This window comes from Helianthus annuus, chromosome 17 (genome assembly GCF_002127325.2).
Source record: "Helianthus annuus cultivar XRQ/B chromosome 17, HanXRQr2.0-SUNRISE, whole genome shotgun sequence".
Classification (NCBI taxonomy): Eukaryota; Viridiplantae; Streptophyta; class Magnoliopsida; order Asterales; family Asteraceae; genus Helianthus; species Helianthus annuus.
The window spans coordinates 29,632,880-29,704,968 of NC_035449.2; the positions used below are offsets into that span (position 1 = coordinate 29,632,880).

Here is a 72,089-nt window from a genome sequence, read left to right on the forward strand (position 1 = left end):
TAAATCTTTGGTAAACCTAACCATTGTGTCTATGCAGGTTTCTATAACAACTAATGTTAGCCTTAATGATGTTATTCAAGGTATCCTACACAACAACCAGCTTAAGAGGTAAAATTTTAATTGATATAACCAATAGTTTTGTTTCTTTACCTCATCTAAATTCGACGATGTAGGAACAAATGGCATAATTTACTGAATTGTTTCTAATTGATAGTCAAATGGCTTAGGTTACGATTGTTTTTTTCCTGATGTTCTCGCCTAACTATTGGCATTTGAAACCACACATGGTTATCTACACTATGATTGTGGTGTACTCAAATTTATTCTAATTATAAACTTGAAAACTGACCAGAAAATTAGGATTGAAATGGGCCGGCACCACTCAATTCAATCTAACGATTTCAAAGTGTAAAAAGAAATATACACTACTTCAAATGATATTTATTCATCTTGAATTTGTAATACCGATTGTTGTCTTGACTTTGTGGAGGAGGGGTCGTATGGTGAAACTGGTAGTTGAAAAGGATGCGGATATGGATTATGTGTGGAAGGCTATTAAGTATTTTAGGTATTGCATTTTCTTTAGTTCTTGCAATTTGTGATTATTGCGAGTAGAAATGGTATTGTCTTCTAATACTGAATCTTTTGGCTCTTCCAGATTGTTCAGCCGTGGTTTAACCTTGGCGATTTGTTCTGAATATAAACAACTATGAGCATTCAGAGCCTTCTCCGCTACAAGGTTCTTCGATCTCTAACTGCATCAATGTATGTTTTTATGAATAGTGTTTCAGATGTGTATAATCTTAATTTGAATCAATCATTAATCGAAACACGTGTGTTTCATATCTTTGATATTCGGATTCAGATTTTGATTTGAAATGGATATTTTTTATGACTCTAATTTAGAATTGTGAAATCGGAGTTCCGTTGCATTAAAGTTATGATTCAAACTAGGGTTTTTCATAAGAAATTTTTGAGAAATTCATGTTCATTTTTTTTTTGTTTTGTAAATGAATTAGACTTATGGTAGTTTAATGTATTCTTTATAAAATCAATATGTATTTTATGCATCTCTGACTTATATGCTAACTTATTTTTTATTTTTCTGTATGATAATTCTTTTGATGTTGGCGGGTTTTGTTGGGTAACGGGTCAAATAGGTTCGGATCAGAATAGGCTAACTAATTATTGTTTCAATTTTTGGTCAGGTCAAAACTGATTCCTTTCTAAACGGGTTGATTAAAAAAACCACAACTGATCATATTTAATAACAACAAGCTGTCAAGGATTTTATCACAAATTGTCTAAAAACCTATTTGTTTATGTTATATGTTTTGAGATATCTTAATTTTTTTCCTGTTTTAAGTGTTCATTTTTTTCTTATGAGTAATGCAAGTTATGCCAGTTCAGGTGTGTATATCAGTCTTAGGAAATCATATATCATCTCAATGTGTGTTATGTTTGAAGATAAATTCTAAGTAAAGGATAGTCTTTTTAGTAAATATATATGCTATATATGTTTGTATGCAGGCGTATGAACAATGTTAGAATTGAAATGTCATCTTAACCACATTTCTAGATATCCTTATGGAAGCATTTTTTATTTTTCTCTATTATAATTCTTTTGATGTTGGCGAGTTGGGTTGATTAATGGGTCAAAATGGATAGGTTTTTGATATTTACCATTGATGTGTTCGTTGATAACGGGTTTTACATTTGATCGGATATACTTTTGTTCTGTGTTATTATTTTCTTTGACATGGGGTTTGTTAATTTGACTAAATTTAAACTTGTGTTTCGATTTTCTCTAATCTGTAGCTTTAAATAATATTGTAATAGCTGGTAACATGCTTTTATTTTCAAAGCTCTATTATTTTCCAAAGGTTGGATGTAAAGTTTGGCTTGAAGGAATGAAAGGAAGGGCTACCCATATTCTATTTTGCACTACTGTCATTTTTCTTAGAAGATTACTTCTAGATATGTAACACCTCGAAATTTTGTGTCCAATAATGTATTGACACGTGTCTTAAGTTTACACGTGGCGTGTTATATTTGATATAGGACTAATGTTGACAAACCTTGAAAGTATATAAATTCGAGGGTTATATATGTCAAACAGGGGTAAATATACTGTATAGTAACCCTAAACGATGCGCGTACCTTCAAACGAATAAATCATGGATCGTACGGAAGCGAAACGCAGATGAAAGGGAGAGATTACAAGCTACAGGGGTTAACGGTGTCGACATGTTTAATTATACCTCTGAGTGACCCTTTGACATACCCGAGGCTTTGTAACAGTAAAATACACTCACTAGAATATACTGTATAAATTCCGCGAAGTTCCGTTTTAAAACGAGAAAATTATGATCAAGTTCGTACGAGAGGGGTTAAAAGCGTCAACAATGAAAGTTAAGGCTGTTCGAATAATTAATAAAGATAACCGGGGACTTAACAGTACGGGTAAATAACACGAGGCCTTAGTTGTAAATAATTAAGGGCCAAATCGCAAAGTTACCCCTTCAAACCCGAAAGGTCAGGTTATTAATTACCAAAGATTTCGTTATTAATTACAAGATTTGTTAATCATTACAAAAAGATTGAAAAAAGATTTAAACACAACCTTTACGGACCGCAAGGGCCCTGCCTTACGGACCGTAAAGGGGTGAATGATTAAGCTTGTCTCCGCCACAGGCTTACGGACCGCAAGGCCCAAGCCATACGGTCCGTAAGCGATGCCCAGCGACAGAAAGTTGGCTGTTGGCTGTTTAAAGCGGTAAAACAATTAAGAATGGGTTTCCCAGAGGTATGGGCACCCCCTACTCGACCCATAGCACCTTAGGACACCTGCCCATCATCCATGCTCACTTGTAGACTAATGTGTGATGATCTAAAGGCAAGACTTTCACTATAAATAAGCCTATTAAGTGCATATGTTCACCACACCTCAAACACACTCTTCTGATCATACTTGGAGCTCTCAAAGCTTTCTCTTCTCATTCTAAGTCGTGCACAAGTCTCTGTAAGTATGCCAAACCTTCTATGGCTTTGTTTTTGCTTAGTTTAGCCAAAAAGTCAATCCGTCGTAACTAACGATTGACTTTGCGATAAATCACGAATAGTCCAGTGAATTCTCGAATCAAAAGTAGTTATGTGTTGGTATTCATGAGGGTAATAAACCTCTGAAAGGGTTTCCCCTGATCACCACTCTAACTAGTTCAAATATCGAGTCAAACGTATGCTTAAAAAGTCAACAGAAAGCCGTTTTGCGATTTCGTACATAATCTGTAATGTATATGTTATGAAACCTGTTTGAACACTCATAAAACATGATATTAAGTATATTAACTTGTCTAAGCTCGTTTGATTCGGTCATTTGCCATATTGACCCGGTTCGGAGCCGAAAGTCGCAAAAGTTTGACTTTTGCTTTGACTTCAGTTCTGACCCGTTTTAGTGCAATGTAGATATGCCTTAGGACTCTCTTAGGACCAGGTCACGTGATGGTATCACCCTCTGTGACCGGTTCGTTGTTTGTCCGAGTCTTTTACGCACTTCCGTTAATTACTTAAAAGTTGACCGTAACGCCCTTTTTAAAATAAAACGAGTATTTCGGACACGTGAAGGGACCATAACCTTGCTTACTAAATTCTAAGCATGTCCCTAAAGTTTCACGCCAATCCGAGGTCTAGAATGGGAGTTATGCTAAATAGCGCATTTATAAGAAACTTTTGTAATAAACGGCGCAATTAGCATAACGCCTACATAAACCAAGATTTCGTCACCAAAACTTTTACCCACTGTAGTTAAATAATATTTTGGGATTTTTAAAGATTTTTAATTAATTTTAACCTGCTCATAACCTGCGGTTATGGCTACGGTTCGGTAAATACCGAATATGCCCTTTTCGGCCAAAACTTGAGTTCTACAAGGTCTTTTGACCCGATTCTAGTTGCTACTGATTTTAAATAATAAATAAGATATTTTGGACTTATTAAACTGATCGGGAACCTCAGGTTTCCTGTAGAACTCAGAAATCCCTTTAAAAGTCTTTAAAATGACCGGGAAACCCCTACGGGGCGTATAATGAACTAAAACTCGTTACGGGCATTATGAAAGGTATCCTACTGATACCACAACCTCTTTAAAGTATATTGACTTAGGAAAACAGTGTAGGACTCCTACGGTTACCCGTTGCGCCTATTGCGCGCACGGTTCGACTTATGTAACTAGTTTACATAAATTAGCCGATACGGGTCAAACCATATCATTTTGACCCCAAAATACAGAATGTGAATATTAAACCCATATAAAACAAGTCTCCGAACTTGTTGGGTCAGAATCACATTCCATTCTTGGTTTTCGCCCTTCACGCGATTAAACCGTATCTATCCCTCGAAACTAACCGGTCTAGGCTACGGCTAATATAAAGACCCGTTAGGATTCTAATAGGTTATTTTAAAACCTTCGTTCCAGAGTAAGGAGCCCCGGTAAAAGATATCTGTGATTTAACTAATTAAGGACAATACTTGCAAAGGTAAATACTTTTAACTTATTTTCCCTTATACGGGCTTGGGTTACGGTATATAAAATACCGCTTGATTGAGCATCAAATCTTCCATCGCTTAGGTGGTTAATTGAATAATTTGATCGGCTCATTTAAACAGTCTTGTTACTTAAAAGCCTTTGGGGGGTTAATGACCATGTCCCGGATATCCTTGGCATCATTTTACGAAATGGCCACGACCTCGACACCCGGGTGTAGGCGTACACCCGGTATGATGTCTATACTATTAAAAGACGTAGCCGATGGTTTACCCACCTCGGTTTTACGCAATGTGGTGTGTCTATTGATCTTTAACCCGGACAGGATCCGGGCTACTGAACGCATAGAAGGAACATGTAATTCGTTCACAAGATTATAATTTTAAATAATTCTCCCAAGTTATAAAAGAATTTGTGCCTCGTGCATCCAAATCAATTTTATTAAACATTTTACAAAAGTGTCGGTTGAATGTATTTACTAGTGTAAACTGACGTATTTTCCCAAAAAGATTAAGTGCAGGTACTACACGTAATCGGCTGGCAATAGCTCCTTAGCATCTTAAGAAGTCTCGCAAGCTTGATGTCTTATCTGTTGAACAACATTTTTATTTATTTTGATCCCTCCTGTGGATACTATTCAACTACTTATGATACATTTGATATTACAGTAAAAGGTTGAATTATATTATTCCTTATGCTTCCGCTGTGCATTTATATATTGTGGTTTGACTATATTGTTGTCAACTACGTCACGGTAATCCCCCACCGGGCCCACCGGTGAAACACGTGGAAATCGGGGTGTGACAGGTTGGTATCAGAGCCAACATTGAGTGAATTAAACACTATCCTAACGTGTTTAATCTCAGTGACACAATTGCACATACTTAAGTCTAGACAAGAACATAGGACAAATTCGAATTGTTATTCCAAGTTTGTCTTTTTTCTTTTATTATTGTTATTTAAAGTTTTGAAAGCAGGAAATATGCCGCCAGTGATTTTCCGAGGAAGAGGAAGGGGAAGAAGAGGCAGAGGAGAGATCGTTACTCATCACGATCACGAAGCCGGGCCTTCAAATACGCGAGCTCCTTCGACCACAAGGAGTGAAGAACCGCAAAGGCGAAGAGACCTTTATGAACCTGCGAGGCATTCCACCTCGCATAGCTCAACGCCATCATACCGGCACTCATTTGGGCCAAATTCCGAAAACGATCCCAACAACCCGCAACCCTCCTTCATACCTCTACAGCGTTCGGTATCACACCGAAATTTTGACGACCCTACTCCGTACTTCAGAGGTCAGTTTAATCCAGCTGACTACATCCAGGAACCTTCAGGTTTTGTTCCGTTAGGGCCACAAGATCACTTCTCCGAAGATCATATGGACGAGGATACTGATCCGACAGAACCTGCTCGTGGTACGCCCACGCATCCAATAGAAATCTCTGATGGGTCATCCTTTCATGGTACACCCTATCAGGGACCAGATAGCTTCATGGCGTTGTTTAATCAACACGAGTGGTACCACACGCCACAGACATCACAACAGCCGCAACATCCGCGAGATCCCTCCGAGGATCCACATTTCGTGGCAGTTACACCACCACCTCCGCCACCGGTACAGCCAGTAATGCTTGATCCACCAAGGCGTAGGAGGACAAATGCTCGTATGTCCACACGAGGAGGGGAATTTCACTTCTGCACCCCTCGACATTCTAGTAGTAGCCACTACCCGCCACTACAAGAAGAAGGACCTTCAAGTCCTGTACAGGAGGCGAACTCCGCACCAGCTGCACCAACTTCGCCACCATTTGGGTATGACCACCCAATACATGCGTACATGGGTCCAACGGCTTACAACCCGTTCGAACCGTCATCACAAGCACATTACAACTACAACTATGAGCGCGACCCATATGTGGTATCGGCTAGGTATAATGCACGCTATCCCGACAGAGCTCATGGGAACATGGGAGTACCGGACTACTCAGCTCATGGGTACCCAGCACCTCCCAGACCTCCAGTTCCGCAACAGGCGCCACAACCACGTTTCTCTCCTCCCGAACAAGAAGAAATATTCCACCGTTTGAGCCGTGTGGAGAGAGAATTCGAGGAAGAACGTAAGAGCCACCGAGGATTCCTCAAGGGCTTAGCAAACCTACTGAAGGGCAAGAAGAAGAAACGTGACCATTAGTCCTTATGTATGTCTAATGTAATGTTTATCTTAAATAAGTCCCTACGTGGACGTTTATCGTATTTCAGTCCCTACGTGGACTAATCTTTAGTCCCTGCGTGGACACTTATCTGGTATTAGTCCCTGCGTGGACTTGTCTCTTATTTTAACCTCTATGTAGGTATGTACTATTTAAAAGTCCCGTTTAGGGCGGTATGTAACCGTATTAAAATTAAGGAATATTATATTGTGAATTTCATTTTGTTATTACTATATATGAAATAAATCAAAATCATTCCTTTTAATTTGATCTGCCTAAATAAAGAATCTTCAGAGTGAAACCTAGCCAGGTGTCTTTTAAGATCCGGCCAAGATGGTAAGACCTGATTAAAAGATTCAAATCCCCTGTTAACCTCTGTAAGCACGTTAACAATCATGGCAGATGTGATTCGTTAAAATTACACACGCCATTCTTATACAATAATCCTTAAAGGATTCCAAAGCCCAAATTAATGATATAATAAATCATGGGTTAAATCATCAATAAAGATGATCACTTGTTAAAACATCCATAAGCGATGTAGTGCCTACGGGCCATACATATTGTCATAATAAGGCAAAGGACAGTGGTGGTTTAGGACTCCCTGTCAGAAGGAGTAAAAGGACTACGGTTCAAACCTTCATACCTTGATTCTCTGTAATCTCGGCTAATTTTATAATAACGTCCTCGTGACTAGGCTTTTATGCCGCTAGCAATATTAATTGTGATTAGGATAAGTGCGTTCAAATCCTAAATATAAAGTGAGTAACAAATTAACCGGATATGGTCTTCGTTACCATGGTTAATGAATTGCCATAAAAGACAATTCAATGATAAACTCCTAAATAAAATTTTCATTATCTTCTGCAGCAGATACAAGCTACTATGGCGAATCCAAATGGAGGAAGTAGTCATACAAATGAAGATGATTATGATAATGCTCAAATAAATTTAACGGGCGCTCAACTCAAGGCCCTTGTCGACAACGCTGTGCAAGCAGCTCTAGATCGACAATATACAGAATCCCGAAGCAGAACAGTTTCCAAACCACCATCAAAGCCAAAGACACACTCAAAAACCCACAGCAAACCACTATCCAAACCCAAGAAGGACGACGATAACCACTCGTCCAAGCCCAAAAAGGACGACGACAATCACTCGTCAAATGAAAATAGTGTTCGTCACGAAAGGGAGTATACTGATGCTTCCCGAGCCAGGGGCTGCACATACAAGTACTTCGTATCTTGTAAACCCCGAGACTTTACGGGGGAGAAGGGTGCCGTCGAATGTATGACATGGTTGGATGAGATGGACACAGTGGTGGACATCAGTGGCTGCGCTGAAAGGGATGTAGTGAAGTTTGTGTCGCAGTCGTTCAAGGGCGAGGCCCTAGCTTGGTGGAGGGCGCTGGTTCAGGCCTCGGGAAAAGCTGTGCTTTACAGCATGATGTGGGAGGAATTCGTTTCTCTCATTAAGGAAAATTACTGCCCTCAGCATGAGGTGGAGAAGATAGAGTCCGATTTTGTGTCATTGGTAATGACAAATCTGGACTGCCAGGCCTACTTAACGAGCTTCAACACGATGTCTCGATTGGTTCCATATCTAGTCACCCCGGAACCAAGAAGGATTGCTCATTTTATCGGGGGGTTAGAACCCGCGATAAAGGCTAGTGTGAAGGCCTCTCGGCCAACGACCTTCAGGTCTGTGACTGACCTCTCTTTGTCCCTCACGATGGACGCGGTCCGACTGAGATCGCAGAGGAACAAAGAGGCCGAAAAGAGGAAGCGTGAGGAGGATACCTCGCGAAGGTCGGGAAAGAAGCACCGTGGGAACGGTGATGGCAAGAGAGGAACATAGGCGAGAAAAGATGGGCAACAAACCGGAGAGAAGCCCAAATGCAAAAACTGCCAAAAATTCCACTTTGGGAAGTGCAGGTTTGGGCCGAACTCACAGTCCCAGTCAAAGACGCATACTTGTGGACTGTGCAAGTCCAAAGACCACAAGACTGTGGACTGTAAGAAGATTAAAGACGCAACCTGCTACAACTGTAGTTAGAAGGGGCACATCAGGAGCAACTGCCCCAAGCTCGCCAAGAAGACTGAGGAAACCAAAAAGAATAACGCTAGAGTCTTCAAAATGGATGTGAAGGAAGCGTTGCAGGACGACAACGTAATAACAGGTACTTTTCTCGTGAATAATATATTTGCAAGAGTACTTTTCGATTCAGGCGCTGACAAATCCTTCATAGACCAAAAATTTTGCAAACTGTTGAACATGCCTATCAAAACCCTAAATGTGAAATAGGAAGTAGAGCTAGCAGACGGCACTGTAGAAACCGTCTCCACTATATTAGAGGGATGTATGATATCCATTAAGAACCATTATTTTCCTCTATCCCTACTTCCCTTTAATCTAGCTGGATTTGACATCGTTCTAGGCATGGACTGGTTATCACATAACCAGGCCCAGATCGTCTGCAATAGAAAACAAATTGTGCTAAAGACCCCGACTGGTGAATCGCTCACCATCCGAGGGGATACGCAGTATGGATTGCCCAAGAACGTATCTATGCTCAAAGCTTCAAGAGGCTTAAAAAGAGGCTGTGTCATCTACATGGCACAAGTGATTATCGAAGAGCCCAAACAAAGGATAGAGGACATTCCTGTCATTTCGGAGTATCCAGAAGTTTTCCCCGAAGATCTACCTGGATTGCCACCAGATAGGCAGGTGGAATTCAGAATAGATATCATTCCTGGAGCAGCTCCCATTGCTAGAGCACCCTACAGGCTAGCACCGACTGAAATGAAGGAATTAAGGACCCAGCTGGATGAACTGTTAGCAAAAGGTTTCATCAAGCCTAGTTCGTCTCCCTGGGGAGCACCTGTCCTGTTTGTGAAGAAAAAGGACGGATCGATGCGTCTGTGCATCGATTATCGTGAACTTAATAAAGTCACGATAAAGAATAGATACCCATTGCCAAGGATCGACGATTTGTTTGATCAATTGCAAGGGGCTAGCTATTTCTCGAAGATCGACTTAAGGTCGGGCTACCATCAGTTGAAGGTCAGAGATGAAGACGTGCATAAAACAACATTTAGGACTCGCTACGGTCACTACGAGTTCCTAGTGATGCCTTTTGGGCTCACCAATGCACCGGCTGCGTTCATGGATCTCATGAATCGCGTCTGTAAACCGTACTTGGAAAAATTTGTCATCGTATTCATCGACGACATTCTTATCTATTCAAGGAATAAAGCCGACCATGAGAAACACCTGCGATGTATTCTCGAATTACTGCATCGCGAGAAACTCTATGCCAAATTCTCTAAATGTGAGTTCTGGCTACGAGAAGTCCAATTTCTTGGACATGTCGTAAGTGAGAGTGCTATCCAGGTGGATCCCGCTAAGGTAGAGGCGGTCATGAATTGGCAAGAGCCAAAAACGCCCACAGAGATCCGTAGTTTCCTGGGATTGGCAGGATACTACAGGAGATTCATTGAGAACTTCTCAAGGATTGCTGCGCCCTTAACTTCTCTAACCAAGAAGAAGGAAAAGTTTATTTGGGGCCCTAAGCAGCAAGAATCCTTTGATATTTTGAAACAAAGGCTGAGCAACGCTCCTGTGTTGACGCTACCAGAAGGTACCGAAGAGTTCGTAGTTTACTGCGACGCGTCACACACTGGCATGGGGTGTGTGCTCATGCAGAAAGGCAAGGTGATTGCCTATGCTTCAAGACAGTTGAAGGTGCACGAAAAGAATTACACCACCCATGACTTGGAGCTGGGTGCCGTTGTATTCGCACCAAAACTGTGGAGGCATTATCTATATGGAATCAAGTTTGTGATCTATTCAGATCACAAAAGCCTTCAACATTTGTTCAATCAGAAGGAGCTGAACATGAGGCAACACCGTTGGATGGAGACCTTGAATGATTATGATTGTGAGATCAGGTACCATCCCGGCAAGGCGAATGTAGTCGCTGATGCCCTGAGCCGGAAAGAAAGGATGAAACCCATCCGAATCAATGCTAGGAGAATGGAAGTAAAGAATAACTTGATTGAAAGGATATTAGCTGCACAGCGAGAGGCTGTGTTGGAAGCTAATTATCATAAGGAAAAATTAGGAGTAACTGAGGAGCAGTTAACTCTTCACAAGGATGGACTTTTGAGGTTGAATGGGCGAATATGGGTTCCTATCTATGGAGGACTACGAGATATTATCCTCCAGGAAGCCCATAGTTCCAAATATTCTGTCCATCCCGAAGCAGATAAAATGTATCAAGATTTAAAGGCGAACTATTGGTGGATAGGCTTGAAAAAGTCTGCAGCCGCTTATGTAGCCAAATGCTTAACTTGTGCGCAAGTCAAGGCTGAGCATCAAAAGCCTTCTAGCTTGCTACAACAGCCCGAACTTCCTGAATGGAAGTGGGAGTGCGTAACTATGGATTTTATCACCAAGTTACCAAAAACGAGCAAAGGAAACGACACAATATGGGTTATAGTCGATCGACTGACTAAGTCAGCTCATTTCTTACCCATCAAGGAGACTTATAGCTCTGATACATTGGCCCAATTATATGTTGATAAGATTGTCGCCTTACATGGCATACCTGTGTCTATTATCTCTGATCGAGATACTAGATACACGTCTCACTTCTGGAAGAGTTTTCAACAATCTTTGGGCACACGTTTGAACTTTAGTACGGCTTACCATCCTCAGACAGACGGTCAGAGTGAGCGTACTATTCAAACGTTAGAAGACATGCTGCGAGCATGTGCTATCGATTTAGGTGGTAGTTGGGATAAGAACTTACCCCTAATCGAATTCTCCTACAACAATAGCTACCATACCAGCATAAAGGCTGCGCCTTTCGAGGCATTATACGGTAGGAAGTGTAGATCGCCTGTTTGTTGGGCGGAAGTAGGAGAGGTCCAATTATCAGGACTAGAGATAGTTTTCGAGACAACGGACAAGATTGTCCAGATCCGGGAACGTCTCAAAGCTGCCCGTGATAGGCAGAAAAGTTACGCTGATCCGAAGCGTAAAGATTTTCACTTCGAGGTAGGTGAAAAAGTGCTATTAAAGGTATCGCCCTGGAAGGGGGTGATGCGTTTTGGTAAGAAGGGTAAACTGAGCCCGAGATACATAGGACCTTTTGAGGTTATCGAACGTGTCGGGTCGGTCGCCTATAAATTAAACTTACCAGAAGAGCTCAATGGAATTCACAATGTGTTCCACATCTGCAATCTAAAGAAGTGCTTCGCTGATGAACCATTAGTGATCCCACACACAGATGTGCATATAGATGAGAGCTTGAAGTTTGTGGAGAAGCCTTTGTCGATTGAAGACCGACAGGTGAAAAAGCTCCGAAGAAAACATGTGCTGATAGTTAAGGTTAAATGGGATGCCCGGAGAGGTCCCGAATTCACGTGGGAAGTTGAATCCACGATGAAAGAAAAATATCCCTATTTGTTTGAGTAAATCTCGGGTCGAGATTTATTTAAGGGGGTGAGGATGTAACACCTCGAAATTTTGTGTCCAATAATGTATTGACACATGTCTTAAGTTTACACGTGGCGTGTTATATTTGATATAGGACTAATGTTGACAAACCTTGAAAGTATATAAATTCGAGGGTTATATATGTCAAACGGGGGTAAATATACTGTATAGTAACCCTAAACGATGCTCGTACCTTCAAACGAATAAATCATGGATCGTACGGAAGCGAAACGCAGATGAAAGTGAGAGATTACAAGTTACAGGGGTTAACGGTGTCGACATGTTTAATTATACCTCTGAGTGACCCTTTGACGTACCCGAGGCTTTGTAACAGTAAAATACACTCACTTGAATATACTGTATAAATTCCGCGAAGTTCCGTTTTAAAACGAGAAAATTATGATCAAGTTCGTACGAGAGGGGTTAAAAGCGTCAACAATGAAAGTTAAGGCTGTTCGAATAATTAATAAAGATAACCGGGGACTTAACAGTACGGGTAAATAACACGAGGCCTTAGTTGTAAATAATCAAGGGCCAAATCGCAAAGTTACCCCTTCAAACCCGAAAGGTCAGGTTATTAATTACCAAAGATTTCGTTATTAATTACAAGATTTGTTAATCATTACAAAAAGATTGAAAAAAGATTTAAACACAACCTTTACGGACCGCAAGGGCCCTGCCTTACGGACCGTAAAGGGGTGAATGATTAAGCTTGTCTCCGCCACAGGCTTACGGACCGCAAGGCCCAAGCCATACGGTCCGTAAGCGATGCCCAGCGACAGAAAGTTGGCTGTTGGCTGTTTAAAGCGGTAAAACAATTAAGAATGGGTTTCCCAGAGGTATGGGCGCCCCTTACTCGACCCATAGCACCTTAGGACACCTGCCCATCATCCATGCTCACTTGTAGACTAATGTGTGATGATCTAAAGGCAAGACTTTCACTATAAATAAGCCTATTAAGTGCATATGTTCACCACACCTCAAACACACTCTTCTGATCATACTTGGAGCTCTCAAAGCTTTCTCTTATCATTCTAAGTCGTGCACAAGTCTCTGTAAGTATGCCAAACCTTCTATGGCTTTGTTTTTGCTTAGTTTAGCCAAAAAGTCAATCCGTCGTAACTAACGATTGACTTTGCGATAAATCACGAATGGTCCAGTGAATTCTCGAATCAAAAGTAGTTATGTGTTGGTATTCATGAGGGTAATAAACCTCTGAAAGGGTTTCCCCTGATCACCACTCTAACTAGTTCAAATATCGAGTCAAACGTATGCTTAAAAAGTCAACAGAAAGCCGTTTTGCGATTTCGTACATAATCTGTAATGTATATGTTATGAAACCTGTTTGAACACTCATAAAACATGATATTAAGTATATTAACTTGTCTAAGCTCGTTTGATTCGGTCATTTGCCATATTGACCCGGTTCGGAGCCGAAAGTCGCAAAAGTTTGACTTTTGCTTTGACTTCAGTTCTGACCCGTTTTAGTGCAATGTAGATATGCCTTAGGACTCTCTTAGGACCAGGTCACGTGATGGTATCACCCTCTGTGACCGGTTCGTTGTTTGTCCGAGTCTTTTACGCACTTCCGTTAATTACTTAAAAGTTGACCGTAACGCCCTTTTTAAAATAAAACGAGTATTTCGGACACGTGAAGGGACCATAACCTTGCTTACTAAATTCTAAGCATGTCCCTAAAGTTTCACGCCAATCCGAGGTCTAGAATGGGAGTTATGCTAAATAGCGCATTTATAAGAAACTTTTGTAATAAACGGCGCAATTAGCATAACGCCTACATAAACCAAGATTTCGTCACCAAAACTTTTACCCACTGTAGTTAAATAATATTTTGGGATTTTTAAAGATTTTTAATTAATTTTAACCTGCTCATAACCTGCGGTTATGGCTACGGTTCGGTAAATACCGAATATGCCCTTTTCGGCCAAAACTTGAGTTCTACAAGGTCTTTTGACCCGATTCTAGTTGCTACTGATTTTAAATATAAAATAAGATATTTTAGACTTATTAAACTGATCGGGAACCTCAGGTTTCCTGTAGAACTCAGAAATCCCTTTAAAAGTCTTAAAAATGACCGGGAAACCCCTACGGGGCGTATAATGAACTAAAACTCGTTACGGACATTATGGAAGGTATCCTACTGATACCACAACCTCTTTAAAGTATATTGACTTAGGAAAACAGTGTAGGACTCCTACGGTTACTCGTTGCGCCTATTGCGCGCACGGTTCGGCTTATGTTACTAGTTTACATAAATTAGCCGATACGGGTCAAACCATATCATTTTGACCCCAAAATACAGAATGTGAATATTAAACCCATATAAAACAAGTCTCCGAACTTGTTGGGTCAGAATCACATTCCATTCTCGGTTTTCGCCCTTCACGCGATTAAACCGTATCTATCCCTCGAAACTAACCGGTCTAGGCTACGGCTAATATAAAGACCCATTAGGATTCTAATAGGTTATTTTAAAACCTTCGTTCCAGAGTAAGGAGCCCCGGTAAAAGATATCTGTGATTTAACTAATTAAAGACAATACTTGCAAAGGTAAATACTTTTAACTTATTTTCCCTTATACGGGCTTGGGTTACGGTATATAAAATACCGCTTGATTGAGCATCAAATCTTCCATCGCTTAGGTGGTTAATTGAATAATTTGATCGGCTCATTTAAACAGTCTTGTTACTTAAAAGCCTTTGGGGGGTTAATGACCATGTCCCGGATATCCTTGGCATCATTTTACGAAATGGCCACGACCTCGACACCCGGGTGTAGGCGTACACCCGGTATGATGTCTATACTATTAAAAGACGTAGCCGATGGTTTACCCACCTCAGTTTTACGCAATGTGGTGTGTCTATTGATCTTTAACCCGGACAGGATCCGGGCTACTGAACGCATAGAAGGAACATGTAATTCGTTCACAAGATTATAATTTTAAATAATTCTCCCAAGTTATAAAAGAATTTGTGCCTCGTGCAACCAAATCAATTTTATTAAACATTTTACAAAAGTGTCGGTTGAATGTATTTACCAGTGTAAACTGACGTATTTTCCCAAAAAGATTAAGTGCAGGTACTACACATAATCGGCTGGCAATAGCTCCTTAGCATCTTAAGAAGTCTCGCAAGCTTGATGTCTTATCTGTTGAACAACATTTTTATTTATTTTGACCCCTCCTGTGGATACTATTCAACTACTTGTGATACATTTGATATTACAGTAAAAGGTTGAATTATATTATTCTTTATGCTTCCGCTGTGCATTTATATATTGTGGTTTGACTATATTGTTGCCAACTACGTTACGGTAATCCCCCACCGGGCCCACCAGTGAAACACGTGGAAATCGGAGTGTGACAAGATAGCAGCTTGCAAGGCGTAACTCATGTTATCGCTGATGAGATCCATGAACGAGGGATGAATGAAGGTAATAGGAAGAAATATGTAAAAGTTAATGTCAAGATGGGTTGGCTGGGCGATATGTCAAAATGGGTTCAGGTTGAATCGGGTCTTTTCTATAATGGGTCTGGTCAGGTCCAACTGACCTTTAAACACTTTTTCTTTCTAATTTGTTGAAACTATGTTAATAAATAGTTAATGCGTTAGTTATAGTTACCATGTACAATTTTTATTACGGCAATGCAAATCTTTGACGTCGGCTCTTGGCAACTTTCAACGTTTTTGACCAGTTTCAATTAGTTTACTACCGAGTTTAAAGGTTTCATAACTTGATTTAAGTTTCTTACATCTGTGTAATATACTAGGGTGCAAAAATAGTTTATACAAAGGTTGAGCGATATATGCAGGTTTGTTGTGTGGTCTCTTTGTCAATTCATTTTGTATATGTTCCGAAAAACTATTGCAAATTTACTGTTTAAAACCATTATCTTCAATGCCTAATGTTTTTGCGTTCACAGTGGCCGTTTTCCGTTTACTCCCATGAATCTGCGATACCAATCTACTATTCTTCCCACACACCAGCGCACTTCGGCGACTCTCCAGCATAGAGGTAACTTTTCATTTGTTTAGTTGCTTTATTTATTCTATTATTTGGTTCTATATTGGTGTGACCTATGCATAATGTTGTTTGGGTCCCTCGACGGTGCAATGACCAGACCCACATAGACTAACAATATGTATCGATGGGCAATTGTCAGTCTTTATTTTGGTAATTTCATTGATGAAGTGTCTATTTTCATGATATTTCTTATCAATACTTTTTACGTTACGGAAAAATGTACCAGGTAATAAATTAAAATCATGTATATATGTAACCAATAACCAAACATTAAAGGACAAAAAGGAGAATATGAAAAACTAAATTGACAAACTCAGCATGAAATCAATGAATAAAGATTTAAATTGTTGGTCTTCTTTCTCAACAGGTGCTTTATACAAGTGTAATCAGTTCTTTACCTCTTTAAGCGTTTCCGGTATGATTTACTTATTACTATTTTCGTACCAAACCTCATGTAAGAAACCACCAAGAATTTTGAATTTAGCTACCTAATTTTAAACAATTAACATGTCGTTTATATTACTTATTTTATCCTCCATCGATACAACGAATAATGCATGAATGAGACAATCACTAATGCAATGGTGATGTCTGGTATGTAACCTGTAACGGTGTATGTGTGTGTTGACGATGCATGTATGCGTGTGTTGACAATGTGGGTGTCACGCTTCTTAGGTTTCACAACCGCTACCGCCTCCCACCGCCAAAAGTAGCCCTCACACGTTTAAGGTAAGTATTTTATCCCGTCTTCATAATTTTCCTTCCGATTATCGATTATCGATATGTGATATTCTTGCTGGTTAGTTTGTCAAAAGTTATTTAGAAACCCTAGGTTCCATCTCAAATGGTTCACTCCTATAGCTAAGGTTGGTTGAAGCCTTCTAGCATAGTGCGAACCGAGGACGTGAAATTAGCCGTCTAAAGGTAATGACTTTCATGATATGTTAATGCAATTGTTTACCTGCAAGCTAAACTTAATATCAACGTAAAGCGGAACAAATACTCTTCTTAATGCTCCTTCCCAAAAACTGTCCACCTTATAATTTGGTACGAATTTTGAAGGGAAAAAAGTTGGAGAGACAGAATTTAAGACTATTTGTCCGGTTTTTGAAAGATTAAAGTGCATACTAATAAGTTTGAAATAATTAAGAGTAAATTTCCATTTTAGTCCGTGAGTTTTTGTCTAAATTGCCATTTTAGTCCAAATAGCTTTTTTCTCCTCTGGGTCCTGACTTTTCCTTTTTCTTGCCATTTTTATCACATTGCCTAACTTAGTCTAAAAAACTAGGTTATAATCAGGGGTATTTTTGGCATTAAATTATTATGAGGTTTATAAATTATGTTGTAAACTACCCCTGGTTATCACTACACAACAGTTATGCCAAAAATACCACTGGTTATAACCAGATTTTTAGTTTGAGTTAGGCAATGTGATTAAAATGGCAAGAAAATGGAAAAGTCAGGGGCCAGGAGGAGAAAAAAACTATTTGAACTAAAATGGCAATTTGGACAAAACCTCAGGGACTGAAATGGCAATTTACTCAATAATTAACTTTACAAAACCCATTATTTTGGGATGTATAAATCTATCTTGACTTATGAGCGCTAATGTTGTGAACCATCACATAATTTATAATTTGTAGCTGTCTTTTTCCTCTTTGTTCTGCATGCTTGAAAAGAGATCTAATGTTGGATGTAATGCATGCATGTGTTTATGACTTTATTTGTGGGTCAATTACCGTTTAATAAGCTGAGTTTTGTTTTTATTTGTTGATTACAAAAGTAATTTACTGTGACTTTGTAGGCTGATTTAAATCTGTTGTTTATTTCGAAGAGTGTAGTAATTAACTCTTTGTAGGCCGAGTACTTCCAGGGTACTTTCAAATCCGACTAGGGAGCGCCTAGCGACTTTTGCAACCATGCCTGTTACCCAATCAAATCGGCGTATTGCCACCCTTTTGCTTTAAACATTGTGTTTTCTTTTATCAAGAAGTTGACATATCTAAAGGGCATGGGCGAACCTGAAGTCGACGTGGAGAATCAAGTACTAAAACTTGAGCAAGATTCGCAGGTTTTTCTTCGATTTCAAGCTAGAGAACAATTACTTTTGAAAATGAAAGATGACTTATTTTTGTTTTCGTTAAACAAGGTTGGACGAGGATCATGTGGAGATGTAACTATCTTTGCTTAGTCATTAGTAACGTTTAGTACTGAGGTAGCCCTTTTCGTCACTTCTTCCAGGCTAGATATTATGAAGTCATAACTGGACACTGTGGTTAATTCGGTTTAAAAGGGTGGTTTTGTTTTTTGTTCACTGGTTAACCGAAATTTTCAAGTTGTAGCCATTTTTTGTTTGGTTACATTGGTAATTTATTAAATATATAGAATACGTTTGAAAAATGTAGAGCGAATGCAATTAAAGACTGTAGCTGCCAAATCATCATGCACTAAAATACATAGCCTTACTTTATTTTTTTTTTTCTGTTTGCATAACTTAAGTCAAATTTGACTTTATGAAGGCTGGGTACTAACAACCAATGTTGTTTATAAAAAGATTTTCAACGAATTGTGATCGTTGCATATTCATGTATTTTAATTTGTTGTTGTACTCTAATATATTCGTTTGTGTTTTAACGTGCATAAAATCATAATATTTAATGTTAGCTGTGTTAATGAAGATATTTTCTTCTAACAACCCGTGGGAAATTACTATTACTATGTAGGAGAATTTGTGAACTAAGTGGACCAACTCAGAGATTCCGTCCGTTAGATAATGCTGTTGGTTTACTAACACTGTATGTAGAAGGTTTTGTATTTCAAATTGTCGTTGTAATCTAATATATTGGTTTGTATTTTCACGTGTGTAAAATCATAATAATTATGTCAATGGTGATAATGAAGATATTTTCTTTTACCAACCCGCGAAGTTTACGGGTTCTTAATCTGATACCATTGTAATTTTTTTATCGTCTTAAGGTGATTACAAGCATTTTACGGATGAATTTTGTTCAATGAATAAGATCTCCTAAATTTTTTTAATTCAAAAATTCATATTATTTGTCAAGATAAGTTGATCTCATTCTTCGTACAATGATTCAGATAGCTACAACATTATTTGATAATTCACCACTTACATAAGGAATCTATGATGGTTATCTCAGCATGAGGATGTTATTTTATGCTACCTCCTAAATATTTTATTTATATATCCAGTTAACTTTATACTTTATACTAATACTCCCTCCGTGTTGATTGCAACAGATTTGAGCAACATGTTGAATATGCTTTTGACGTACCTATGGATTTCGTCTATCCGAAAAAAAAAAGTATATCGGTTGTGCTGAGGGTTTGACTCTACCCTTAATAGTAAATTTTATTATGTAATCAAGTTATCTATGAGATTAATTGTCATAACTTACAGGAGTTCCTAGCAGGAAAACTTGCTCCACTTCGAGGTGAATATGCAACTCTCAATGATTGGGAAAATCATATCACTACAATATTCCATGAGGTATGTAAATCAGGAACACGATTAAAATGTACCCTTTTTCCCATTTTATATTCTTTTTAATTACAATCACAATTCCATTTATTGCTGAATCAGGTTAGACTTGAAAGATATTTCAAAATGACGGGTGATTAGGAGGGCCACTAAGAACTCCAGTTGTTTTAATCAAGATTCTTTTAGTAGATTTTTTTTTGTTTTAATCAAAGATTCTTTTGGTAGACTTCTTTTTTAGGATTTAATAGTTTTGTAACTTATTTAGTCATAAATAGGTTTTAGTAGTTGTTGAAGTGAAATAATAAAAGATTTTGGCTTTTTGTATTTGTTATAGGAAGGATTTCAGTACCATCATGCACCTAAAAGCAAATATGTTGTACGGGTCAAATGGGTTCATACTTGAAAGTTGTCTGAAGTCTATTTTTAAAGCATATAATCTTCTAAATCGGTTTTATTTATAGATTTATATGGTTAGTGTGATAACATTGTTTTGAGTTTGGTAAAAAAAATATATCGGGCCATTTCAACTTAACCCATTTCGGCCCATACTAAATGATGGTCAATTTCAACATGGTCTAGCTTTGACCCGTTACCGGCCGCACACATCTTGCCCCGCATTAAAGTTTAGTCTCCTTGGTTTCTGAACATGGTTTAAAAAACCCAACAAAGACACCTTGCAAAGAAAATATATTATCGTCTCTTTAAAAATGACGAAAAGATTCTTAAGCCATGTATGCTTAATATCATTTCTTTAAAAGACAATTGATACACTTTGTAGTTTTCTGAACGCTTATCATTTTTTGCCCATTTTTTTTCAGCTTGAGCTTGAGTAGTCAAACTAACGGGGCGCTACACTGTCAAGCTTTACTAAAACTAATATGCAAGTGAATTCACTGAATTGTATTGGTTTTGACCTGACCCGTTTCAACATGTAGAATTTTAAAAAGGTTGGTTCTAAATAAGTGTATAAAGAAGTCTTTTAACGACTTGTGATGTATATAGCAGTATTTAACGTAGGACATTAACACTACATATAAAACAACTAATGTGTTTTTAAGGAGATTTTCAACGAATTGTGATCGTTGCATATTCATGTATTTCAATTTGTCGTGGTAATCTTAGAAATTCGTTTGTGTTTTAACGTGTATTCAATCATAACATTTATGTAAATGATGATGATGATGATGATAAGATATTATCTTTAATCAACCCGTGTAACACACGGGGTCTTAAGCTAGTTATTCAACATATACAAACACCATGGCAGGGAATAGTGTTTCCCTGTCATTGGTCGAAATGGGTGGCCGCCCCTCTTCTATTGGACCAACCATTTTATTATTTTATATCCACTTTAAAATTACGGTTTTGCCTCCAGTTTAAAATTACGCTTTTCTCCAAACTAAAAAATATAATAACCCTTTTGCCAGCAGCTCAGAAGTACGAGTTTGCCATTGGTTCAAAAATTACGATTTTACCCTCAGCTTTTTATTTTATACCGGCTTTAAAATTACGGTTTTATCCCTACTTTAAAATTACCTCTTCGCCCCTAGTTCAAAATAAAATTATGTTTTTGCCCCCAGCTCAAAATTATGATTTTTCCCTCGGTTCAAAATTACGATTTCACCCTCAGTTTAAAATTACTTTTTTGTCCCCAGCTAAAAAGAAAATTATGGTTTTCCCCTACCTCAAAATTACGATTTTACCCTCGGTTCAAAATTATGATTTTCTCCCAGTTCAAAAAAAAAATATGCTCAAAATTACGATTTTATACCAGTTTATTATTTTATACCCACTTTAAAATTACGGTTTTTCCCCAGTTTAAAATTACGTCTTTGTCCCCAGTTCAAAATAAAATTATGCTTTTGCCCGCAGCTAAAATTTACGATTTTCCCCTCGGTTCAAAATTACGATATCACCCTCAAGTCAAAATTACGTTTTTTTGCCCCAGTGCAAAATAAAAATATGGTTTTCCCGTAGCTAAAAATTAGGATTTTACCCTCGGGAAAAAATTTTGATTTTTCCTCCAAGTAAAAATAAAAATATGACTTTGCCCCCAGCTAAAAATTGTGTCAAGGAGCTGCCTAACACTCTTTTTACTTTTTCTTTCTAGCAAAACTTTGGTACTGTTTTTTAATTAGTTAAGAATTATTCGGCCATCGCCCCGCAACACGGGCGGGGGCAACACCTAGTTTATTATATATTACAACACTTGTTTATTATACAACACTTATTTATTATACATATATTATATTTTAAGTAATTAAGTAATTATATATACACTGATATCTATCTACTATAATAAAAGAAACTAACTTTTGGATACGTGTTCATTGAGGGTATCCTTAAATCTATATTTATCTTATATTAACTAAATAAATAAATTAATATTAAATTTTATCATACTTTAATAAAATATTATCCTTAAATCTAAATTGTTAATTTAATATATTTTTAAAACATACCTCTCTTTCCTACTTATCTTATATTAAATATATAAATAATAAATTAATATTAAATGTTATCCTAATTTATTAAAAATATAACTTTTTTTATTATTTGGTATACAAAATTATATTTATTCAACTCGTGTAAAACGTGGGGCTTTAATTTTTTTTTTATTATTTACTATTCAAAGTTACATTTATATAACCCGTGTAATATAAAAAGTTTTTAAAGATATAACTATTTATCATTTGCTATGTAAAATTAGATTTATTCAACACGTGTAATACACTGAGTTTTTTAAGGATATAATTTTTTTATTATTTGGTAGATTTTTCAACCCGACTATACATAGGTTTTTTTAAAGGTATGACGTTTTTAGAATTTAATATACAAAATTACATTTATTTAATTTGTGTAATACACATGGTTTTTAAACATATAACTCTTTTTTAGATCTATTCAACACGTGTAATAAACGAGGTTTTTAAGGATGTAATTTTTTATTATTTGGTAGATTTATTCAACCCGATTATACACGGGATTTTTAAAGATACGACGTTATTAGTATTTAGCATACAAAATTACATTTATTTAATCTGTATAATACACATGGTTTTTAAAGATACAACTTTTTATTATTTGATATATAAAATTATATTTATTTAACCCGTACAATATATGGGGTTCATAAAGATATAACTTTTTATTATTTAATATATAAAATTACATTTACTCAACCCGTGTAATACACGGGGTTCTAACCTAGTTAAATATATGTAAAAAAACAACTATATTAATTAGATTGTCTACATCTATACTATATAATAAAAGAAACCACTTTCGGGACACTTGTCATCATATTAGGCCATCCCTTATAGATAATCATTGAAATCCTTTATTAGAATTTAGATATCTACTATGAATACGTATTAATTTTTATATTTGTATTAAATAATATTTATAGCTATGTAATTTACAATGTAAGATACTTGAAAATGTTGGGTTGCATATAACATCCTTCAAACGTGGGTTTGGTTGTACGTTACATAGCTACAAATATTAAAAAAAATTGTATATTATAGTTATTTACCAATTAAGTTGATACAATCTATATCTATATCTATATTTACTATATAATAAAAGAAATCATTTTCGGGACACTTGTCATCATATTAGGCCATGTGTTATGGATAATTATTATTTAGTTTAATCTCTTATTGATAATTATTATTTATTTAATGTATTCTAATTAATTATAGATAACTCTCCTACTAAATATTATTTACTTTAATCACCAAAACCAAGCTTTGTGATAATATATTATTTATTTTTATTTTCATTATTAAAAAAATTATTATATTGATTTTATTACATAATTTTTAACAAATTGTATATAACTTTTAATATTACTTTATATATAAAATTAGATTTTTTATTATTTGGTATTATTATTTGGCATATAGAATAACATTTATTCAACCCGTGTAATACATTAGGGTTTTTAAAGATATAACTTTTTTTATTATTTGGTAAACAATATTATATTTATTCAACCTGTGTAATACACATGGTTTTAAAGATATAACTTTTTTTATTTACATAAAATTACATTTATTCAACCCGTACAATATATATGGTTCTTATAGATATAACTTTTTATTATTATTTAATATATAAAAAATTAAATTTGTTCAAAACATGCAATAAAGAAGGTTTTTAAAGATATGTTGTTTTATTATTTAGTATATATAAAATTAATTTATTCAACCCGTGTAATACACGGGGTTGTAACCTAGTATGATATAATTGAGGTTAATACATATGAAACCACTTAACATACATATATTATTGGTTAGGTAAACTCGCTATTTATTTGTTTTAAATCCTTAAATGACATTTGATAAAGTTAAACGTCTAACTCAAACAATCGTTTCACCTGTTAATAGATCGCTTAAAAATACTTTGGAATATATGGATAACTAAACAACAAATAGTACTATATTTTATTTATACTAAAAAAACGAGATTTTACACCCAAACCCGTTTACATTTTAAACTAAACCCAAACATGCAAATTTCATGTTAGGTTTTGTCATCTCAGAAATTCACACCTCATGATTTACGCCTTTTATAATTATTTTAGCTCTATGTTCTGCTCGATTAAAAACAAGTGTTTTACTGAAAGTTTAAATGACAAAATATCAATTTTTGACATATTTAAATTGGATTTTTTTTGCAAATTCATATATTTATATAACTAGTCTAAGTACCCGTGTAATACACGGGTGGACCAACAATAATTAATATTACTCAACATGATTTATGTAAACATGTTAATTAAATAAACGTTGAACTACGAACATCTTTATCAACATTACACGTAATTGAAAAGAAACAAAGAAGACAAAGTTCACAATTTGTTAAACACTTCCTTATAAACAACATTTGATGTTTTATCGGTAGGTTTGCCGTCCTTGTCTAATATAAGCAATTTGACTCCGTTTCTGGATTTTACCCTTGATAAAGCCACATACAACTGACCATGCGTAAAAACAGGTTGTCTCAAGTACAGACCAACCCTTGATAGCGACTGACCTTGACTTTTGTTGATAGTCATCGCAAAACACACAGCTATCGGAAATTGCCTCCTTTGAAACGCAAAAGGCATCTTTTTGTCTGAAGGTATCAAATTAAGTCTCGGTATGTAGGTGCGAGTGCCGATATTTCCTCCAGATATTATTTCGGCTTCTATGACACGGTTGTATAATCTTTTTATCTGTAACCTCGTACCGTTGCATAAACCATTTTGTTGATGAATGTTACGTAATAGCATTACTGGCACACCAACTTTGAGTACTAACCTGTGATTAGGCAAACCTGATACTTTAAGACCATTCAACACATCTGGTGAGTATAGTTTCTGCTGTGTTGAATTAGGATTCTCAGTCTGACAAAGACTATCGGAGCTTAGATACTCTCTTTCTTCGCCTGGGAATAACGCTAACAACCTGTCATTTATCTCATGCAATCGTTCTTAGGCGCAAGTATAGCCCTCTCGCTAAAGTAGTTATGATTGTTGTAGTTATCTAAAATTTGAAGGGTAAACGAAATCAATTAAAGATGAAATCGGATCAGAGGTGTCGTTAATTAGAAGATCCGGTGGTATTTCAATAGATGCTTCCCCGTCATTAGGACAACCAACATTTCCCTCACCCAAATCCAAAAGCCACTTGGCAAAATTTTTGATATCTTCAATCTCAGATGTAGAGCGTCCAATGGTTAATCTCATGTTTTTTGTTAGCCTTAGCAACTTGCATTTACTCCATAAATATGACGAACAAAGCGAGGCATTCACTATCTCTTGTCTTCCACCATTGGGGACAACAGGAAGAATTTGTCGAAAATCACCACCAAAAAGAATAACCTTACCTCCAAATGAAATTTCAGAACCTATGGAAGTGTCCATATTGAATATGTCATTCATCGTTCTATCCAAAGCTTCTAATGCGTGTTTATGAACCATTGGGGCTTCATCCCATATAATTAACTTGGTTTCACGTAGTAATCTAGCTGTGTCACTGTCTGGTTTTATATGACAAACTGAATCCTCAGTAAGATTTAAAGGAATATGAAACCGGGAGTGTGCAGTCCTGCCCCCAGTCAGTAGCAACGATGCAATTCCACTTGATGCGACATTTAATACAATTTGACCCTTAGATCTAATTGTCGCAGATAATGTCTTCCATAAGAATGTTTTACCGGTTCCACCATATCCATAGACAAAGAATACACCACCTGCGTCACCTTCAACGGCTTTCAGTATTTCTTCAAAAACAGACCGTTGTTCATCGTTTAGCATACTAATCTGCCTTCCGTACTCGTTTCCACGATCTAATTGGGTGTAACAACGCTCCTCATATATTAGGCGATTTTGTGAATCAGCTAAAGACTCTTCATCAGGATATGGCATTGTTAAAAACCTTCGTAGAGATGAGTTATTCCGAAGTAAAAATTTTTCTATTTCGCCCAGAGCATAGTTTTTAAGGTGGTCCTCGGGAACTGACAAAGCTGTAAAAAATGTGAAATCAAGTTAATATAATTAATTACAAACATTAATTAAATAATAAAAACAGAAAAAAAACTATTGTATCATAACTAATGACTTTATAGTAACAGTAACATAACCAATTTGTAAGAAAATGTAATTAAAAAAAAAGTTACCTTCTGATCGATGAAATTTTCTTAATCTGTACATAAAGTCATCTGTCATATATTTCCACGTACTTTCCCATACCACCTCAGGTCTAGACAAAGTATTTGATAACAACATCATTGCAAACAAAACACGAATATATGAACATGTTGCTGTTTCATTTGCTTCCTTGATTGCTTCAATGTACTCGTTGTCATCGTCCAAAAGACCAAGTGCGTAACACGCATCTCTAAAGGTATCGTGTACATGACCATTAACGGTTCTAATTTCCTCAAACGATTTTGGCCCTTTGACTTTGTTAAGAAGAATCCTTAAAAAATATGCTTCACCAAAAGAAGGGGGTACAGAGTGAACTCTGCCAATCGCTTTTCCCTTTTGTCTAGGTTCCCAGCAACGATTTTCAATCTTCCATACATAAAAAATTGGAAACTGAACATAAGTAAGGGTACGGGCCACTGTGTCATTTGGGTCTTTGTTACGTTCCATCCAAGACAAAAACATTGACGCTTTCACAGATGGTTTGTTAAGGACGGAATTTATATCTTCGTCAGGACCAAAAACGACATTTTGTTGTCCTGGAAGATGGAAAGGTAACCTTGTAACAGAAGGATACCTATAGTGTACTTCATTAGAGAATATCCTCCAAGATGCCTCACATGCTGAGATGTACCTACAATCATAATACTCTTTTATCTCATCTTTTAATGGTTCTTCGTTTTGGTTATCCCCTTGCACAACAACAACAGTTGCTCTATCAGGTCCTTTGTTGATGTATTTAAACAAATATTTGATAGACCCAGCTTGATTGCACCACTCAACATTTATGTGCGCCTGATACCTTTTCAACAGCTTTTTGTTGTATGGTACAACACTTCTATTGTCTAGCTCAATGCGGTTCTTCATAACTGTCGCACCATCGTTTCTTCTTCTGTACACTGGGAATCCATTTGAACCTAATGTCGTATGATCTTCAAACTTTTTTGGAAAGCCTTTCGAACATTTTCTATCAACCATACATGGACAGCTTAGGTTAGCAAGACCACATGGACCATGAATCATATAGTCTTTCACAAGTGTGTATAACTCCGGGTCCTCATTTCTGTTTGGAATCTCAGCACATATAAATGCATCAACATGGTCCACTGTAGGAAGTTTATATCCATCCTCCATGAATAAGCATAAGTGTGCATGAGGCAATCCACGTTTTTGAAACTCGATGGTGTAAACAACTACATAAAAAAGGAAAAAAAAATAATATAAGTTTAAAAATGATAGCCAATAGTTTAATTTAATATATATATATATATATATATATATATATATATATAAAATAACCTGCGGCAGCTTTTCCCAATAGATCGCGTTCCTTTAAGTCTTTGCAAATAGCATCCAATTTCAACTTAAATAATCTTGTCAGAATATCTGGTCTATCTTCCGGTTTAAGTGTGGTGTCTCTAAGATACCTTGTTACCTCCGACCATTTTGGGTTGCATGTGATGGTTATAAAAAAGTCGGGATAACCAAAGCACTTGCATAGAGACATTGCATCTAAATAGTTTTGCATCATATATCTAGCACCGCCGGTAAATGAAGACGGCAATATCACACTTTTACCAGCTTTAGATATATCTTGTTGACCGTTGTTTTTTAACTTTTGAAGACTATCATATGTATCTGATCTAAGATTCTTTTGCTGATGACGTATATAGTTGAGTCTCTCAGTTTCAATCATCGTGTATGCATCAACCAAGAATTGTTGAAATAGTCCCCTTGAATTAAGAATCAATGAAAATTGATTAATCCTATCTTGAACACGATACGCAAAGAATTCTCTCATAGTACAATTTGGCCGCTTCTTATTGGTAACATCTACGACACCTCTATGGGGGATGTCAATTCTATAACCATCATCCCCATAAGGGAACAAAATCGGGTATTGAAGAGCAAGATAAGAAGGATGCAATTCACTTATTCGTTTTAGATCACCTGTTTGGGTTTCCACAACAATATCTCTACTGTCAATTGCGTTGTCAAGATCTCCAACTATAAGAGCAGCGACCTCGCTAGCCGTTGGTAGGTTATACGTCCTACCATCTTTCTCCCTTCTTCCAATAAGGCGTAACTTTAGAGATACTTGCGGGTTCTCTTGAAAAGAATCTCTGACCATTCTATAACTTTTAACCAGCTGATTGTCTGTGTCTAAAACATCCTTTATTTGTTCAATCAATTGACGATCAAGGGCAGCAGCAGACGACGAAGATGCATCCTTTGAAGAACTGTGTACATTAGTAAATTGTTGTGAACAAATAATTTATGTAAATGACAAAAAATTTTAATATAAAGTAACATAAATAATAAAAAATATAATATTTTATATTCCTTACCTAAATATGGATTGCCTATTTGAAAGTTCGTTCTCAGTATCGTATATGTAGAGCTGACAAAATTTAGGTTTTGATCCGTTTTCTGGCAAGAGACTCCCAATGGTATGATAGTTTTCACCACTGATTCGGTAGCAAAAGGGGGCATTACCTCTATTCACAGTCGGATCAACCTTACCACCCATCGAAGTAAAAGCAAACATAGAGTTATAACGCCGAATGTTCTTCAAAAAGTGCTTGCTTTCTTTATCAACGCACCGAAAAAGTTTTTCATAATTTGGCCGTGCGTCTTTATAATCCGGAAGCTCAACCTTGTTGTATCCACAACATAAGGAATAGGACGTTTTTCCATCCTGGCGTTTACCCCTGCCTTTTTCTGAATCCCATAACTTTGCATTACATACGTCACATGTAACACACTGATCACCATGGTCCAAATATTCTGTTTAGTTGGTTACGCGTAACAGTAAAATAAGTTAGTTATATCGTTAAGGAATCTTGAAAAAAAAAACGTTAAATAAGTTGAAAAATAAATAATACCAAATTACCTTGTGAGACACCTTTGTATGGATCTTCAACTGTAGTTTCTTCTGTAGACAAATCAATCATTGGTATAGGAGAGGTAACTCGTGCTTTGCGTACTAATTTACAATTTCCAGGAGATAGTCTTGGTAAAGTAGAATTTTCAAGAATAGGTGATATACTATTCGTTGCCTTGAGGTTTGAAGATAAAGAAAAGCCAAGAATATTTGTATGATGAGCAGAGTTACTTCTAACACAACCAACATTATCTAAAAAATATAATGTAAAACAAAAGTGATTTATATGTTAGCAATAAAAAAAGTACTAAACATCATCAGTTGATTAAATATTGGCAAAAAACTTACTTGTAGCTAAAACCGAGGGGGTACGTGTAACATTGTGCATGTTGGGGTCTATGGATTTAGGATCAGCAGACGAAGATAAGTTTTGTTTGGAGCTTGATCCGCTTGGTGTGATAGATCTTTTATTACTCAAATATAGCTTCCTTAATCTACGTCTCTCTGTAACGTCATTTGCATAACGTGTCGTATTAAAAAATGGGATAATATGAACAAAAAACAATAAATAAGCTAATGTTGACTGTTTAACACGAAATCGTATGTGCAAATTTAAAAGCATTTATTTAGGTTTACCTGCGCATGTAATCGGCACCTCAGTTGTAGCATTGAATGTGTTATACGAAGTGGACGTCAAAGTGGTATTTGGTGTTGAATTACTTGCGGATTGCGATGCAACGCGTTTCAAAGTATACCGTTTACTATCCAAATATAGTTTTCTTACTTTACGCCTCCTTTTGTACTCTTCTTGGGTAACAATTGGTATAACTGTCAAAAACCAAATACAATGAAGAATACTAATACTAAAAAAACTCACATTAAGTAGTAATGTTATGACTTTAAATGTATGCTAAGAAAAACTCCTAAAATAATAAGATACCAAAAAGTCATACCGTTTGAAGTATTGGTAAGCGGTGCTGGGTAGGAAAGATCTGAGATAATACAAATTAAAAGTAACAATTGATTAGTGAATCGCTATACTATAAATTACTTGTTTAATTTAATTATAAAATACTTTGTTTTAATTATTATTTTTTATTATAAAACAACAGGTTTTATATGTAGAATGTAATTATATTTATTAAACAAACAGATTTTTTTTGTGTATATATAACTTTATAATAGTTTTATAAACAAAGGGATTGTTTTTGTAAATAAAATAAATTAACAATCAGTTTCCAATATCAGATATCTCTGACTATACAGTGATTCTTATCACTTTCAAACAATATTCAAAACTTGTCATTTTGATCGACGTCGTAAGGTCGGTCAAAAATAAAATTGAAGATGTCCTATTCACCTTTTACTAGTAAAGGGCAAGTAGGGTGTCGAATCCACGGGGAATCAGTGGAAAGTGTAAAAGTCCGTTGCTTTAATTATCATCTAATTCTAAACTAATTGCTTTTTGCAGTTTTGAGAATGATTGCGAAAACAAATGTAAATTAGAGTTGTAAACAATTGTGAGAAAGTGGACCAATCTCCGGGTTTTCAGGTTATGCAAAAGATCAGGTTACTTAGTTACGACCAGTTGGAAATCACATAGACATGATTTGTAAACTTGTTTTGATAAATAATTAACGGACAATATATTTGATTGCAATGATCCACGATCGAAACCGAAAGATTGATGCAAATGAATAGTAATCCAATTAATTACCAATTTTAGATTTCATAAACATTAACCAGTTCAATGATTAAAGGTTTAAAACAATGACATCCTAGAATTTAATCCCGGTTGTTGATGAACAAACCAAATAATTGATGAACAAGAATGAATACGATAATCAAATACTATTTAATCAAAACAAAAACAATAGGAACGACTAACCGAAGGTTTAACCGAATCCTAATCCAAAAAGTCGTAACATACGCAAACTAATGTTTCGTATAAACCCTATTCCCGGAGGCGGTCACGGGATGACTAGCCGCTCATGACGTTCGAACAATCTTCAATAGCTTGAAAGAATGATGAAATCATGATTGATTCGGTGTTGCGCCGGAGATGTGATGTTGAATATGAGTGATTATGAGAGCCAAGGATCGTGATGTATTGCCGCCCCCCACTTCCCTGGAATAAATGTTGATGATGTTCCCAAAAGTCTACGGCCCAAAAGTTGTTTTCTGGCTGCCAAGATTATCGATGACTTGGAAGTGTTATAATGGGCTCCCACTTTCGTGGATGATGATGATTTTTGTGAGCCCAAGATAGTGGCTCCAATCATTCGTTGATATATGATGATGTATATTTGATGTTAATACTTCCTGATTATCAAAGCCAAAAAGTCAATGAATGTTTTTTTCCCTTCATTCGATGCCCATGATGATGTTTGTCTTTTTTTTTTAGTATAAGAGCCCCCAAAAGTCCATCCATGTTCCTGCCACTAATTTGATGAAGCCCACGTAGGGTTTTAAAACCCTCCAAGCCCATTAACAAAAATCACGTGCAGCTATATGTTGTTTCTGTTTAAATCCGTAAGCCTCAACCATGGTCCGTAAGCCACATATTCACTTCACTGTTTCTTTTGTTAACCCTGCACATGCAACCGTAAGTTACGACTCGATTCCGTAAGCCACATGTTGATCTTGCTGTTCCTTTTTCCAAACAGTATGATATAATGCTTATGTTCTTGGCTGGCTTTTTCACGTGACACCATTTCCTATGTATGGCTACATGTGTGTCCCTCAATTCAATGTCTTTCAAGTTCATTATTTCGTGTTTCTTGAATATGCAAGCTATATCTCGGCCCGAACAAGTCCCGAATAATGTAAACTCTCATGATAAACATCCGTGCTTCTTCTGTTCCATCACCATGTGCTCCAAACTTCACCGAATTAAGTGATTTACCTGTAAAACCACGAACACTCGTAGTTAACCAATTCAAGGCACATTATCACTTAAAATATAATAAAACACGTATTACATCCACATTATTGCACAAGATTCACACTCCACATCACATCCCCACACTTAACTTTGATTGTCCTCAAGCAAACCGATATGGAACTACTCACCATAGTAACAACACCTCTAAACCCCTATACCGATGCAACAATTTAAGTCCTAAGTCATACCCGTTCCATAGACTGACACAATCGAGATTGACAGTCCGACAAGCAATTGGTGCAATTTCTAAAACCTTAAGACTTCTCTATTCAAAACTAACATGCTTAGGATTATACACATGCTACACGCCCCTCACAATAAACTCTCCTCTCAGTTTAAAAATATGAACTAGCGTGTAATGTGCTAGTATTTATACACTCAAAACCAAACATGAAATTCTGCAATCATATGCTTGTATGACAATCACACCTCCACTATATCATATAACGCGGCACGCATCAAAAGGACTTTCGGTTTTTGGGCTTAGGCTAAGGGTAGGAAATTTTTTTGCTTATATTTTTATTTTTGTGTGGCGAACAAACAAACGACCAAACCGTGACAACTTATTTGCAACACACATAGCAACTCACACTTTTGGGTTGGTTTCTACCCAAAACAATATAACATTATTCACGAACTTCTATTTTTGTTCTTTTTCTTTTTTTTTCTATTTTTTTCTTTTCTTTTCTTTGTTTTCTCTTTTTTTTTCCCTTTTTCATAATTCAAAACTTGTCATTCACGGTCGGTATCAAACAATTTCACATCGGGTGGACAAACGAACGGTAAATAGGCTCAACAGGGCTACTAAGGATAATGGTTAAGTAGACATGAAACAAACACAATGGGTGTAAGGTATATCCTAATGCCTTTATCATTTACGTGCACATGTCAAATCCACAATCTCAGCATGTATCAAATCATACAAGTTCTAACACAGAATAACATGCGGCCTGCTCTCAACAAATGAAGTCATAATATAAATCACTCTATCATTCTACAGGCTCAAAATTCTCACCGAAGAAAGGTAAAAAGGTTGCCGACACGTAGCATATGCAATCTAAAGCATGTTACCCCTAAATAGACATCTCTTTTCAATTCTTTTTTTTTTCTAAAAACACCTGTCGGACCTACTCTCATGAAACTTAAAGGAACGACCATGACAAGGGACTACGTTAGTTTACTACCGGCAAGGAACCCATTAGTGATTGAAACATTCGGTTTTCATATCCATTTAGTTCACTTAAGGCGATGAAATTGTTTAAAATTTTCAAATTTTTCAATTTTTCCGCTTTTCATCGTTTTCAATCATTTTTTTCAAACTCTGTCCCAAACCTTTCCTTCCCGGGTTTCCATATCCCCACACTTGGGCGACATTGTCCCCAATGTATAGTGCTTTTAAAAACAAAACACGGGAATACCAACTACCAAACCTCATGAGCGACCAATCCTAACACAGTAAGCAAAAACACATTCCCTAGCACATAAAGTTTAACACCACCAAGAACACGAATAAAAATGCAATAAAAATGCGATAATAAAAATGGAACAGACTCCCCTGGTTTAAAACGTAGAATCCTCATGCGCCATGTTCCACCACGGCCGTATAGCATTTCATTCGCGGTCGTGTCCACAGGTACTCGGGTCAATCTCTACAATTAGTGTTCAGATCATCCCCGTCCAAATGGAGATTGAGTATGGACAGTTCTGACTGAACTCTAATCCGTGCATTGTCTGCCACTGCACTAGAACGTATTGGGACTTCCCCAAACATCCCCACACTTGGACCATTGCATCCGTAGAGATTAATAACCTGACAACCTGCAAAAATAATCACGCAAAAGCAAAACAAATACACTACTCTACATCCTCGGGCTGCCTCCCGAGAGCGCTAAGTTTATAGGTCTTCAGCCAGACCATACCTGATATACCCTCATGGGGGTCGAATTGAACATTTACCCACCGAGTTTCCTGCATATGCTCGGTAATTGACATTCGAACTTCCTATCTGCTCTCTTCTGCCAGCGATATTTATCGAATCGAATCGGAACAAGTGAAATTCACATTTGCCTACCGAATTTCCAACGTGTGTTCGATAGTTGACATGTTGAGTCTTCACCTTCTTTCCTATCATGAGTACGTCTGTTGGATCATTATATAGCCAATTCAATATACCCTGTCCGAGGTCTTCTCTGCTCACCTTTCTTTTATTCCCGCTCGAGCCATCATCCCCAGCTTTGTTAGTTGGAGTAATCAAAGTATGCAACGGTTCGGGATAAACTTGGACAACATCAGTCTCTAGTTCTTCAGTAAGTGCTAAGTCTTCATGTGGGTTTAAACATATAACTTCAAGTTCCGGAAGACTTTCAACCTCTTCTTCAACTTCAACAACCAAAACTGGTATTTCTTGTGTTTCTTCAACAAATGCATGAATGGATGTGGTATTATCCTTCACACCCTTCAATGTTTCAATTTGTTCGTCTATTTGATTCGATCGTTGGACCATAGCCTCAATTCTCGACTTGCTCTCTTGTGCCATCTCCAGCATAATATCCATGATTTCATCAAGTTTAGAATTTTGGTGTTTACCTTGACAATCATTTTGACTTGCATAATGCAGATCTGAACTCCCTTGGTAATTACCATGATTATTGTATGTTGACTCAGAGTAGTCATGGTAACGACCATTATAATCTTCTTGATATCTCGAGAAGGGCACCAACTCGGAATCGTAATCATCGTAATCCAAATTTTGCTCATACCTTTGGTTGACATTTGACTGATAGTGTCCCTCATATGAAGGTGCCTTGTACCCAGACATCAGTTTTTCTTTCCAAAACACCGGGTCTGTCCAAAACACTAGGCAATCTTCATCTGTGTGAATTTTCCCACAACAAGGGCATAACTGATGAGCACTATCCATGATCCAAAGATTTCACTTCCTGCACAAACAAACTAACATACCGGCGTAGAAACTAACATATAGAAAAAAACAAAAAACTACAAGAAATATTTTTGGATTTTTGGTTAATTTTTTCAATTTTTTTTTTAAATTTTTTTAAGAAAAACAACTTACTACACACTAAGCGCGCCGACTCCCCGGCAACGGCGCCATTTTGATCGATGTCGTAAGGTCGGTCAAAAATAAAATTGAAGATGTCCTATTCACCTTTTACTAGTAAAGGGCAAGTAGGGTGTCGAATCCACGGGGAATCAGTGGAAAGTGTAAAAGTTCGTTGCTTTAATTATCATCTAATTCTAAACTAATTGCTTTTTGCAGTTTTGAGAATGATTGCGAAAACAAATGTAAATTAGAGTTGTAAACAATTGTGAGAAAGTGGACCAATCTCCGGGTTTTCAGGTTATGCAAAAGATCAGGTTACTTAGTTACGACCAGTTGGAAATCACATAGACATGATTTGTAAACTTGTTTTGATAAATAATTAACGGACAATATATTTGATTGCAATGATCCACGATCGAAACCGAAAGAGTGATGCAAATGAATAGTCATCCAATTAATTACCAATTTTAGATTTCATAAACATTAACCAGTTCAATGATTAAAGGTTTAAAACAATGACATCCTAGAATTTAAACCCGGTTGTTGATGAACAAACCAAATAATTGATGAACAAGAATGAATACGATAATCAAATACTGTTTAATCAAAACAAAAACAATAGGAACGACTAACCGAAGGTTTAACCGAATCCTAATCCAAAAAGTCATAACATACGCAAACTAATGTTTCGTATAAACCCTATTCCCGGAGGCGGTCACGGGATGACTAGCCGCTCATGACGTTCGAACAATCTTCAATAGCTTGAAAGAATGATGAAATCATGATTGATTCGGTATTGCGCCGGAGATGTGATGTTGAATATGAGTGATTATGAGAGCCAAGGATCGTGATGTCTTGCCGCCCCCCACTTCCTTGGAATAAATGTTGATGATGTTCCCAAAAGTCTACGGCCCAAAAGTTGTTTTCTGGCTGCCAAGATTATCGATGACTTGGAAGTGTTATAATGGGCTCCCACTTTCGTGGATGATGATGATTTTTGTGAGCCCAAGATAGTGGCTCCAATCATTCGTTGATATATGATGATGTATATTTGATGTTAATACTTCCTGATTATCAAAGCCAAAAAGTCAATGAATGTTTTTTTTTCCCTTCATTCGATGCCCATGATGATGTTTGTCTTTTTTTTTAGTATAAGAGCCCCCAAAAGTCCATCCATGTTCCTGCCACTAATTTGATGAAGCCCACGTAGGGTTTTAAAACCCTCCAAGCCCATTAACAAAAATCACGTGCAGCTATATGTTGTTTCTGTTTAAATCCGTAAGCCTCAACCATGGTCCGTAAGCCACATATTCACTTCACTGTTTCTTTTGTTAACCCTGCACATGCAACCGTAAGTTACGACTCGATTCCGTAAGCCACATGTTGATCTTGCTGTTCCTTTTTCCAAACAGTATGATATAATGCTTATGTTCTTGGCTGGCTTTTTCACGTGACACCATTTCCTATGTATGGCTACATGTGTGTCCCTCAATTCAATGTCTTTCAAGTTCATTATTTCGTGTTTCTTGAATATGCAAGCTATATCTCGGCCCGAACAAGTCCCGAATAATGTAAACTCTCATGATAAACATCCGTGCTTCTTCTGTTCCATCACCATGTGCTCCAAACTTCACCGAATTAAGTGATTTACTTGTAAAACCACGAACACTCGTAGTTAACCAATTCAAGGCACATTATCACTTAAAATATAATAAAACACGTATTACATCCACATTATTGCACAAGATTCACACTGCACATCAGTATATAACTTTATAACAGTTTTATAAACAAAGGGATTGTTTTTGTAAATAAAATAAATTAACAATCAGTTTCCAATATCAGATATCTCTGACTATACAGTGATTCTTATCACTTTCTATATTGCCCCTTTATAAATAAGCCCTAACTTCATACGGATACAAACACCTTCACTAATTCGGCATTCACAGTAGGAGCGTACAAAGAGAAATCAATAACAGGTAGTATTCCAACTGATTTTCTCACATAACCTAGATCTTTAATACTTAATGTGTTATAAAGTTGTATATTTGCATCGCATCAGAGATTTAGTCGGTCCTCAGGTCGCACTCAATCTTCAATTTCATTTGGTATAATTGCTTCACTTACTTTGTTTAACTGATTTTGTACTGAATTGTGTTATTGTATTGGTTTTATAACTTGAATTTCACTTTGAGATGTGTGAATTTTGTTTATAATGCATTATGATTAAAAGTGGATGAAGAAGAGTTATGATAAACTTGTATGGTTTTATAGATTAGAAGCTCTGATGTGCATTGTTAAACTTGTATTAGCGTGATTAGGTTTAACGATATTTCATTCCGTGTGTTTTAGCCCTAATTTGTTTAAAATGTTATGTTATTTTGGAGGTTACTACCTGATTTGGTACTGGATGTGTGTGTTGTTGATGAATAATGTAAGATTTGTGTTAGTGTAGAGGTTTTAGAACTTCAGATTCAATTTGAGATTTGTGAATATTGCATCAGTGTTACATATTGGCGATCTCAAACTGGGGTTTTTTCCTAAATCGAAATGTTCTGTGATAATAAACATCTAGTATTTATGAAAATAATCATATGTAGTCAATGGCGAGTGCTTCAAATGAGCGAAAGAAACAAAAGAAAGAAAAGGAAGTGATCATGCTAACAGATTCGGACTCAGAAGAACCTTTCACTTCGGAATCAATTGACTGGGACGCACCAGAACCAAATATCATTTTTATGCCGTCCTCTTGTTCACGTTTTGTAAGTATTTACTAAGATTATTTGTATACTAACTTAACTGTTGGTGTTCTATGGTGTCATTATTCTCTTTATCATTAGAGTCTGAATACTTTTTGGGCATTTTTAGCGGATAGCGGTAAAGGTCGCAAAAGCCATGGGAATCGATCGCTGCCGAAAGGTGACCATTCAAAATAGGCGTGGTGTCGAAACCACTTTGAACGTCACGGCTGAACCAAAAAGAGGAAAAAAGAAAAACAGGTTTAGTGTATTGGGATGGACAGCATGGGTTCGTGAAAACAACATCAAGAAGGGTTATCTTTGCGTTTTAGAGTGGTATGAGGATATGCCTACACTCTTTGTTAGGGATGTAATCAAAGAATAATGGGGTTAGTACCATAGATCAAAACCGTTCAACCATTTTATATGGTAATTTTAGCTAACAAACGGTTTTGGCAATAAGTAGATAAGTATGTAGCAATGGTTTTTATGGAACCTGTTTAAATATTTTGGTTTATGTTAGATGTTGGAATACTACTTGACAATATTTTGGTTTATGTTAAGTGTTTAAATATTTTGGTATATGTTACTTGTTAGAATAGTTCTTAAATTTGAATACTCATGTACAAAATAGGACGTCATTTTACGATTATCGGTATTGTTACCTGTTGCAATACTACTTGACAACATGTTGGTTGCACAAGTTGAATGTACATGAAGATTATGAGATTTCCGAGAATCCAAGTATAATTTTCGTTTTCTACGTCTATCTTTTGCCTCATTTTGCATGCTTTTCGGAGTAGAAACTGTAAACGTTAAGAACCATTGAATGGATGTTAGATCTATAAAGGTTAATTAAATAAATTAGTTTACATATAGATGTATAACGTATATATATATATATATATATATATATATATATATATATATATATATATATATATTATACATCTATACCAAAAAAAATCGTTAATAAAATACCATTGGTTATATCTGAAAAAGGAATCCTTGACATGGAGCCGGAAACATCTGTAAGTAAAAAATACATAAAACATTAGTTTGATAACACGTCGCATTAACATTACTTAATAAAAGACTACATTTCGTTGATCAAGATGCACCTTCATATAAAGGACCCTGTTTAAATATTTTTGGTTTATGTTTGTTTCGGAAACTATATATGTAAGTAATATATTATACATGTAAGGGCTATTACATTGTAACATTTCGTATTTCTGAACTTTCTATTTTTAGCAAGTCGGATCGTACTTTCCCAAATTAATCAATTGTACTCTCGTTGCACTTTATTTCGTTCCAAATTATAAACAGTGGAAAGATATCCTAATCTCGACTCTCGAAACAAGTATTATCAAGAGATTACCCTAAATCGTACAAAAATCGGGAATTTATACGTTAATTCGGTAAAATACCCAAAATTTGGGTTAAAACAAATAATTATAATATTTATTATTATTAATTAAATAATTTAATATAAAAAAAATAACTTTATAATTATAAAAATTAGTTTCTGGTTAACAAGGTTAGTTTAAACCTAACCTAGTTAGTAGATCCTTTGATACACTCAAAATAACCTAGTTAGAAATAATTAACTGAGTTAGAAAACTCAGTTAGTTCAGTTAAGTATCAAAAAAAGGAGAAAAAGGGGGTTCTCTTGTATGAACCGGCCTCTATTGGATTCGAACCCGCGTCTCTCACGCCAAACACAAACATCTTAACCAGTTTATCCTCCTGTACAGGAGCTGATAACCTGGTTAATTAATTCATTATATGCTGACTTTCCGAATTTAAACCCATGCTTTCCCGCCTAACCGAATACGCGTATAGCCTGTCAATCACCTTCCATCTCCTTCCTCTTCGTGATTGCTGAAATCCCGGCCAACCTTCAATTAGCTGGTGATTGCCGGTTACCAAACATATCCGGTTACCTTTTTTAGTCGATCCTTCCCAAAAAAACGTGACCACCAATCAACACTATAAATACCGAGACCCTCCTTCCATTCGATCACCACCTCCTTACCAAAACCCACGTTCACCACTCGACCCTCTCACCTCCCTGTTGCAATCACAACTCGCCGGAGAAGACGAAGTCCTCGCCGGAACTCCCTCCGCGACCGTCTCTGGTAAGCCTCCGTTCCGCCGGTTCTTGTTTTTCCGACTTGTGCATGCGTAAACATATATATATATATATATATATATATATATATATATATATATATATATATATATATATATATATATGAATATTATGCATGTTGTATATAGATATATAAAATACTGATAATATTAAATAAAGCAAAAATTATCATATTATTGTTTTAATATTATTATAATGTTATTATGATATAAAAGAAAAATATATGTTAAAATCAGTAAACATTATTATTATTATGTAAATTCAATATTTTCAATAATATTATTAAAAAAATCAGATCCAAAATAATTCTTAATATTCTAAATTATTTTTATAAATATTCTGAACTAACATTATTATTCTTATCATCGGTTTTATTATTATTATTACTAGTAATAATCAGAATTATTATATTTAATTAGAAATAAATCTTAACATTTTAAATATTAATAATCCGAAATAATATTATTATAATTGTTAAATCAGATTAAATATTATTGACCTATATTATTATTATCAGACTTATTATTTCAAAATTATTATTTAAAACAGAATCATTAATATTATTAATCAGAATTTTTATAAAAAAAACCAGAATTATTACTCTTATTATTTTTCAGAATCATCATTATTTTATCTAAATTAATATTATTATAATTATTATTTTTATTATCAGAATTATTATTTCAATTATTAATCAAAATTATTAATATTATTATTATTATTATGATTATTGTTATTATTAATATTAACATATATTACATATAATAATATTAATGTTATTCTCAAAAATGCTATCATTGTCATTATTATTATTATCAGTATTAATGTTATTATTATTATATTGATAAATAATAACAAAGTTATTATCATTATTACTATAAATATTAATATTATTTGAATTATAAAAATGAGGTTAATATTATTATTATCATATATGATTCCATTTTAGAAATATTACTATTATTATTAATTCCCACTAATTTTACCATTATCACATTGTTTATTTCACCAACAGTAATTAACGAATTCCCAAACACAATAGGGTAAATCTCTTGTGCTTGTTGCAATCTCTTGCAACACTTGGATCCAATCCACTCTCGTATTCTTTACCAAGAAACGCAACGCAAACTAAGGTGAGTATACATGACCCATTTTCGTTTTACACTTTTTGGGTGCAATATGTATTACTTATCAAACTACACCATCACATCAAACATTTTATGCACACTCTATCCATACTTTATGTGATACATTTTAATCATGTTAGACATGTTATGCTACTGTAAACTCTCATGACTATGTGTTCATTAACTTTGCAAGCCTCCCCTAACAATGGTAGCGCTATAGGTTGAGAAACGCCCCTCTCGTTATATTAACGGGTATTGTTAGGTTAAACTATGTTAAAAACCACCCGTACACTTTTGGGTTGGACACTTTAATTGCGTTAAACTTTGGTTTGGACATATATAGTAACATCGTTTCGAGTATACTGTTGACATGATATTGTATTTCACATTTGGATATGAGCAACATTTTAAACACGTATTATGCTATGTATGAAAACTTGTATACTCGCCAACATGCTTTTGTTGATTGTATTTTAATACATATTGCAGGTTGATGTTCAAGAAATAAAGAAATCAAGCTAGGATGGAACTAGAAACCCATTTTAGCATTCTAGAAATTTGTTGGATTTTATGTTTGATTATTTGGAACAATGTACCTCTCATTTACAATTAATAAAATGATTTAAATTTATATTGTCACAAAAAGTGTTATGTTGTTTTGAGCAATTTGTTCGTCTCATCCCGATGTTTCCGCCATCGGTTGGGGTGTGACATACATAATGTCTTGTTGTTTGTTACCCGGATAAATAATTAGCCTTCAGCCTCACTACTTGATTTTGAATGGTCATCTAACAAATAGGACGTAACTTTACAATTATAAATATAGTTACCTGTTGGAATACTACTTGACAATATGTTCGTTGCATAATTTGAATGTACATGCATATTATGAGATTTCCGAGTATCCAAGTATAATTTTCGTTTTATACGTCTATCTTTAGCCTCATTTTGCATGCTGTTCGGAGTAGAAACTGTAAACATTAAGAAGCATTGAATGCATGTTAGAACAAAAACAGTTAAGTAAATTCTGAACAAAAAAGTACTTTTTGTAAATCTATAACAAAAAAAAATTGGTTAATATAATACCATTCGTAATATCTGAAAACGGAATCCTTGATATCTGGCAGGGAACATCTGTAAGTAAAACATACATAAAATAGTATTTTGTAAACACGTCACATTAAAAGTTACTTAATAAAAGAGTATCTTTTGTTGACCAAAATTGTTACCTTTTGTAGTATCTAAATTCCATTGATCATTGCATGAAGACGAAGGTTGATGCTTTGATCTTTTAGACATGGCTTTCACATTGAAAAAATATAGATTCATACATTAAACCATTAAATACATGTTGGTATGATTGACAACAAACGTCATTATACAATTTTCATTGTGCGAATCATTGAATAAAAAGTAGATTTCATAATTACTTATTATACAAATCAATAAAATAATATGCAAAATAAACATCATTCATAGAATAATCAGCAATATTAGTTATCGGTTTTGAGAATTAGTCATCTCTCGATAATGCGCTAATGCAAATAGATGCGACCTCATTTCATAACGCTAATGTTTTCACACACATATCAAACGACCAAATGCTTTTGTTGGGAGTCTTGACACAAATTCGTTAACTACTATTTAAAAACCTAAACCTTCAATGACATGAACTACATTAAAAAAACGTAAATTAGATTTAAATTATATTGACAGCATTCAAATAGGTCGTATGGATAGGTTTATGATTTAATTGAGTAGTTGGAAGACATCAATAAAGTTGTAACATAATATACAAACTAAAAAACTTAGTAACTAAGATCTGTAGAAAACCAATTGATGAAAAGTAATGAATTTTGTATTTTAAGCACGAATGAAAAAACGAACATAACAGAAACAAAACACACAACCAAAGAATCAACTAACCGAATTGAATTGTTGATGAATATGATATCGTAGTAGATGAAATGATTGAGATCTTTTGTCTTGCAAACTTATGTAGAATATGACTACTTATAAAGAATTTTTGTAGTAAAAGTATTTTAAGAAAGTATGTTAACTATTATGGAAATAATATTTGATTTATTACATTAAATTCCTCCATAACAAATATTGTAATTAAAATATCTTACCAAAAATATGGTTTTACGTTTTTGGTATGATATAAATGTTTTGATTGTAGGTCAACATCATTTTTTATTATTTTTAGTATAGACCTATTAAATAGAATGTATTATTTTTTATACGAAATTATATTGATATATATACATAAATTTATACACATATTTACATATAGATACGTATATCCCTAAATATTGTAAATTGTTAAAATCACAATATACGTTTTAAAAAAAACATAACAAAGAAACCAAAAATGAAAAAATATCAAAAAACATAAAATTTGAATGACGATGGACGTAAAGTCTATGGACATTAAAATGTTTCATACAAACTAAAAAACAAAGATGGTTTTATATAGCGGTACTAAATCACCATGTTCATTCAAATCCGAAAACAGGTCAAAGTGTAATATTTTGGCATGTCATACAAATAAACCATAAAAATGGACGGTAATATACATGCAATCTATACATAAAAAAACATCTCTTATTCATGTCAAATGTTGATAACAATAAAGAGCATAGGTTTAAACACTAAACATAAACCAAAACATTAAAATGTCTGTAATGAGAATGATAAAACCAAAACATTAAAAGTTAAACCAAATGAGATGCTCATTATATGTTTGTTATCAGTAACTACTCTTCAACATCCGGATCCACACGACGAACGGTCACATCAAGATCAACACCGTCATCTACCTCAACGCCGCATTTTTTTGGTTTGGAAGAAGATTGCGAAGAGATCCCATCATACTCATAAACGCTATCCAATTCCGCTTTAACTCCTTTTCCATGCGCATATTACTGGTATTGTCCCCATCCAACATGTATGTTGTAAAAAAGCTTCTGGACAAATTAGATATTGGAGTTACATCATCGCCAGTACGGGAAACAGAATCCTACAAAGTAACATAAATATTTTAAATGCATATACAATTAATACATAAAAGAGTTTTTTTTAACAGATTACAATTGTAAAGGATATACCTTGGCGATATCCTTGTTTGTTGGCTCTATAACAGGCAAACCACCATATTCACGGTCTTCATCAGCAGGCTGTGATTGTTTCATAACATAGCACGTATAAACGATAAAAATTTCAAAACATATAGACGACTAAGTAATTCTTAACCTTAGCCTACCTGGAATACATCAAAATTCCTATCCAGCTCCGAGATCACGGTTGGATTATCTGTTAATTTGGAAAAAGAGTATCCATCAGACTTCTTTTGGATGTTATACAAACTTATAGCGATCTTGAAGGCCAACTTCTTTCCGAGTAAAGCTTTAAGTTCCTCTGGGAATCTTCCTTCATTAGCCAACTGTAAAGAAATACATGTGAAGGTTAAAATTAATATAAAAAACATGCGATAGTATATACACAACATGTCAGCATTGATACAGTATTAATTTAAACATGAAATACCTCCAAGTTCTTGTCTAGCAATTGATTGGCGTTAACATTGAGAAGCTTTACGACCTCACGCTCAAACATGGTAAGAGTAACAATGCCCGTACAATCTTGAACACGGATTAGAACCTTTATCCTGAACAACAACAATTATTAGTTCATAACTAATTGTACAAATAAATTAATAACAACAAAATTCGTAACATAAAAACTATTATCAATACCTGGGAACGGAATAGACGGTCTTCTTGTTACATGGCGCATTCTTGCACTCGAGGATAACAACCTCCTCAACACCATCAGTTCCATCAGCTTTATCTTTTTCAACCGTCTTGGTGGAGACCTTGCAATTGCAATTCTTACATGCATTATAAAACCATTCACTTTCCGAAGCAAAACTCTTTATGGTGCCCAGAACGACAACAAATTTTTTCTGAGAAGGAAGACAAAAAATGAATATATGTGCCGTTTCACATTACGAAATTACATACTATTGAATTTAATTAAAATAATACCTCAGTTATTTCGGTAAGGGCTCCTATAGTACTGAAGTTAATATCTGTTAGAAACTCGTCGGTAGGAGACTTCATTACAGTTGAACTCAGACCAGAGTACTCGGACGATTTCTCGGATGACAGTTGTGCAATGAAACTGCAACCAAAATAAGGGGTCATTGAATATAAAAAAAAAAGAACGTCTACATTTCTGACTCAAAATGCTAATAAAAAAATAAAACCTTTTCTTAAACTGGTTAATCTCATCAATATCCTTGTTGATGAAAACACGAGTAACCGTATACATGTTGGATACGTATACAAAACCTGTATGTAACCAAATTAACATACTCAGTTTAAAGTAATTACAAAAGATATTAGTTAGACATATATGTTATACCTTGCCAAAACCTATACTTTGCAAATTGAAGAACGATCACAACATTCTTTTCATCTTTGTTGTTCCTTTCAAATTCCAAAATTTGCTCGGCATATTCATCCCATAGTGTGACATAGATTTGCTTATGACTGTATTATGTTCATTAACATAATATGTTAATATAAACATTAAAACCACTGTTAGAAAAAAACACATAAAAACCTTAAATATAACTTACCTCAAATCTTCAAGCATAAACGTTAGCTTCTTTTCCTCTTTACCATTGTTATTGTTATCTTTAAGTTCAAAAGGAAAGCTTCTAACAACATAACCAATTACGTCTAACAAAAATTATAGAAAAAATTAAAATCAAAAAAGGTTTATAGCTAATATATACACAGTGTATCATATCATAACAACATTCAAACTTAAATATATTATATATACATATATATATTATATAGTTGTAGTTTTTGGGAATTAAGAAAATATAGAAAATACCAATTGAAGATTTGAATGAATTACTGTCATCTTCAGGATTCTCTACTAAATTGTCAAACGGAACAAACTCAAATCCCCACTCAGAGCCAACAGCCTCGTTGCAAGTAGTAACAACCGTATTATCATTGAGATTAATCTTCAATGCTGACGAAACGTACTTAACTTTTTGTCGGTTTTCCCCCAACGATGGATTACGAATAACCAAACACTGGTTTTCCTTAAGCATATGTTCATACTCTCGTGCATTTTTGCTAAAACAAACGCCTGCATTTTAGTACCCTGCAGTTGTGAATGAAAAATAAATGGTTACATAAGCAATAATGAAAAAAATATAATAACACTATCAACGATCTTTTTTTATTGTGGTAAATATAATAAATAAAATTTTTATTTCGAAAACCTACAGCTTGGTCCACAATGATCATGTCATAGCAGTAGACCTGTCTTGGATTGTTGAACGATGCTCTTGACCATAATCGGACAATGCGAACCTTGATAGTGTAGTTATCTTGGTTCAAATCCAAATGATTCAGGAGTGTGATTGGTTGTTGTTCCATTTCTAAATGGTGTCAAACAAAACAGTTAGTATGATAAACAACAAAAATTAACAACAACACATATCGAAAGTAAGTAATGCAACCAATATACAGTTAAAAAACATGAACAAAGTTCGATGACATTTGAAAAACCTACGTATCTCTTTTGTGATGTTGATACAGGAAAACGATATGCTTGAATGACATAAAACGTACGTATATATAATGCATTAAATTATTATATAATTTTGGAAAAAATCTAACTAAATAATATAATGGTGGTAACGTTAACAAAAAATTAAATGATTTACATATTTAAGGAAGTGATTTATATAAATTACTAATACCTTTCCTATTTCACTAAAAATCATTAACCAAAATACCGTTATTAAAATTGATTGAAATCTTTAAATCTCATCCGTAAAAAAACGATTTCCATTTATTAATATATAGAATTATACATTATTTTGAAAATTTTTATGTAATTATAAAAATATATACAATTAAAGTATTATAGAATATGTATCTAATAGGTCTAAGTTCCTAAATGGAAAACAAAACCAATTTCAAAAATAATGTCATTATAAGAGTTACACGGATATAAGATTTAGCCATAAATTACCTTTCAAAACAATGCTTGTTGCAGTCCAGCATATGCGCAAAACAGCAGTTATATCACAATACTTACAGGAACTTAAAGCCGTTGCTCAAAAACGATGATTGTTGCAGTCCAGTAGGTTATGGAAAACAGCAGTTAAATGCAACATCAAGTTGTTTTGAATATGCTAATATATGTTGTCTCACAACCAAGTCATCGTATATAAACAAAATATGTGTGCTACTATTATTGAATAGAAAAAGAACAATGCCACTTACTTGGGTATACGTGCAGAAGTTTCTGCCGCACATGCTATGGCGTTCAGTTTTCCACACCAAGCAACGGCACTGTTAGAGCAAAAAGGTAAAATTTTACCCAATGTACACATATTGTAGTTGCATATAGTTATTAAACTCTTGAAATAATCAGATAGATATCACCGCTTGTGCTAATATCAGTATATGCCAACCAACCAAAACCAGGTGGAAGATACTACTTAGTAAATCAATTTACTAAAAGACTAAGGAAAACATACGAAAATCCACCAAATTCTCAAACCAAATGTATGTTCAATGTAAGCTTGTTACCCGTAAAAAATGCAATAGTCAATACATATGAAACTTGATATAAATATTATGATTTTATACACAAACAACTGATAACAAAGGAGACATCCTTTATAACGTAATACCAAGTAGAAAATAACTAAAAACATATCATATTACAATTGTATATGGGAAGCATCTATACATTATAAATAAAAAACATATATAAGTAAACATCAACAATATGAAAGGTGATTATAATATGGTAAACAGCCAACACAAATCATTGGATTTCAAACCAAACACATGTGAAAATAAAAAAAATAAAACATTGTCTATTCATACTCAAACAACCGTTATAGTGTTCAAAAAGTAATTTAACATCCATCAAAACGTAGTACGTAGAAGAAAATAACTTAAAAGACACAGTAATATGGAAGTAAATAAAAAGGATGATACTTCATCTTAGATTATCTAGTGTTTTAAAAGATGTGAGGTATGACCTCCGAAATTACCAAAACTCCATTGTTCCTTTCATAACGAAGCACATACGCACGACCACTAACCAGACCAACTTCACGCATAAATCTCTCCCAGCCTCTGAAAGCATACCTTGGACCTCCACGTGCACGCTCGGAGCGCATTTCCAAAACAACAGAAACACCATTCATAGTCTGAACGTTCATCGCTTGAACATCATCTAACGGCACATTCTCAACAAAACGCTGTGGGAAACGCTACATCACGTTTAAAAAAAATACGTATCAGTGACAATAAATAAAGTTAATCAGTAAAATCAACTTATGTTAGAGTACGACTGACTTACAAATCGATAAGTAAGGGTCCACTCAATCTCATATACATCGTTGACGGGTAGAGGCGGGTTTCCGTGAACAGGCAGCTCTTCATCATCAAATACTTGATTGTCAACATTAACATCAATATCATCATTAATATCTTCAATCGGAAATTGATCCTCAGTCTCGCTATGTTGAATTCCGACTTCAATATCATTTTCTGCTTGATATTCTGGTTCAGGTATCGGGTTTTGTTCAGGCAGTGGAATTCCCATTTCAGCAACTAAAGAACCATCACCGAGTAGACGGAAAACTATGAGATTAAATGTGTAAGTTTCAACTCTATGAAACACAAGAAAATCCCACTTAACCAAAGACAAATCAGTTGAAATCTGTGAGAAGTCAAGGATGTAGTAATGAATATCCCATAACTTTTTAATCCTTACAGTCCTTTCTTGATTAGGACTATAACGAATCGTGACATTATTTTCGAGAATATCATCATTGAAATTATGTTCCATGATTTTTTTTGGCAACCACTGCAAACAATTATAAAATATGTCAAATATTTGTGTAACATAAACTTGAAAAAATATATAATAAACATAACACAGTGGTGTAAGATTTTAAAAAACATACCAAATTTTTCGCTTCAGGAAACATCATTACATGGTAAAAACTATCTTTCACATTCAAATCACGGTCAATCTTGAAATGGTAGATATGAAATGTGTTTTCAGAAAGGACCTCAAAAAAAAATAAAATTTGTCTCTTCAATTCCAAGATCCGAAAAAACGTTTGACCATCCATCAGTGATAAAGCATCCGTTAGTCGTCACTTTGATGTAAACATGCCAGCGTTGAGAACCTGTACTCAACGTGACATGCCCAACAGGAAAGCCTAAGTTTCGAACGGCATCATTGTAAAAAGCAGGCAAAGGCTGTAATATTTAAGAAAAATAAGTTGTCGGAAAAAAACAGCAATACAAATAAATTTAAATGAAAATTTTACCAGAGATAACGGTGAAGCATCATAAATAATCTTCACAAACGCTGGAGCCATGACTGTATAAACAATAGAATAACTATCAGTGATATAATCTGTTGAATAAATAAAAGCAAGTTACATTATAAAAATAAGTATCAGTGATATGTGATAAACAAAGCGAGCAAGTAAAAGCAAGTTACATTATAAAAAGCAATTTCAAACATGTTTACATTCATAATTTCAAGCTATTACAATTTCAATCTTTCATGTAAACTTGAGTTATAGTAAGTGCATATGTATCAAACAGTAATAATTTAAAGCTATTACAATTTCAAGCTATCATCTAAACTTGAGTTCTAGTAAGTGCATATGTAGCAAACAGTAATAATTTCTAGCGATTACAATTTCAAGCTATCATGTAAACTTGAGTTGTAGTAAGTGCATATGTAACAAACAATAATAACGAACAAATTTCAAGTTGTAGATGATTCAATCAGTATGATATATGTTTCCCTATTGTTTCAATAAATCATAAGGCAATCTGAAGTATATTTAAAATTAAGTTTACTATATAAATTTCATACTTTATAACCACAAATCCGTGCAGAAAAACATAATCTAACATATGCAGCTCTAATTTGCAGATAATCGTTGCATAAAAACAGAATCATTAAACATATTAAAAAAAGCACTACAATTTTTTAATCACTTATTCGCAGATCTTAATGAACATCAAATAAACCTAAAACTAAAAAGAGTATCAGAAACATAAAAATTGTTACAGAAAAGAAACTTAAGAAAAGATTCATATGTTTACTAATTATAATCAGTGCAAATCGATAGAAAATCGGCACTTCAATCAATAACATACTCACAAAAACCCCTAAATTTTGCTACAGATTAAAGAACAGATAAATATGCATACATATTAAACAATCGTACCTTAAAATAACGCTTCACAATTCGATTGACTGCCAATTCGTTGTGAACAAAAAGATAATGATTGATAAATCGATTAACAACCGAATCGATGTGAAGAAAATTGAAGAATACATATGGATTTATACATCTAGGGTTTATACATCTAGGGTTCATATTTTGGGTGATGATTGTAAAGAGATATGGAAATCGAATATATGGTAGAGAGATTTGATAACCTTAGAGAGAAAGATGGAAACTTCAATTTTCATTATCACAATGAAAGAGAAAACCGGGATGTAAACAAAGACCGCTCATTGCCGCTAATTGCCGCTCAAAACAATTTTTAGGGATACAATCACATGACACGTGGCATTAAGTGTTGTAAGAATAAGACAAATGGCCAAAGTTTGTTTTGTTTTATTATAATGTATAGATATGAAAGATGAAGGTCGGTGACAATAAGACAAACAAACTTTCTAATTTACAAAACCAGCCCTTATACTTTTGAAAACCTTCAAATAACTTTATAAATTGTTATTTCAACCCTTAAGTTTTAACTTTTCAAATTTACCTTATGTATTTTTTATTTTTAGCTTAAAAATGTATATCCTTAAATTACAAGTCAGTGACAATAAGACAAAAAAAACGAACTTTCTAAATTTACAAAACCAGCCCTTATACGTTTGGAAACCTTCTACAACTTTATAAATTGTCATTTTCAACCCTTATGTTTTAACTTTTCAAATTTACCACATGTATTTTCATTTTTAGCTTAAAATACCAAAAAAAAAATCTATTTTCTCACATGGTTATTTTTGTGTACGTATCGATATAATTTAACGTTTCAATGTAAATGATATACATATTCAACCCAAATCTTTTAGTAAACGACACATTAACCCCTAACTTTTGGTATTTAGCAACTTTGACCTCCTATACGAAATAACTTCACACCTCATCTTCACTACTACTTCAATTCCTTGGTTTAAATTACTTTTACTTCTTTACACCGCAATGTGCGAGATATTGTACTATTTTTGTCAATGCCTAACCACGTTAATGTTACTAACGTGTCACATCACGCGTGGGCCCTATACGTTAACAAAGTCAAAAACGTCTGTAACAAAGTCACAAATGTGACGTTGCCGCTACAATGCGCGACACGGGTTAATAAATCTTAAATTGAAAGGTCGGTGCCAGCCACCTTTCAGATTTGACAAAAATCACCCTTTAACTTTTCCAAATATACAAAATTCACTGCTCAAATTTCTAACTTGATAAAAATGACTCTCCTATTTTCTAACTTGACAAAAAGGCCCCCATACATTCTAACTTCTCTTTAACCCTCAGACTTTTGATATGTAACCCATTCTACCCCCAAACGTTGCTATAATGTCAGAGGTAACCCTCTTAACTTTGAAAATGTCATTTTGAACCCCTCAAGTTTCAAAAGTTTCAAGCTTACCCTAAAACTAATTTCTTATGTTTTTTTTTTCATGGACATGTTGGTATAAAATTCAAGTTCGTCTACGCTTTAGCATAATTTTGTCTGAAAATGAGCCAGGTCAATTATAAAATGTTTTTTTATGTATGTTTTGAGTTGGACTACGATTTGACGTAAATTCTATTTGGACACAAATCGGGTCAAATGTAATACGTTTTGATTCGAAGGTATAAATCTGAGTTATCATATGATTTGACATAAATTTAGTTTGGAAACGAGTCTGGTTGATTGTAGTCTATATGTTATCATTTCGCGTATGACGTCGCCACAAAGCGCGGCGGGTAAAAGAACTAGTATGTATTAATTCATAAGATTATGATGAATAGTGCATAGTTTTGTCTTTTATGGTTTTGTTTTTTTCTTTTTTAACTCTAAGGTTTTTTTTTTATTTATTTTTGTTTTACAAGTTTGATTTTTGTTTATATAATTTTGTCATAGAAAGTTAAACAAGCTTAGTTTTTTATTAGTTTTTGTTGTACGCTTTTTCTAGGATTGGTCGTCGTTCGATTGCTACTTAGCACAATGATTGGTGGTCATATTTGGTTCCTTAGGTCTCGGTTGCTATTTAGCACGATGTTTGGTAGTTTTTACGTCACGTATGTCACTTGCTGTTAAAAATTAGTGTTTTCGTATTATGTTTTCCCCTTTTTGATCGTACTTCAGTTGTTACTTAGCACGGTTTACGCCCCCAGCCCGACAATGCTGGCAACACAGTTTTACACCCCCGCCCCACAATGCGGGAGGCTTAAGACTAGTTAAAATATTAATCTTAAATACTAAATTAACAGAATATCAATACGAAATATTACATTTGAATTCCCAAACCTAAATATAAATTATATATCTATTTATTTATTTATGAGTTAACTGCCATTTTCGTCCCTGTGGTTTGGTCACTTTGGCCATTTCAGTCCATTTTTAAAAAATGCGCCATTTTCCTCCCCGACGTTCTGGAAAGGTGCCATTTCAGTCCAAAAATCATAACCCAGTTAACTCGGTTTGTAAATAAGGACTGATTGTGTAAATTTGTAACATAAAGTACCATTTAAGTAAAATGTATAAATATTAATATAATTATAAAATATATAATATAAAAACACCACCACCACTAGCCCTGCCACCACCACCACAGCCGCTGCCACCACTACCACCGCCACCACCACCATCGCCACCACAGCCACCACCGCCACCACAGCCACCACCGCCACCACAGCCACTGCCACCACCATCAACGTCATCATCGTCATCATCTGTTATCATCATCATCGATCATCATCGACCTTCATCATCATCATCGCGATCTTCATCATCATCATCAGACCTTCATCACCACTGCCGCTGCCTGCAACTCACCAGAAAAACGGCACCCCCACCGTCGCCGGTTCTCTCTCCCGCCTCCTCTCTCTCTCTATCTCTCTCGTCGTTATCTCTCTCTCTCTCCGACTTTCTCCCTCTCTCGTCTGATTTGTGAGATGTGGAGGGGTGTGTGGTTAGTTTGGTTCGTGGGGGTGTGGGGTGTCGGAAAGATGGCCGGATTTACTCCGGTCACCGGAGTAGAGAGGTAAAGGTGATGGTGGTGGTGATTGTAGAGCATAGAGAGAGAGAGTAGAGAGAGAGTGGTGGCAGTGGCTGTGGTGGCGGTGGTGGTGGTGGTGGTGGCAGTGGCTGTGGTGGCGGTGGTGGCTGTGGTGGCGGTGGCGATGGTGGCGGTGGTGGTGGTGGTGGCAGCGGAGTGGTGGTGGTGGCAGGGCTAGTGGTGGTGGTGGTGTTATATTATATATTTTATAATTATATTAATATTTATACATTTTACTTAAATGGTCCTTTATGTTACAAATTTACACAATCAGTCCTTATTTAAAAACCGAGTTAACTGGGTTATGATTTTTGGACTGAAATGGCACCTTTCCAGAACGTCGGGGAGGAAAATGGCGCATTTTTGAAAAATGGACTGAAATGGCCAAAGTGACCAAACCACAGGGACGAAAATGGCAGTTAACTCTTTATTTATTTATTTTTAGAAAAGCAAATATTTAATTTAGTACTAAGTATATATCTAATCTAATCTAACTTATAATAAAAGACTACAAATAATGTCCAATGACATTTTCTCCTTCAACCTCATAAATTTTATTTATATTTGTTTAATAAATTTCTTTTAATATTAATATTAATTAATAACCAGTATATAGATATCACTTATTTTTATCCTTATCTTTATCTAAAATTAATAAATAACTTCAATTTTGCAATTTAGACCCTTTGTTTTTTACTTTTAACCGAAAGTTTTTCATCTTTTGCAATTTAATCCCAACTCTTTTTTATTTTCAATTTTGGTCCACCATACTTTTCATCTTTCCTAAGTTTTTCGTTTCATTCTAAATTTTGTGAGTTCACGCACCGCAACGTGCGTGTGGGGTTCAACATTTTTTCGTATATTTTTTTCCCGTTTGACTGGCCCGTCGCGTTACATCTATTTTTCTGCGTTTGACAAGTTCGTCCAACACGCGGGTCCTGGATGGACTTAGTTATTTTTTTTCTATGTTTTACGTTTCGGTTTAATTTCTCAGCAACGGACGTGCGCGATTCAAAGATTTTACGTCTGCTTTTCGCTCGGCATTATTTTTTTCCCGTTTTTTATTTATTTTGTTTTTACGAGCTTTTCAGGTGTTGGTGGTCGCTGACAATGGTATAGTCTTGTTACCACTTAACACAGTTTTATGACAACCGCTACAACGCAGGGACTTAATACTAGTTAGGTATAAATTTGAACTATTAACCAAGTAATCATTAAAATCTGTTAAACTTATATAATAAAATTTAGAAAACAAAGATGATATAGTAATACTTAGTACTAGTAATACTTAGTACTAAATCAAAAGATTTATTATTAAATCAAAAGCGAGTGAATGTGATAAGAATAGACAGTAAAGCTTGACCTTTAAATGTAGACAAACATCTTTGATCTATTAACTATTCAGGCTAAATAGCTACATACGTTAAAAAAATACTAAAGATTAGGGGTGAGCTCGGTATCGGTACCGAAAGGATCACCCTGCCGAAAATCTTCGGTACCCGTATTTTATGTAAAATTCGGTAAAATACCTATACTGTACTAGACTGAACTGAAAGTACTGGTACTAAAAGCGCCAATAAGTAAGTACCGAATAGATACCGAAAATAATTCGGTGTCGGTACCCAGTACCAAAGGCTTATCTATACTAAAGATCACCTAAAATAAAGTATTAGTTATGGCATAATGACTTGGTTTTCTATTGGATTATATGTTAATTGTAGTAATGATCAACATTTGGATCTTCAAGTGAAGTGATATATTTATGTGTATGACACAATGATATTTTATTGGATTTTTAAGTAAAAATATGAACTATTCTTCCATCCCATCAAATAATTGAAAGAAAAATTTGTAAATAGTTCATCGAAAAGCTAGTTTGGTAGGAATAGTCAAGCAAAAAGGGATCAAAATATCTTTGGAATGTCAAATTTGTGTGCTCTTTTTTATTCTTTCGGTGTGAAAATAGGGTATATTTTATTTTAGCATTATTGTAAAATCAGCTTTGAAATGAAGTTATTAGAGCTCTCGTAATTCTCCTTATAGTTTTCTATTATCTCATATCAGTTTTCTATTATCACTAATATATGTAACATCAACATGAGAAAATTTACTATTGAGGACCAAACATAGGCAACCACGTGAATTCCACTTTCTTAGTTTATTTTTTAAACCATAGCATGTTTTTTTAATAACCGCTTTAGATCCTAATCTCCTTTTATTAGGATTTGAGTCCACTGCTAGGATATCAGGAAGACACCTTGTCATTGGAATGTTTGTAAGATAATGTGTAGTTAGGGTTGTAAATGAATCAAACGTTTGGCGAACAGTTTGTGAATCGTTCGGTGGAAAGTTCGTTTGTGTTCGTTCGTTTATTAAACAAACGAACACGAACAAGAAATTTCGTTCGTTTAGTTAAATGAACAAACATGAATAGAGGTCGTGTTCGTTCGTTTATGTTCGTGAACGTTCAGTAACATGTTCGTTTGTGTTTGATAGTTCATTAGTGTTTTTAGTTTTTATATTTATTTAAATACTTCAAAATTCCGAAAAACTAAATATCTAATAAGTGTCAGTGTATTATATATGTTGTTCATGAACGATTATTTGTGTTCGTTTGTTTCAATTTTATTTTCATGAACATTAGTTTGTGCTCATTTGTGTTCGTCAACGTTCGTTTTTGTTCGTTGCCTAAAATTAACAAACAAACACAAACGAACAGGAACAAGTTCATTTCCTTAACAAACAAACACGAACATAAAATCCTGTTCGATAAGTGTTCGTGAACAGTTCGCGAACACATATATATTTCTTAACAAACGAACATGAACAAGGTCTTGTTCGTGTTCGTTCGGTTCGTTTGCAGCCCTATGTGTAGTGGTTTGGGTGAATAAAGCCCCTACCCTTGGGCGTTTTCCGCCATGTGGCAGTACAGCCAGCAAGGGGCATTGTTGGGCGTTTTTATAAAATGGGTGTAGTGGGGATGTGGGCATTATATTAAAAGGGGTGTTAAACAATTAAATAAAAAAAAACATCCAAAAAATGGTATTGGGCAAGCATAGGAAAGAATGCATGTGATTGGCCAAACCATTTCATGTTTGACGTGATTTAAAAAACGTCGGGGTGGGGGGGGGGGTTGAAAAAACACGCCCAAACACGCCCATGGGGGTGGGGATGGGGCGAGATCTGGTGTTATTGGGGGCTTTTTTCTGAAAAAATCACGCCTATTACGCATGTTCTAACGACTACACCATCCGCATGTATATGTTAAAAATAAACGGATGTGAAATATAGACAAACCCTAGAAAATCGTTCAAGGATATGACTTAAATTGGGCGGCACTCATTGTCATTCCTCCATGCAGACAAACCATGGGGACAGAGGCGGAGGATAGTGGGTGCTCGGGGGTGCACCTGCCCACCCCAATATTTCGGTTAGAAGTGTACAAGTTCCGATTTTTCGTCCGAAAATTTTAAAATTATATAGGATCGCCCCCTAGATTATTTTTCTTAAATTGTATATTCTAAATATTTATAAACTTTGTACATAAATGATGGGTAGTTTGATAAATATACACTTTGTTTTATTTGGAACTATTATTATTTGACCCGATTTGAATCGAATAGCCAACCCAACCCGAACCGAAACATAACGATAGGAAAAAAGTTTTTTGGGTCCCATTACTTTACGCCCCCTCGAAACTTTTGGTCAAGCTCCGCCACTGCATGGGGATATGACTTAACATTAGGCCATCCATCCTTGGAGGGACCATTGTGGGTGACATGACACTAGTCCTAACAAAGGTTTGTCCACATGAGACCATGCGTAGTCGTTAGATAAATAATACTCCATTCTGGGACATTTTCTGCCATGTGGCAGTCCAGTCAGCATGAGGACATTATTAGGCGTTATTGCAAAAGTGTCGTAGTGGGAATAATGCCCAATAACGCCCCTTCCAATCATTGCACAATTATTATTTTTTTTATTAAAAACTTAAAATACTTCATTAAATTAAAAAAAAATAATACAATACTAGAAATAAAAAAAAACCAGAAAAAAGTAAAAAAAAAATTACATTGCCAAAATCTAATTAAAACTTTAGGGACTGAAATGCAAAATCTTTTTTTAAGGACTTTTGAAGTTTAAATCTTTTTTTTTAAATACAATCAAAGTGGAGGGACTGAAATGAAAAATCACCCTCTTCTTCCTTTTTCACCCGCAACAACCACCTGCAACTTAAACATTCAAGAAAAACCATTGGCAAAATCTAATTAAAACTAATTTCTTTTGTTTTTTTTAATTACACACATGACTAGGTCCCATTGGTCAGTCAAATTCAAGTTCAGCGTTATTCAAATAACGCCAAACACAAATTCGCCCAAGATCTCGCCCGAAAACGCCGCAGGGGGCGGAGGAGGGGCGATATCCGGCGTGTTTGGGCAGTTTTTTTGACAAAAAAACGCCCGAGTACGGGTGGTCTGATATATGTTACTAGTTAGCTTGTATTAAAGCATTCATGATATCTATTGTAGGGGACGGACACATTGCTAAAAACACGTATATATTTATCCAGTTTTCGAAAAGGAAAAATGTTCTATATAGCATCGTGGCGTGTAGAAGAAAGTAATAGGAGCCGGTTTGTAGAAAATAAACTGATTTCTGTCATTGAGAAGTGACATAACTAAATTCTTAGTATAAAACCGGGTTCTATACTGTCAAATATTATTGCTCCATTCATAGTAAGAAACCAAATGGGATTCTTTCCCTCCGCTTGGCTAAGCCTAGATCGGCGGCCACTAAATCAATCGTCACGTCACTTGGAGACACTCGTTTCACCAAGAGCATCCTTTATAGAAGCGAACATCTATGAATCAATAAACAGTGGTTACGAAAACATTTTCTTCATTTAGTAGTTATAAAATACCTAATACTACCCACCCAATCCCACCTATTGCAATAGACATGTTATTTTTTCCCGCCCTTCATAAATACAAAATTACAAATAAGTAGAGAATTACCACGACCACATAAACTATATTTTGCATTAGTTGTAATTCATAAACACTCATGTAGTCACATACCTTCTCTCTCATATTAAATCGACAAAATATAAGTGTATTTTGCGAATTTAGAGTTTGCATTTAAAATTTAGTTTTGTATTGAACGGGGAAAAAGACAGCATATAGCGCATTGCCACATGCCAAAAAACAATATTCCTAGCAATCACTTATTAATAGATTTATATTATAGTACTATTATTAATATCTATAATTATAATTATAATATGCCAATATTAGTGTTATTCTTAATAGACTTTTATTCCTTTCTTCTTTTCTTTTTACATTATCAATCTAGGCTTTGGTTTATCGGATAACAAAAAGACAATTGAAAACACGTTATGTTCTGGGAGTTGATTTATTTGAAAATAAAAAGGATGTTGAAAACAAGTCATGTAGAACTTTTAAAGATTTTAATCTAATAGCTATTTTTACATGAAGAAGTAAACATGAAGCTTGAAATCAAACTAGTACTAAATAATGTTATTAGGGAACGCATTCATTGATACCACAACTAGAGTGTTTTGGACCTTTACGTCTTAGACATTAGGTCGAAATGGGCGGTGGCACTTGTTAAAGGAGCCTTAAGCTACCTAGCGTAACCAAGATGCAAAAAGATATTGGAAGATGGACCAAATCGGTTGGAGAATACGAGTACTATTGTTGATTGCCTACAAAACTGTAATATAGATACTTTGGAAATACGAGGCAAAGATAGACCCAAAGGCCAAAGACATGGGCATGAACCCAATGTGAAAGAATGGAACCATCGCTAACTCTTTTTAACCTTTTGAAACACGATAGAAAGATCAACTACGCTTGAAATCAAGTCCAACGGTGTTTCATGAACCATGGCATATCAGTTTGTCATGTCATGTAACATATGATTTTGTATGTGTTACACAAAGTCTATATTCGCATATACTAATATGTAGTTGTGGTATATATGAGTTGAGCCAAGTTCGGCTTGTTTAATTTAAAAGCTTGATCACAATTCATTTAAAGCTCTGTTGTAGAAGTTCGAGCATGACTCTCTTATTATTTATCAAATATTTTATTTATACTTATAGTAGAAGTTTTTATATATAACATATGGTATGGTATGTTATTCAAATAGTTTTTTCATAATTTTGTATACAACAACTATAATCATTATGTACATATATATTTAAGATTTTAAGTAAAAACCATATAAAGATAGGCTCGCGATCCCAATCAGGCATGATATGTGAATCTCAAACTCGATCTCATTTATTAAATAAATTCCAGTATAAGTCCAAGCTCATTTACCCCCTGCTTGATTCAATGTATTAGCGAATTGATCTCAAATAGCTTACGGGCGGCTAGTCCTAGGTCAATATCACTTCGAGGAAGAAGATATAATCATATCTCGATTCAATGATTTTATTCACTTTAATTTTCAAGACCACAAAAGACTTGCTCAAGTTTTTAAAATGTAGATATTTTTTCTTCGTGAGATACTAATTTGGACTGAGACTTAACCTTTTGGGCCCAAATTTCTCTCACGAGCCCAATAAAGATCACCTGTACACAGCTACACATTGCTATATATTTACAGAGTAAATTACAAGTTTTGTCCTTTATATTTACATCAAATTTCAGGCGCTGTCCTTTAGCGCAAAAGTTGACAGGCGGTGTCCTTTAACTTTCAAAATCTTGCACGTTTTGTCCTTTAGGCCAAACACAGTTAGATTTTTTGGTTAAATCTAGTCATGTGCAAGGCACATGAGGGTACATTGTAATTTCACCTATTTAATTTAAAAAAATAAAAAAAATAAAAATTTTATAAAACCCAGTAACTTTCTCTCTCCCTCAACACTCTTTCCCTCTCTAAATTATCTCTCTCTCTCCTTCAAAAAGAAAAAAAAATGTGGATCTCCATTCTTATCTTTTCAATCTCTCAATCCAATTGAAAGATTATGGTTAATAGATTTGGCCGGTTGACCCTCCTCCACCACTGAAACTCCCTGGCGGCGGTGGCGGCACCACCACCGTATCAGTCGTCGTCGTGATGTCATGAATGCTCGACCTCTTCCGCTCTTTCTTCATCGAATTCTGCCGCAGAAAATACTTCTGCGCATGACTTGCCACTTGGGTCGGTGTTCGCGATACGACAACGTTTCGCGAAATGCTCCTCCAGTCCCCCTTTCCGTACCGTTGCAGTCCAATTAAAAACAACCTGTTACCAAAAAATAAAAAGTATTGTCCTAATTTGTTAACAGTTTGTTAGATTTTTTGGGTTTTTTGGATTTGAGGATTTTGGGGGTGTTGATTTGGATTTTTGGGAAGAAGAAGCACCATGTCTACTTTTGAACATAAAGAGGAAGAAGATGCAGAACCAATAAATTTATACAACTTGGTCAAAGTTCCAGATGTTGCATATTATAAATTTTATTAATTGTGATGATTCATTTTAATTTTTTTGGGTTTTGAGGATTATTAGTTTTGGGGGTTTTTGGTTGATGAATTGATTTGGAGATGATGGTTGTAGATGATGAAGGGTGGTAGTGGTGGCGGTGAAGGGTGGTGGTGGTGGAGGTGGAGGTGGAGGATGGTGGTGATAGGTGGTTGCTAATTGCTAATTTCAGAAATATATTTATATATATATGGTTATAAAAATAATATTTTAAATTATTTTGTTTTATTTTTACAAAATAGCTATAACACCTCGAAAATTTGCGTCCTATAATGTATTGACACGTGTCATAAGTGTGAACGTGATAACAAATACCATAGAGGGACTAAAGTTGACAAACATAGAAAGTATGTGAATCCAAGGGTTCAAGATGTCAACAAGGGATAAATATACTTCACAGTAACCCTAAATGATGCCTGTACCTTCAAACGAATGAATCATGGATCATACGGAACGAAATGTGGAAGAAAGTGAGGAATTACAAACTACAGGGACCAAATGTGTCAACATGTTTAAGTTATACCTCTGAGTGACCCTTTGGCACACCCAAGGCTTTGTAATGGTAATTTGTACTCACTAGAATACGCGATATAAATTTCATCACGTTCCGTCATAATATGAGAAGGTTACGACCAAATTCGTTTAAGAAGGGTTAAAAGCGTCAAACATTGAAAGATATGACTTTTCGGGTAATAATAAATTTACCGAGGATTAATAAGTTGGGTAAAAGTCCCGAGGCCCTTATATGTAAATAAGAAAGGCCCAAAACGCAAAGTTACCCCTTCGAAACACCAAGAGCCGACAGTAATAATTGAAAAAGATTTGAAAATCTTACAGCAGGTCTCAGGCGGGCCGCGTAAAGGTTGCAAAGGACCTTACGCGGGCCGCGCTGACAGTGGTAGATATGGGCTCTGACAAATAGATTCATACGGGCTGCGTAAGAGTTGCAGGACCTCTTACGCGGGCCGCGTCAGCCTCCCAGATACAGAAAATGCGGACAGAAGCACTGTTTGCTGTTTTAACCGCCTTAGGAGCCATTATGAGCAGCATGGGCGCCCCCTAAACGACCCCTAGCACTCAGGGACACATGTTGATGATCAGGGAACCCTTGTAGCCTTAGTTGTAATGATCTAATGCATCCAAATTCACTATAAAAGGCCATGAGTTGTGCACATTGTAACCACACCTTCCATCTGCACATTGGAGCATTTCTGGAGCTAAAGACTTCTCTCTAAGCTTCACAAAGTTGCATAGGACTTCAGCAAGTTTGCTTAACTCTTCTTAGTTAAGTTTTTGATTAGTTATAGCTTAAAAGTCAATCCGTCGCAGTTGACGATTGACTTAACGATTAATCACAAATGGTCCAGTGATTAGTCGAATCAAAGGTAGTTATCTGTTGGTAATTATGTGGGCATTAAACCCCTAAAAGGGCACCCTCTGATTCCCACTCTAACTAGTCCAAATGTCGGGTCAAAGTTGCTTAGAAAAAGTCAACAGAATGCTAATTTTCGATTTAACGCATAATTAACAATGTAGATGGCATGTAACCTATTGTATCACTCATATAACTTGATAATAAGTATTATAACTAGTCTAAGCTTGGTTGATCCGACCATTTACTGTTTTGACCCGGTTCGGAACCGAAAGTCGCAAAACTTTGACTTCTGCTTTGACTTCAGTTCTGACCCGATTTGGTATGTTTTAGATATGCCTTAGGACTCTCTTAGGACCAGGTTACATGATGGTATAACCCTCTGTGGCTGGTTCGTTGTTTGTCCGAGTCGTTTGCACATTTCCGTTATATGCTTAAATGTTGACCATAATGCCCTTTTGACTTTAAAACGAGAATTTTAGAAATGTGAGAGAACAAAAATCTTTGTTACTAATTTCTAACTAAAATTTCATGTCAATCTGAGGTCTAGAATAAGAGTTATGCTAATTAGCGCAATTAAGAAAACTTTTGTAATTAAACGGCACAATTAGCGTAAAGCCTATCTAAACCCAAATTTCGACACCAAACCTTTTACACCCTGATGTAAAATAATATTTTGGGATTTTTTAAGATTTTTAATTATTTTTAACCTGCTCATAACCTGCGGTTATGGCCTTGATTCGATAGATACCGAATATACCCTTTTCGGACATAAAAGGAGTTTTACATGGTATTTTGACACGAATCCAGTTTCTACTGATTTTAAGTAAATAATAGAGTATTTTGAACTTTATAACCTGTTCGGAAAACCCAGATTTCCTGTAGAACCCGGGAATCCCTTTTATAACCTTTAAAATGACCAAATTACCCCTACGGGGCGTATATTGGGATTAAACTCGTTATGGGCATAATGGAAGGTATCCTACTGATATCACAACCTCTTTTGAGCATATTAACTTAGGAAACCTGTGTAAGACTCTTTCGGTTACCCGTCACACCATTTACGCGTTCGGTCCGGTTTATGTAACTAGTTTGCATAAATTAGCCGAAACGGGTCCAACCTTGTCGTTTTTACCTCAAAATCCAGAATGTGTTTAGTTTACCTATAATATACAAGTCTCCAAACTTGTTGGGTCCAAACCACATTCCGTTCCCGGTTTTCGCCTTTCATGCGATTAAACCGTATTTATCCATTGAAAACTAACCGGTCTAAGCTTAGGCTAAATTAAAGACCCGTTAGGTTTCTAATAGGTTGTTAAACCTTCGTTCCAGAATAGGAGACCAGTAAAAGATACTTGCATTTGATTGTTGTGGTTATTACTTGCTCAGGTAAATACTTTAATTTATTTTCCCTTATACGGGCTTGGGGTACGGTATATAAAATACCGTTTGGTCGGGCAATTGACCCTAACTCATTAGTAGTTAGGTATTATCAATGTGACCCGCTTGAAAATTGGTTTTGTTTGTTTTACGCCTTTGGGAGCTTAATGACCATGTCCCGGATATCCTTGGCATCATTTTACGAAATGGCCACGATCTTGACACGCGGGTGTAGGCGTACACCCGACAATGTGTCCATACTTATAAAGGTATAATCGTTGGTTTTCACGCCGCGGTCTTGTACTATGTGGTGTGTCAATTAACCTTAAACCCGGCACGAACCGGGCGACTGAACGCATAATGAACATGTAATTCTTTTACAAGATTAAATTTGATTAATTATCCCAAGTTATAAAAGTTTGTGCCTCGTGCATTCAAATCAATTTTATTAAACTTTTTAAAAGTGTCGGTTGAATGTATTTACCAGTGTAAACTGAAGTATTTTCCTCAAAAAGATTAAATGCAGGTTCTACACGAAATAGGCTGGCCTCTCCTTAGCATCGTAGAGTCTCGCAAGCCTGGACGCCACTATCTGTTGAACATTATTTCCTATTTTACTTTTGATCCCCTGTGGATTATTTCGACTATTTGTGATACTTGGATATTACATTCGATGGTTGAAATATATCTATCTTTATGCTTCCGCTGTGCATTTAAATATTGTGTGGTTTGACTATATTGTTGCCAACTACGTCACGGTAATCCCCCACCGGGCCCACCGGTGAAACATGTGGAAATCGGGGTGTGACAATAGCCCCTTGATATAATTTATCTTACAAAATAGTCCTTGGAATGTGAAATTACAATAGTACCCTCATGTGCCTTGCACATGACTAGATCTAACCAAAACATCTAACTGGGTTTGGCCTAAAGGACAAAACGTGCAAGATTTTGAAAGTTAAAGGACACCGCCTGTCAACTTTTGCGCCTGAAATTTGATGTAAACATAAAGGACAAAACTTGTAATTTACTCATATTTATAAAAGATAACAGTCTTTTAGACATGTATTAGAATATTAGACCATGGGGTATGGTGGGGCTTGGGTTGGGCATTGGTTGACACGTGGAATGGGGTGGCAGACATGGGTAAACCCACATTGAACACGGTATGGTGGGGCGGGGGTTTGGGGCGTGGGTTTGGTGGGCTTGTGGGCTGACCGGCTGGGCAGACCCGCTGGGCAGACCCAATAAACACAAATTTAATTTTTTAATATTTTTTAATAAAGATCATTACAAAAAAAAAAGAAAATTACAAAAAAAAAATTGTTTTTTATCTCTTCTCTCAACGCCAAGACTATTTCTAACTCGTCACTCTGTAGGTGATCAATCGGCTGGGATAGAATTTTCAAATCATCACGTCTTTGTTTCAGGGCATCTCTAGCAGAATCTCTAGCTTCTTTGCTCCTTCGTATTTCGGCCCTTTGTTGTTGGAATACGTTGAATGTATCCAACTTGCATGAAATGTCATCCAACTGATCGCTGCATATTCCCCTACGCGAACCAGAACTCCCAGCTGAAGCCGATGCCGTTTGTTTTTGAGCACGCCTTCTTGAGGCATTTCTTCCATGCTCAGGCCGGTTTGGGCTTGGCGAATCATCCAAAAGGTCCTCAAACTCTTGATATCGTGCATCAGATTGGGCTTGGGACGAGGCCCTTGACCTTTTGGAAGACGAGTTAGTTTCGCTACCAATGGGGATAGTCGACCACTTTGGATGGAATTTACAAATCTCCCAACAATGCATGAAACGGAAGTCGGTCTTCATATTTGATTTGTATGCGACCAGTGCATTTGTCAAAATGTCGGCTTCGATTTCACCACTTTTAGGGTTTTGCTTTGCTTTATTTAAAAACCCACTAAATTTTGTAAGTTAGGTGCTTATTTCGGTCCACTTTGAGGATAAGCTATCGTTTTCACGATAAGTCTCCCTACCCATTTCTTCATGGAATATTTTACTAACCCATTCCCACAGGGCGGTTCGATGTTGCGAATTTCCTATTTTAATAAAAAAATATTAATATATTACAAACTTATATTGAGATTGTTCATTAATAAAAACAAAGGATAAGAATACCTAAAGTTGAATGTCGAGATTGTTCACACCAAGCCCTCGCCAATGCAACTTTTTCAGTATAGACCCATTTTTGTTGTTTTGTTTGGCGGTTTCAACTACTTTATCTTCATCGGTTTTTTTCTTATGACTTCTTTTTTTGATAGGTTTCGATGCGGAAGGACCCTCTTTGGGTGGTTGAGTTTCGAGAACGGATTCGTTTTGTGAAAGGTCGATGGGCGATTGTGAAAACGGGGTAGGTATTGAATCTTCGGTGTGTGGGAAGTCAGTAAATACACGATTCCCGATATAAGATGCATAACCCGCCATGTAGGGCATAGGAGAGTGTATGAAAAATGGACGAGCTACTGGACGAGTGGGTGGTGGGCTATGATTATTTTCTTGGAATCCATACGGGTTGCTCGGGTTAAAAGGACGGTTGTAAGGATACATTTTTTCGTTTTGTAGACGGAGAATTGAAGATGTATAGAAGATGTGGTTGAATGTGGTAAAAAATGGAAGTAAAATGTAAGTTTTTTATAGTGAAAAAATGGAAGAAATTTTTTTTTTAAATATAGCCGTTGGCCAACGGCTCTTTTCTTTTGGCCATTCACAAACCGCCATGTCACCTTGCTCCCCCGCCCCACGCCCGGCTTGAAACCCAAGCCCCAAGGGGCCACGCCCCAACCCAAGCCCACCCGGGGTGGTGACTTGGGCGTTTTACCCCAACCCACGCCCAAACCCCCGCCCCATACCCCACGGCCTTGATTGGGAATAATAAAAGTGTTGGTCCACAAGTGAAGTATGAAACCAAATGGGTTATAATTATTAAAATTAGCTAGTAATAATGATGATTATAATTAGTATCACTGTAACAGTTTTACACAATTAATCTAGGAAATTAAGTACATTGGCATAGGGGGGAGGAGTGAAAAGAAGATCATGTAGCCATGGACTACGTAACTGTGAATCTTGACTCCAATCCATGTTACTTTTGGGTAATCGGAGCTCCGATAACTTCTTCGTCCCAATCATCGGTGATTTCAGACTTGCTTCCTTACTGTCTTCGTTCTCATCGGCATTTGATGCTACAAGGCTGAAGCTCATTGCCGGAGATGCTAAAAAGTCAAGACGTTGACCACTAATCGAACTAGGAGACGACTGAGGCTGTGCTTCCTCCATTGCTGCCCTCTGCTCCAACACCTTCATGGAAGTAGCCTTTCTGTATATTTTACACAGCACTATATCCTGCCAATTGCCAATTAAATACACCAGTTCATAAATTATAATACAACGGGTGCTTATAAACGTACCCCTCTCACAAAACATGGTGGACCCTCCCTATTAAAAATAAGGGTGTTTAAACGTACCCCTCTTCTGAACTACCCCATGTGAAGAAAAAAAAACATTTTTTAATGGTGGGCCAATTTGTGATAATCATACGGGGTACGTTTAGTAGTAGGGGGTTATGTTTAGCCACCCCTACTACAACTAGCACGAATAGAACTAATGATTTGATTTCAATTTGTCACTACCTTTGACAACGAGCAAGAATCAGGCAATCGGTACTCGCTCATGACCCAATCCGTCTTGCTTCCACCGGGTGCCCGGCCCTTGTAGAACACTAAAGTCTTCTTCAACCCAAGATGCTTCTTCCTGTCAGATAGAGAAAATATTTTACGATCCGATCCAGTTGCCTTCCAGAATCCGTTTTTGGTGGTTCGGGTTGGTCTCCCTCCGGTACCATTCTTCTTATTCCTTGGCACGAAAAAGTACCACTCTCTCTCCCCAATCTTAGACATTTCTGCAATCCAAAAATTAAAATTTATAAACCATTCCAATTGTATAAACCCGTTTGAAACACACATCATTTATGGTTTATAATGATATTTGAAAGAATTCAAAAGAACTGAAAATGTATGATAAATAATATTTTTTGTGTATTAAATAACTGGACGTCATATCTCTATTTAAAATGAAATAATAATGATAAAGCGTTAATAATAATAATAATAATAATAATAATAATAATAATAATAATAATAATAATAATAATAATAATAAGTATCTTAATATTCCAACTAGAGACAAAAGAATAAGTAACAAATTTAGGGAAAGAGGTTACCTGGTAGGATCCAAGGATCGTAGAGGTAAATGTTCAAAAACCCAATGACTTCAAAGAACGTATAATTTCCTAAAACCATCTTTTTTAGGTAAAATTCAAGCAGCTCTTCCTCGGTCGGGTGGAACCGGAAGCCGGGTAATTCGAGCTCCGAATGATTCACCTCCATGTAGAAACCAGACATAAGTATATTCATAGAGCTTGTTAGTTATTTATATGGAGCCTACAAATTAAGAAATTCAGGCAGGATTGAGTCATCAGTCAAGTCTTTGTGGAATTTCAAAGGTAAAACGACTGACTTGTCATGGAGTGGGGGGAATTTAGTGGCAATGGGCCCATGATTTGAAGAAAATATAGATTATGAGGCTTCATCATTTCATGCATTCATATTTCATATTTCATTACGACGAATGTTGATAACCCATACAGTTGCTATGTTTGAAAGGACCGGTTGGTTTTTACGTGTGACATTTTTGTTGAACTAGATAAACCGGTTAAGTGATTGGACTGGTTTTAAGTAATAAAATTAAAATAACCCGTATTAGTCCGTATTAGTGTCACTCTTAACTTTCATTTTTGTTATAATATGAACCAATAAATGGATTATTAAAATTCAATTTGTTTGTATTATTTAGATTATAAGATCTGGATAACTTATAAATAATGAAAGTGTTCTTAAAACAACATATCTTTTGTTTTATTTCAATGATAAATAACATAACAACACACTACTTTAATTTTATGTGATATATAAATATTTTTTAAAATTTAATTATTACTTCATCCGATATTTTGTTGGATGGGTGACTAGTAGCATGACTGGTTTATTAACTGGTTTGGTTTTACAAAAATGATAACAAGAAAGTCGTGGGACGAAGTCACGTACTAATTACTAACTTTATATAAAATCATTATTTTAGAAAATTCGAAATAAAAAAAAAATTCATTTGCGTTTGCTTGGAATTTGAATGAGTCATTTGCGGACCTTGAATCTTGAAATCATGCTAAAGCATTTTTCTCTTTTTTTCACTACAACTTACCATTTGACTTGTTGAACATGAGGTGATTTTTCATTAGTAACTAGCAAAAAATACGGGTATATCGCAAACATCGAATGGATTAGTCCAAACGTCATGTAATGGTTTAACCATATAAAAACGGTCGTTTCGACGTATCCGATTGAACTCAATATAAAAACATTGGATTAGATCAGAACGTAAAGTAAATCGAGTTTATACTGTACAATCATAACGTATTATATATGATCCGACTTATACATAGAAAACATAACTCGTATAAAGGAAAAACTTACATGTGTAATCATAAGGGATGAATTAGATATTTTGAAAAGAGGGGAAAAATGAAACCACAATTTGACTCCACTCAGTTCAAAATAAATTTACGAAAGATACATTAAATAAACACACGAAAACATATTATATTTGACCTGACTCGTTTCCTAAAGAAATTTACCTCGAAACATAGACCAACCCGAATTTATACGAAAACGTACATAAAAATATACACGTAAAAATGTTTTTTTAAACGAAAACGTATTATATTTGACCTGGTGTCAATATGGGATCCTCAGTATGGGATCCTACCGTCTTCTCCAAATCTAAATCCCCAAGTGTAAGGGAGGTCCGGGGGTCTGGTGTCAATATGGGATCCTACTGTCTTCTCCAAATCTGAATCCATTAAACATAGGTACTTTCTTTGTGTTTGTGGGTTTATTATCCCCTCGGGTATTAGAAAAAATTTGGTTAATGTCTACGTTCCGAATGACGTAGCATTGAGGAAAGTATTGTGGTGGGAATTGGTTAATCTAAGGAACTCAAGACAGGGGTTGTGGGTTTTTATGGGGGATTTTAACGATGTAAGGAATCCAGAGGAACGGTTAAATTCGGAGTTTGTGGCCTCAAATGCAGAGGCTTTTAACAACTTTATTCTTTCTGTCGCTTTACATGAATATGACATGGGAGGAGCAAAATTCACATATGTGTCGGACAACGGTGTAAAATTGAGTAAACTAGATCGTTTCCTTGTTTGTATTGGGTTCCTTGAAAACTGGCCTGGAGCAGCCGTCACGGCCATGGATAGGCGTTACTCAGACCACAGACCTATACTTTTAGCTACTACACCTTCGGATTTCGGCCTTGTACCTTTCAGATTTTATAATTCGTGGCTGGATATGAACGGATTTGTGTCGTTTGTATTAAGTAAATTTGGCCAATTTGCATTCGATGGGTCGGCTGATCTTGGGCTTGCTACCAAGCTACGGTGGTTAAAAAACTGGATAAAAGAATGGGTAGCAGCGGAGAAAAGGAAATCTGATGGGCTTTATGGTAATTGGAAAGCAAGGGTAGCAGAATTAGAATTGTTGGCGGAAGAAAGAACACTTCAGCAATCGGAATTAGACCAGAGACTAGAATTAAAGCAACTTATGGCAGAGGTAGAAAAACAAAAAATAGAGGATTCCAGACAGAAATCCCGGCCCAGGTGGGCAATAGAAGGCGATGAAAATTCTAGCTTCTTCCACTGTTTGGTGAATTCCAATCTAAGCTCTAATCGCATAAATGGGATTTTGGATGGAGATGTGTGGGTTACGAACCCAGTGGTTATAAAACAAAGATTCCATGATTTTTTTGCCCATCTCCTAACGGAATCGTTGGCGGCTCGGCCATCTATTACATGTCCGAACTTGTCTACTCTCTCTCTCTCCGGAAGTAGGGGAATCACTCATCTGTCCGTTTACTCTTTCGGAAATTAAAGATGCAGTGTGGGAATGCGATGGAGATAGGGCACCGGGTCCTGATGGATTTAACTTCAAATTCTTGAAGAGATGTTGGAACGGATTGCAAGGTAATTTCCTAAAGCTTTTTGAGGAATTCTACGTCAATCCGCATATAAACAGAAGCTACTCATCCTCCTTTATCGCACTTATTCCCAAAGTCAAGGACCCAATGAAACCTTATGACTACCGCCCTATAAGTCTCATCAGTTGCATTAATAAGGTAATCTTAAAAGTACTTGTTAACAGGCTGAAACGAATCATTAGTCGGCTGATCTCTGAGGAGCAAACAACATTTTTTAGTGGTAGGAATATCACTGACGGCCCGCTAATCCTGAATGAAATATGTGCTTGGTTGAAATACTCAAGGAAAACCGCAATGATTTTTAAGGTCGACATTCACAAAGCCTATGACTCTCTTTGCTGGAATTTCTTGAACACGATTATGGAACAAATGGGATTTCCCTCTAGATGGCGGGATTGGATTATGGCAATGCTTAAATCAGCTCGTGCTTCCGTCCTCGTAAATGGATCACCTGCAATGGAGTTTGAGTGCTCTCGGGGGCTAAGACAAGGAGACATGCTATCCCCATTCCTTTTCTTAATCGCCATGGAAGCACTCTCCGGGATCATGAAGAAGGTTTCGGGGGATGGACTTTTCCACGGTGTTAGATGTAAAAATTCAGGTATGGTCTTTTCTCACTTCCTATATGCGGACGACGTGGTTTTCCTTGGAGAATGGTCAGAGACCAATGCAACAAATCTTTGACTAATTTTAAGATGCTTTTATCTCTCGTCTGGCCTTCAAGTTAATTTCTCCAAGAGCCGGTTATATGGGATCGGTGTGTCGAATGCGGAGTTGACGGGTTTGACAAATACTCTTCGATGTAGAGAAGGATCCTTCCCCTTCAAATACCTCGGGTTATACGTCGGAGCCAACATGAACCTAGTAAGGAATTGGAGGCCAGTTATTGATCTATTCAGGAATAGGTTGTCAATCTGGAAAGCAAAAAAGTTGTCGTATGGAGGGAGGATTACTTTGCTGAAAT

General features: G+C 35.5%; 2 protein-coding genes across 2 annotated transcripts; both read right to left on the reverse strand.

Annotated features, from left to right (window-relative positions):
- Positions 1 to 24,577: 24,577 nt before the first annotated feature.
- LOC110923930 lies at positions 24,578 to 35,240 on the reverse strand. Its single transcript, XM_022167984.2, has 10 exons — positions 34,277 to 35,240; positions 33,974 to 34,138; positions 30,013 to 30,204; positions 29,725 to 29,880; positions 29,386 to 29,628; positions 28,841 to 29,279; positions 27,792 to 28,732; positions 26,465 to 27,685; positions 25,352 to 26,311; positions 24,578 to 25,231 (listed from the first exon to the last, which is right to left on the reverse strand). Exons 1-10 carry the CDS (start codon positions 35,238 to 35,240, stop codon positions 24,654 to 24,656), a joined length of 5,859 nt encoding a protein of 1,952 aa, XP_022023676.1. The 3' UTR covers positions 24,578 to 24,653.
- A 31,685-nt stretch (positions 35,241 to 66,925) lies between these two features.
- On the reverse strand, positions 66,926 to 68,545 carry LOC110921430 (NAC domain-containing protein 22). The gene is made up of 3 exons (XM_022165755.2): positions 68,253 to 68,545; positions 67,663 to 67,931; positions 66,926 to 67,375 (listed from the first exon to the last, which is right to left on the reverse strand). Exons 1-3 carry the CDS (start codon positions 68,443 to 68,445, stop codon positions 67,016 to 67,018), a joined length of 822 nt encoding a protein of 273 aa, XP_022021447.1. The 5' UTR covers positions 68,446 to 68,545; the 3' UTR covers positions 66,926 to 67,015.
- Between the last annotated feature and the right edge of the window lie 3,544 nt (positions 68,546 to 72,089).

Bases quoted from the DNA above. Each gene is read 5' to 3' on its own strand.
- LOC110921430 (XM_022165755.2), bottom strand. From the start codon at position 68,445: ATGAATATACTTATGTCTGGTTTCTACATGGAGGTGAATCATTCGGAG. The intron at 67,932-68,252 runs GTAACCTCTTTC...TTTGGATTGCAG, and splicing joins CGATCCTTGGATCCTACCAG to AAATGTCTAAGATTGGGGAG. The intron at 67,376-67,662 runs GTAGTGACAAAT...GGCAATTGGCAG, and splicing joins ATTCTTGCTCGTTGTCAAAG to GATATAGTGCTGTGTAAAAT.
- LOC110923930 (XM_022167984.2), bottom strand. From the start codon at position 35,240: ATGGATAGTGCTCATCAGTTATGCCCTTGTTGTGGGAAAATTCACACA. The intron at 34,139-34,276 runs GTAAATGTTCAA...TTATTTTTGCAG, and splicing joins ATATGCAGGAAACTCGGTGG to GTTGTCAGGTTATTAATCTC. The intron at 30,205-33,973 runs GTAGAGATTGAC...GGTTTTTGACAG, and splicing joins GGATGATCTGAACACTAATT to TTATACCAATTGTTACCCAA.